This window comes from Solanum lycopersicum, chromosome 10 (genome assembly GCF_036512215.1).
Source record: "Solanum lycopersicum chromosome 10, SLM_r2.1".
In the NCBI taxonomy this organism is placed as follows: Eukaryota; Viridiplantae; Streptophyta; class Magnoliopsida; order Solanales; family Solanaceae; genus Solanum; species Solanum lycopersicum.
Window position 1 is genome coordinate 13,316,415 of NC_090809.1, and position 72,089 is coordinate 13,388,503.

At 35.8% G+C, this 72,089-nt stretch overlaps 2 protein-coding genes across 2 annotated transcripts in view; one reads left to right on the forward strand and one right to left on the reverse strand.

Annotated features, from left to right (window-relative positions):
• LOC138338718 (protein PXR1-like) overlaps window positions 1-418 on the forward strand; it is a 2,433-nt gene extending 2,015 nt beyond the window's left edge. The window contains exon 5 of the mRNA XM_069289800.1: window positions 166-418. Coding sequence (XP_069145901.1) covers window positions 166-418 — 253 coding nt within the window. The remainder of the gene's footprint in view (window positions 1-165) is intronic.
• A 14,740-nt stretch (window positions 419-15,158) lies between these two features.
• Window positions 15,159-15,626, reverse strand: LOC104645346 (uncharacterized). Its single transcript, XM_026033163.1, has one exon. The coding sequence runs from the start codon at window positions 15,624-15,626 to the stop codon at window positions 15,159-15,161; it is 468 nt and encodes a 155-aa protein (XP_025888948.1).
• Between the last annotated feature and the right edge of the window lie 56,463 nt (window positions 15,627-72,089).

The following is a 72,089-nucleotide window of genomic DNA, read 5'->3' on the forward strand; positions in this document are numbered from 1 at the left end:
AGAATATAAGCAACAACATGATTATTTTATTAGTCGTGTTAAAAAATCCACTAATATTTGTAAGGAAATGTCTCATAATATTGATGCGCAAAGCCAATAAGATTTCACTGCCTTTGAAGTGTAGGAGGTTAAAAAAATATATTCACGAACACTTTATGTAATTAGTGAGAAGAACGAAAAGGAGAAGAAGGCAAAGAAGGAGAAGGAGAAGGAGAAGAAGGCTAAGGAGAAGAAGGCAAAGGAGGAGAAGGACAAGAAGGCAAAGGAGGAGGAGGAGAAGGAGAAGAAGGAGAAAAAGGCAAAACAAGAGAAGGAGAAGGAGAATGAGAAGGAAAAAGAGAAGAAGGAAAAGGAGGAGGAGGATAAGGAGAAGAAGGAGAAGCTGCAAAACAGGAGAAGGAGAAGAGAAGGAGAATAAGAAGAAGGCAAAGGAGATGGAGAAGGATACAGAGAAAAATAAAGAGAAGAAAGTCAAAGTCGTTTGTTGTGATGTGAAGCGACAATATCCATTTGCAAGTTTTAACATTGATGGTGAGGGTCTAATTGAACTAATGTCATCCTTCGCGCAATGGATAAACGAGGGTCTTTACAAGCATCATGCAAAAAAGTAAGTAAAGTAAGGTCGTTCGACTATTATTAGTATTTATTCTTGTTGTCCACTAAATAATTGTTTAAAATGATTACACAATTGCTGAGGAAACAAGGAGGATCACTACTTAGCCAATTGCTCAAAACTTGATTTTGACCAATTTGATTTTGTAGTTCGATTTCCAAGGAATAAGGACTGGTTCTACGTAACGTCTCAACCCAATAAGTGCTGGAATGATGAGGTAAATGCATGCCCACTTTTAAATGTAACATTTAGTACATGAATATATACAATTAAATTGATACACTTTTTTGATGCATGTGTGCAGAATGTGGATGCCATATTTTACTATTTGCATAAGAAGTCTAAGCAAAAAGATGCAGTCTAAATATCAATATACCACCACTACTTGTTTTTTCAAAACATACATTGACAATGCTAGTGAATATCAAAATAAAATCGTTGGCATAATGAAAAGGTTTGGTATACCTTGTGGACTGTCTTGGCCCCTGGCAGATGATTTTTATGTCCCTGTAAATATTAACGGGGAATTCCATTGGGTCTTGGCAGTCATTGGATTGAAGGAACGGTGCATAAAAGGGTATGATTACATGTCCTCAACGAGGTCTAATAGAAAATTATCCTCCGAGCTTAAAAAGTTGTCTATAATGTTGTCAACGTACCTTGAGTTAAGTGGATTTTTTGAGCAAAAAGAGTGAACCAACTGGTCAGTTCTTAAATGTTACCAAGGAAAGAACAAATCTCACCCATTCGAAGTCAGACATGTTAATGGTATTTTCCAACAAGAAAGCAATAGTCTGTAAGTATCACATTATTATTTTCTTACAACTATCGAAATTTGATGTTATTATATTTTCTAATTCATGATATGCCCTACAGAGATTATTGACTTTATGTTGTTGTATATGCTGAGTTTTTGAGTGATGGATTAGAAGTACCATCATGTGGAATTAGTGCTGGCACCCTTCACTTGAGATATGTTTCACTCCTATGGAATTATGGGATCTCCAAGGCTCGAAATGGCTATATTAGTAACAATGAAAAACCAAAGATCCCTAGACATAAAAAAGCTAACATCGATTAAATGTTGTGTTAACAACCATTGATTAGATAGGTGGTTATGCATATCATATCATTGTGAATTACCTTTATGTTTATAAGTTCTATAAAAAATTGGTGAATTGTTAATTAAAATGTTTTGTATGATTATTGCAATTTTGTTTAAACAAATGTCCATTATGATGGAAAGGATCAAATGTGTTGTATGTTGCAACATATGTAATTTCTGTTGTAATAAACACGACAAAATTATATGTGTCAACAGATTATATATATGTAGAAACAGATAGTATATATCTTGCAAGATATGTAATTTCTGTTGTAATAAACACGACAAAATTATATGTGGCAATAGATCGTATATATGCAGAAGCCATTAGTATGTACGTGGCAACATATGTAATTTTTTTTTGTCATAAGCACGATAAAATTATATGTGGCAACAAATCATATATATGTAGCGACAGATAGTATATATGTAGCAACATATGTCACAGTTTGAATTGTCATAATTAAAAAAAAATAAACGCCTTTAATTTCCATTTTACCTCTCTCCTCTCCTTTCTCTCCTCTCTCCTCTCTTCTATAAATGTCATTTCGTATTTCAAGATTTATTTATTTATAATAATTCATTTTAGTTTTCTTCTCTACTTTGCCAGTATTCCCTTCTCCTTCTCTTCTTCTCTTCTCTTCCTTCCTTCACAGATCATCTTCTACAGCAACGCGGTGTTGTCCTCATAATTTCTACTTTATCTTTCATATATATCTTCTCAGGTAATATTTAATTAGGATTTGAAATGCATGTGCTTATCTGCTTTTTGCCCTGTTTTGACTTGTGGTTGTAGCTCATGTGTGGCTTTCAAATATTTTATTTTTGTGGTTCCAGATACAAATTTAATGGCTTTTGTGAAAAAAACACTTGATATGATACATCAGACCAAACAAAGATCCAGAAGAAGGCTAGATCTAAAATTGCTAGGAAGAGGAACGAAAATACTACATTTTTTTAGAAAATCTTGCAACTAAAGCAGTTTCTTCTTCTCAAGCAGAAGTAGAATATTGTCAAAGAAAGACATGTAGTGGAGGAAGAAGATGAAAAACAAGAAGATATTGAGTAACTAGGGAAAATAAATGAAGTTCACGAGGAAGAAGGGAAAAATAACAACGATTTAGAATGACATTGTATCCAAAAATGTGCGGCGTGCATAAACTCCACAGGCCAAGTGAAGAAAAGAATCATTTGTCAAGGAAATGCAAAATTTTAAGAGGAAATGTTTTGGGAAAATCCAAGGGTCGTAATGGAGGAAGTGACAGAGTATAAAAATTTGTATATTTATAAGAGTGTCTATGTATCTGAAAAACCGAAGTGTTGAATGTGACGTGTGCAAAGGATATTCGAACGGAATACGGCATGCATGTTTTTACCGGTCAAGATTTCAGGAACATGACAAGCATAAAAGTTTGGTGGGAAGACTAGGTAATCCTACTTTTAATATTATTAACTATTTCTTTTATCTTTTGAGTGACTATTATTCCTAACTATTTACTATTATTTTTTATTTCAGTATATGGACGAATCCTTAACCTCATGCGTCAGTGGCATTAGACATACCCGGACTACTATGATCCTTAACCTCATGCGTCAGAGGCATGTGACATACCTGGACTACTATGATCCCAGAGCGGCGTGCGGGTCATATTTCCTTACATTCATTGAGCATTTGATCAGCGAGACAGAATTGCAACCACCCAACACTGTTATGTGACAATCTAATTGAGCGGATGCAATATGTTAGGGCTAATGGGATAATATCTCAGAGCTTAAAGCCTTGACATTATGTTTGTAATTAAAGACAATGTTTAATTTATCAATTATGTTATTGTATTTTATCTTAAAGACAATGTGATTAAAGACAATGTTTATCTTATCAATTTGTCAATCACAACATGTGGCATATGTTGCTACAAATGATTCGTCTATCACAACATGTGGCATATGTCGCTACCGATGATTCGTCTGTACCAACATTTGTGGCATATGTTGCTACAGTTGATGTGTATATCGCACCATTCATCTGTCACAACATGTGGCATATGTTGCTACAGATAATTCGTCTGTCACAACATGTGACATATGTCGCTAAAGATGATTATATGTACCAACATTTGTGGCATATGTTGCTACAGCTGATGTATATATCGCAACATTCTTCTGTCACGACATGTGGCATATGTTTCTACAGATGATTCGTCTATCAACACATGTGGCATATGTCGCTAAAGATGATTCATCTCTAGCAACATTTGTGGCATATGTTGCTACAGCTGATGCGTATATTGCAACATGCGTCTGTCACAACCTATGGCATATGTTGCTACAGATGATTCATCTATCACAATATGTGGCATATGTCGCTGCAGATGATTATATGTAGCAACATTTGTGGCATATGTTGCTACAGCTGATGCGTATATCTCTACATTTGTCCGTCACAACATGTGGAATATATTGGTACAGATGATTAGTCTGTCACAACATATGACATATGTCGCTACAGATATTTATATGTAGCAACACTTGTGGCATGTGTTGCTACAGCTAATGAGTATATCACAACATTCGTTTGTCACGACATGTTCATATGTTGTTATATATGACTCGTTTGTCACAACATGTGGCATATGTTGCTACAGGTGATTTTTCTGTAGCAACAATTGTGGCATATGTTGCCACATCTAATATATTTTGTTATAAAATATAAAACATATTTGACATATGTTGACACAGAAACAAAGAAGAGCAACAAATCACGCATTCCGGAATTTCTACATATGATAATTATTGGTTGTACACAACTACATAATTATTTTGTATCCTCTACAAATTTCTTCTTGGTAGTGCTTAAACAAACAAGAAAAAAAACAAAGAACACCAACATTAGCGTCCAGATGCTATAACATTTGGTCTTTTTCTTCTCCTTCATCCCCTATTATGTACTTCTTTTGATATGAATTTCATCAATAGTGTTCAACTCCTTAATTTTGTTTGCTAACCGGAAAATAACGAACTTGGATCTTATATCAACATCTTCACGATTCCTCCATCTAAAGAAGTTGCATGAGTTCTCCTAAAATACAAATCACAAAGAAAGAAATTTTAATTAGTAAAATAAAGAGATCTGAAGTCTCCAAATATTGTAGAACTAAATATGCATACACGATATCAAGGACAAGGCCAAAATCTAGGACCTGGATTGTCTTTTGACCATGAAGTATGCATTAATAGTAAGACTCCATGTTCGTAATACATTTTAACATTCAACATAGTATCCTTTTAATCATCACAAAATTTGATTTAGTATAGCATTTGACATCATACCAAATCAACTAACAAAAAATCGATCTGATGAAAATTGATTTACTGTGAATCTGTGAGTACCAAAATTTGGTTTAACCAAAGGCCAATCAAATAGAGGAGAGAACAGTGTGAGTGGAGAGTGACTGACAGAAAATCAAATAAGATCATTATATTAATGTGAAGCGATAGGTCCTATAGGAGAGAGTACATCCGTGAGAGATTGATAGGGAGAGTGAAAAAAAAGTGCCAAAACAGAAGTGGCAAAGATGAAAAATTTGAAAACACTATTCTTGAAATGAAAATGAAAACGTATTCTAGAACGGGTTGGGCCGATTTTTCTCTTTGTTAAACAGAATGGGCTTTGCCTATCATTGGGACACTTTGTAAAAGACCGATATGTTATAGTTATATGTTGCAACAGTTTCATTATATATTGCAATTTCAACAACAGAAACTTCATATGGTGTCACCGATGAAAAATCAAGGAGGCACTAATAGATGATTTGATCGATTTAGGAATGGAAATATGGAAGTTTTCACCAAATTTTAGTGATTCAGAAAATAAATAATCAATAATAATAAGGTATAACATTTGGAACAATGATTTAGAAGAGTGTTAGTCGTATGTATTTACTAGGACAATGTATGACGAACTAGTGAGATGATTGTCTTTCTAAATATAATTCCTAGAATCCAATTGAGAGTGTTGTGTACGATCATAAATTTTTAATTAGACATGTTGTAAGACTATATATTGGTGTTACATATCGAATTAGGTGACAATTTAATTGAATTAAGCCCCCAAAAGACCGATTTCTTATGGTTATATGTTGCAACAGTTTCATTATATGTTGCAATTTCAACAATAGAAACTGCATATGTTGGGACAGCTGAATAATAAAGGAGGCACTAATAAATGTTTTGATTATGAATGGAAAAATGGAAATTTTAATCAAATTTTAGTGATTTAGAACATAAATAATCAATAATAATAAGGTATAACATTTGGAACAATGATTTAGAAGGGTGTTACATAACTATCATATGGATTTACTAGGAGTATGTATGACAAACTAGTGAGATGATTGTCTTTCTAAGTATAATTGCTTTAATCCATTGGAGAGTGTTGTGTATGACAATAATTTATTACTTAGACATGTTGTAGGAATATATATTGGTGTTACATATCGAATTTAGTTGAGAATTTAATTAAATTAAGTCCCAAAAGATTGATTTGTTATCGTTATATGTTGCAATTCAACATCAGAAATTGCCTATGTTTTCACATATGAAAAATCAAGGAGGCACTAATAGATGATTTTATTGATTTAGGAATGGGAAATGAAAATTTTAACCAAATTTCAGTTATTTAGAACATAAATAATCAGTAATAAAACGTATAATATTTGGAACAACGATTTATAAGGGTGTTGTATAACTATTATATGGATTTACTAGGACAATGTATGACGAACTAGTGAGATGATTGTCTTTCTAAATATAATTGCTAGAATCCAAAGGAGATTTTTGTGTAGGACCATAATTTGTTTCTTAGACAAGATTTAGGACTATATATTGGTGTTACATATCGAATTAGGTGACAACTTAATTGAATTAAGCCCCAAAAGACCGATTTGTTATAGTTATATGTTACAACAGTTTCATTATATGTTGCAATTTCAACAAAAGAAACTACATATTTTATATCATAATTCGAAAAATAAGTACAAAACAAGTGAAGTGAACATTTTCACCATATGTAATATAATATGTTGCAACATATATATTTTCAAAATAAATACTAAAAACAAGAAAATCAACATCGTCTTCATCACATATTAGATTATTTCCACACTATCGTATTCGGAAGAAATTTAACTAGATAATCTAGTTCTAAATAATAAAAAAAAACACAATTCACAATGAATATCTTCTTCATCATGAATTCCTCTGGACCAACCAATCTTGCGGGCATTTTGTTGGTGTTGATGCACAGAGCAACAAATGGGTCTTTCACCAAAAATAGTAGTTTCTTGCACCCACATTCGAATTAAAATGCACCGCAAATGGTGTCGACATATTCTCAGTATTACTGGCATGTTTTTTTTCATGTTGGAAATGTACATCAAGCCTACTCTCATGGATATACCGCCTTCAAATATTGAAATTACGGCAAACACATATTCTGCACCACAGTGGCCGCCTTTTACTGCTTTTTTAATCATTCTCAGTGCTGTTAGATCATTCCGATTGAAAAAATCAAACAATAAAAGAAACAACACACTAAGGTTACAAAATTAATTGATGAAAAGGTGAAAAATGAAAAACATTAAAATTATAAGGCTTCTATGTTCTCCAATGTTATGCAAATTTTCATGAAAGACATGGCATGTTGATTCATCGTCAATGTAGGTTCAGTGGGAAAGCTAGCCAATGAAACCTTATGATATATAGAACGTTCATTACCAACTTCATTGAGGAACTTTGAACATAATTTAACACTGACTAAATCTTGTAGAGAGTAGGAAGCAACCCTTTCAACGATAAGAATTACTAGTTCAGTTGGGAGATATCCATTTTTGAGAATGAAGAAGAAGAGAAGAGAAGACAACTTTTGACTTATCTTTCTCTTTTGTTGTGTTCTTATGAAGGCCAACAATATTAAAATGTTTTAAGACATGACGTTTCAACAGAGTGAAATGAAGAGTCGTAGTTATTAAACCAAAGATATCATCTAAAAGCACACTCCCACGTAATCATTTTTTTAAAATTATATTGGGCAGATTCGTAATTAGTTTTTATATGTGTAATTGACAAATATTTCCACATCTAAAATATTATGTTGTAATAGACACAAATACGTTATATTGTAATATATAAGGCATGATGGACATATGTTGCCACAGATGATTCGTCTATCACAAAACATGGCATACATCGCTATAGAGGACTATATGTAGCAACATTTGTGCCAAATGTTGCTATAGATGATTCCTCTGTCACCACATGTGGCATATGTTGCTAAAGATGATTCATATGTAGTAACATGTGTGGCATATGTTGCCACATCTAATATACTTAGTTATAAAATATAAAACTTATTTGACATATGTTGATACAAAAACAAAGAAGAGCAACAAATCACGCATTGGGGCATTTCTAAAAATAATATTATATAATAGGGATCATCCTCAAATAAGAAATAACATTAAGTAGAATTCAACAACACAACGCTTAACACTTTTTATGGGGCATTTCGATTTGTGCATGTAGTTTTTTGTGGCCAAAGTCCCTATATACTGAAGACTTATTTTTTCTTGTTGTAAATGATTCACCAATTCCACGTCGTCTTTTATATGTCCTTCTTTCTGGTTTACTTGGATCAACAAAAGGAGGAGGTATTTCTGTCTATATGATATCTGAAGGGACAATCCAAGACGAGCGCGAGTGGCACCCACACTTGTCCTCCTAGGTGAGTGAACCAACAAATCTAAACCCAACATTTACCAGTATATCAATTATGAATAGTAAAAATAATGCGGAAGATCCAAAACTTATTAACACAATCAATTAAATAAACTTCTAAAGTTTAATACTTATTATTCCCAAAATCAGGAAGTCATCACACCAAGAACATCTAGCCTCAAATTTCTAAATTTAAGAGTATTTAAGAAGCTAAAATAAGTAAAAAAAAATGGTCCATGTCCGAACTTCAAGATATCAAGACGTGAGGGAGAGAATACAGTACGAGCTAAGAATAATAGCTCACCCTGAAATCTAATATGCTGGAGACTGGCTAGAGTAGAGGGTGAGTCGAAGTCGATGGTGCACTTGCTGCACTCCATAAAACAATAAGAAGAAAATACAAGTAGGGTTCAGTACAAGGAACACGTACTTAGTATGTATCATCGGCTAACTCAAAATAGAAAGCAATATATACAGAATAATAATATAAAATCAACCACAATACTTAACAGGTGACAATCAACAAGTATAAGAACCATTGGCAACAACACCAAGCGCACCTATGAGGACTCAAGCCTCCACACCATACTCATTTGGGAAATAGGTTCTTCGAATTTGAGTATATTAACATAATTCAAGATTATTTCTCTTTATTATTATCGTGTCAGAACGTGACACTCCGATCCCATATACCGTGTCGAAACGTGACACTCCGATCCCCTAATACTACCGTGTCGGAACGTGACACTCCGATCCAATATTACCGTGTCGGAACGTGACACTCCGATCCATTTATCTCATTATTTTTTTTTCATCAAGACTTCTTTATGTCAAGGCGTCATCTTAATAGAGAGGATTTAAGATTAAAGATTCAACAGTCTCATCATTCTAACCTACCACAATTACACAATCAAAACATACAAACACACAATCAAGCACATATAAGACTTTACAATACCACCCAATACATATCGATCACTATTTAGAGTTTATCTATCACATAGAAATAAACCATAACCTACCTCCACCGAAGAATCGTGATCAAGCAAGCTACCTTCCCAATGGCTTTGCTGTCCTCTTCGTTCTCTCTCTCTCGCTCGTTCCCCCCTTTCTGTTCTTTTTATTTTTCTTCTGCAGATTCTTTTTCCTTTACCCTAATTATCATATAAGCAATTATGATAAAGTAAACCCACTATTTATTCCCTATTATCTTCTTTAACCCCCAACTAAATAAATTATTAAACTTACCCAACTAATTTCATAATTATAATCACGAATAGTCTGAAACACCCCTTTAAAACTTTTAGCGGAAGTCTTACCATGTTGGGAATACGCAGCTTGTGACGGTCCGTCCTGCAGGTCCGTCACATAGTTCAGAGAATTGATCCCTGTACCCAGATTCCAAGAGTTGAAGTGTTTTGGAATGGAGACGCTCGACAGACCGTTGTGCCTATAACGGTTCGTCCTACCTGTCGTCGAGGGTAATGAAGAGAGCAGCAGAAGAAATTACACAAGTATGGGACGACGGAGTCCATCACGGTCCGTCGTGACCATGACGGTCCGTCACGTGATCCGTTGACCCAGTCAGTTTTCATCAAAAATAAATCTTCTGCTCGAACCGACTAAAAAGGTTGTTACAATAGATACAAATTTACCCATCTTTCATCCTCGAACGATCACAGGAATAAAATCAAGGGCGAGAAAGAGTACCTGAATCTGTAAAAAGATGTGGATATCTTTCTTGCATATCAGCCTCATTCTCCCAAGTGGACTCTTCAACTGGCCGATTCTTCCATTGAACCTTGATAGATGCAATCTCCTTTGATCTCAACTTGCGGACCTCTCTATCTAAAATAGCATTAGGCTCCTCTTCATAAGACAAATTCTCATCAAGAAGAATTGAATCCCAACGAATAATGTAGTTTCCATCCCATGGTAGTTTTTCAGCATAGACACATTAAATACCGGGTGCACCCCTGAGAGTCCTGGAGGCAATGCCAATTCATAAGCCACCTCCACCACGCGCTTCAGAACTTCAAATGGACCAATATTTCTTGGACTAAGCTTACCTCGCTTACCAAACCGCATCGCCCCTTTCATGGGTGAGACCTTCAGCAAGACTTGTTCACCCTCCATAAAATCCAAGTCCCTAACCTTTCGATCTGCATATTCTTTCTGCCTGTTCTGAGCTGCTAGAAGCTTCTCCTGAATGAATTTTACTTTATCTAATGATTCCCTCAAAAGATCGGTACCCCATGGTCTCACCTCAAATACATCAAACCAACCAATGGGAGACCTACATCTCCTCCCATACAGTGCCTCAAATGGGGCCATATCAATACTTGAGTGATAGCTATTATTGTATGAAAACTCTACTAAGGGTAAGAAGTTATCCCAATGACCACCAAATTCTATCACACATGCACGAAGCATATCCTCTAACACCTGAATCGTTCGCTCAGACTGACCATCGGTCTTAGGGTGAATTGCAGTACTAAGATCCAACCTAGTACCTAATTCAGTATGCAATGTTCTCCAAAACGTAGAAGTAAATTGCGTACCTCTATCTGATATGATGGAAAGTGGAACTCCATGCAATCGAACAATTTCTGAGATATAGAGTTTGGCTAACTTCTCTACATTGTAAGTCACCTTGACCAGAATGAAGTGAGCAGACTTATTTAATCTGTCAATAATTACCCAAATATAATCAAACTTACCCAATGTCTTTGGAAGACCAACCACAAAATCCATTGCAATTCTTTTCCATTTCCATTTAGGAATGGGCATTTTTTGAAGTTTTCCTCTGGGCCTCTGGTGTTCATACATTACCTGCTGACAAGTCGGGCATTGGGCAACAAAATCAATAATGTCATGCTTCATTCTACTCCATCAAAAATGTTGCTTTAGGTCACGATACATCTTGGTTGCACCAGGATGTATAGAATACCTTGAACTATGAGCCTCTGTAAGAATAGTGTGAATCAAATTATCAACATGGGGCACACATACCCTTCCCTTAATTCTCAAAACGCCTTCCTCATCAATTATTGCCTCTTTAGCCTCTCCTCGTAATACCATATCTCGAATTCTGATCAGTTTCTCATTAGTAAACTGTTTTCCCTTAAACTTGTCAAGAAAAGAAGATCTTGCCTCCACACAGGCAAAAAATCATCCCTTCTCTAGTACTTCCAGCCTCATAAAGTCATTAGCCAGAGTCTGAACCTCTCTAGACAATGGGCATCTAGAAACCTGTAAGTGGGCTAGACTTCCCATGCTCCATGCTTTTCTACTTAAATCATCTGCCACAACATTAGCTTTTCCTAGGTGATAAAAAATAGTAATATCATAGTCCTTCAGTAGTTCCAGCTTGCCCGCCACCCCGGCTGATTTGGTGACCACCATTACCTTGGCCACCACGTCCTCCAGAATGGCGGCCTCTCCCATGACCACCTCTACCTCTAAGTATTGGGGGTCTGTAACTCCGTTTTGGACAATATTTCCTAATATGTCCAGTCTCTTTACATCCATAACAATTTCTGGAGTCAAGCATAGGTCTGTGTGAGAATGACAAAGTCTGGGGATAACCTCCAAACTCAAAGAAATGCTGACTGGTCTGCGATTGACCCCCAGCTACAGCCTGCAGTGAAGACTGAATAGGTCGGGCTGGGTAGCCTCCTGAACTCTGCCCTGTAGAGTAAAAACCACTAAACTCACCTCTCTTACGGAACTTCTTAGATGTTGACATCATGGTGAAGTCGTCTGGCTTCACCCCCTCCACCTCTATCACAAAATCAACCACTTCCTGAAAGGATTTTGCTGCAGCAGCTACCTGTAAGGCTGGGATCTGCAAATCTAACCTCAATCCTTTCACAAAACGGCGAATCCGCTCTTGTGGACTGAAGCAAAGCTGGGTGGCATACCTAAATAGTGCACGAAATTTAGCCTCAAAAGTAGTAACAGACATCCTGCCTTGCTCTAGGATTAGGAACACATCTCTCCTCTTCTCCCTCAAAGTCAAGGGTATATACTTCTCCATAAATAAGCTAGAGAATGATGCCCAAGTCATAGGTGGTGCCTGTGCTGGTTGACACTCAACATACGACTGCCACCACATTTTGGCATTCCCCTGAAACTGATTGGTCACAAACTCAACACCAAATCGTTTTACTATGTCCATCTTATGTAGAAGCTCATGACAATCAACCAGAAAATCATAGGCATCCTCAGATTCAGCACCCTTGAAGACTGGAGGTTTCAACTTTAAGAATTTAGTGAAAAGTTCATGTTGATCACTCGTCATTATAGACCCTGTAGTCAATAGAGGAAACGTGCTTACTTCTAATGAGGCATCCATGCGGTGAGCCACAGCAGTTGCATGTTGTACTCCCGGAACCTGAGGTGCTGGTGCAGAAAACACTGGAGGTGTCTGGCCCTGATCAGATAACCCGCTAAGATAAGTAAGAACCTGGTTAATCATCTCTGGGGTAGGTTGGGGTGGTAATTCCTCATCTTGAACCAGCTTGTTTTCCCCTTCTTCACCCTCTCTCACTACCTCATCAGTCGGTGGAGGAGTCACCGCCCTATTACTAGCTGGACCGGGTGTTTGTCCTCTACCTCTAGAGGGCGTCCTCCTGCGACCTCTACCACGGCCTCTTTCCACTACTCCTCCTCGAGCTACAGCCCCAATGGTTGGCTCAGACGCACCCTGTCTTGCCGGTGTTGGTGTTGGCACAGTTGTTGCTCTGGTTCTAACCATCAGCGAAATAGAGTGAGGATGTCAGATACCAATTTGTATCACATAGATACCAATTCGATCCAAGTAATAGCACGAAAAGAAGAAAGAATGGAATTTTCCTAAAGTCCTATAGCCTCTCAAAGAAAAGTAAGGGCGTCCCCCTACCGTTCCTCAAGACTCTACTAGACTCGTTCTTGTGTGATGAGATCAACAAACCTAACACTCTGATACCAAGTTTGTCACGACCCAAAACGAGCCGCGAGTGGCACCCACACTTATCCTCCTAGGTGAGCGAACCAACAAATCTAAACCCCAACATTTACCAGTATATCAATTATGAATAGTAAAAATAATGCGGAAGATCCAAAACTTAGTAACTCAATCAATTAAATAAACTTCTAAAGTTTAATATTTATTATTCCAAAAATCAGGAATTCATCACACCAAGAACATCTATCCTCAAATTTCTAAATCTAAGAGTATTTAAGAAGATAAAATAAGTTAAAAAAAATTGGTCCATGTCCGAACTTCAAGATATCAAGACGTGAGGGAGAGAATCCAGTCCGAGCTAGGAATAATAACTCACCCTGAAATCTGATATGCTGGAGACTGGCTAGAGTTGAGGGCGAGTCGAAGTCGATGGTGCACTTGCTGCACTCCATAAAACAGCAAGATGAAAATACAAGTAGGGGTCAGTACAAGGAACACGTACTGAGTAGGTTTTATCGGCCAACTCAAAATAGAAAGCAATATATACTGAATAATATTATAAAATCAACCACAATACTTAACAGGTGACAATCAACAAGTACAAGAACCATTGGCAACAACACCAAGCACACCTATGAGGACTCAAGCCTCCACACTATACTCATTTGGGAAATAGGTTCTTCGAATTTGAGTATATTAACATAATTCAAGATTACTTCTCTTTATTAATATCGTGTCGGAACGTGACACTCCTATCCCATATACCTTGTCGAAATGTGACACTCCGATCCCCTAATACTACCGTGTCAGAACGTGACACTCCGATCCAATATTACCGTGTTGGAACGTGACACTCCGATCCATTTATCTCATTATTTTTATTTCGTCAAGCCTTCTTTATGTCAAGGCGTCATCTTAATAGAGAGGAATTAATATTGAAGATTCAACAGTCTCATCATTCTAACCCACCACAATTACACAATCAAAACATACAAACACACAGTCAAGCACATATAAGACTTTACAATACCACCCAATACATATCGATCACTATTTAGAGTTTATCTATCACATAGAAATAAACCATAACATACCTCCATCGAAGAATCGTGATCAAGCAAGCTACCTTCCCAATGCCTTTGTTGTCCTCTTCGTTCTCTCTCTCTTGCTGTTCCCCCATTTCTGTTCTTTTTTTTTCTTCTATAGATTCTTTTTCCTTTACCCTAATTATCATATAAGCAATTATGATAAACTAACCCACTATTTATTCCCTATAATCTTCTTTAATCCCCAACTACATAAATTATTAAACTTACCTCACTAATTTAATAATTATAATCATGAATAGTCCGAAACACCCCTTTAAAACTTTTAGCGGACGTCTGACAAAGTCGGGGTTACGTAGCTTGTGACGGTCCGTCGTATCTATGACGATCCGTCCTGCAGGTTCACAAAGTTCAGAGAATCGATCCCCGTACCCATATTCCAAGAGTTGAAGTGTTTTGGAACGGAGACGCTCGACAGACCGTTGTGCCTATGACGGTTCGTCCTACCTGTCGTCGAGGGTAATGAGGAGAGCAGCAGAAGAAATTATACAAGTATGGGACGACGGAGTCCATCACGGTCCGTTGTGACCATGATGGTCCGTCGCGTGATCGGTCGACCCAGTCAGTTTTTATCAAAAATAATTCTACTGCTCGAACCGACTAAACATGTTGTTACACTTCATTTGGCACCGGGTGAATTTCTTGACAATATGCCATTATGTATTTTTCCACTGAATAATATGGAGAGGAGTACAGGTAAATCTGATTTCCAAAATCGGCACCATGTTGGCATCGAATCGCTGTCATGGCATGTGGACAAGGTATTTTGTCCAAATCAAAAATTCTACAAGTACAAGTTCTTCTTTGTAGATCCATATTAGCAACATCTCCATGCCCAGTGACACTGAACTTGTAGTTAGCGATTTGATGGGCCAACAACTTGTTGCCCACGTTGACATACTCTGATATGTCTTTTTCAATTGAAGGAACAAATTTATTTGCGTAGTGCACCAGTTCCATACGCCTTTGGTGAAATAACAATGCAAATCTTCTGCTTATTTCCTCAAATAGAGCGACAATGAGAAATTCTCTTACAACATCAAACATAGCATTCACCGATTCCGCGAGGTTTGATGTCATAATGTTATATCTAAACAACAAAAGATAATAATCAAACAAAACATATAAAGTCAAAATAAACTCAATTGAGATGGTACCTATTTCCCGGGCAAAATGCCCTACTCTATGTGTGGAATCCAATACGTTCAAAAGATTCAGCAACATTTGGTACCAAATCTCTTATTTGATTGAAATGGTCATTGAACTCACATATATCGTACGCCTTTGCTTCTTTATAAATCACATGTGGCTACATTTTTTAGTTATATCATATGTAGCAACATATGACTATTTTGTGACGATATTTAAGTCATATCTACATATGACATATGACTGTTCTGTTGTGAAAAATAAATCACTTGTGACAACATTTTTTAGTTATATGATATGTAGCAACATATGACTATTATGTGGTGATATAAAAGTCATATCTTGCTACATATGACTGTTCAATTGTGAAAAATAAATCACATGCGGCAATAATTTTTTAGTTATATCATATGCTGCAACATATGACTATTTTGTGGCGAGATGTAAGTCATATATTTCTACATTTGACTTTCTTTAGTAAAAAATAAATCACATGTGACAACGGTATTTAGTTATATCATATGTAGCAACATATAACTATTCTTTGGTGAGATGTAAGTCATATGTTGCTACATATGACTGTTCTGTTGTGAAAAATAACAATTATGTTGTTATATGACTATAATATGTTATAATAGTCAACTGTTACAACATATATAATAATATGTTGGAAACACGAATGCAAATTATTGAAAAAATTGCTGGTACCAAATTAGATGATAATGAATTGATCTTAAATAACTATTAATTTTATATACAACAAACAATGGTGTATAACCCAATCGCTTATGAAGTAATTCCGGTTGAAATAAAATGAAATTTGGTCCACCAGTTACAGATTAGGTAAAACACTGATTCAAGAAGAAGAATGCACAAGCACTAACAGCGAAGACCCACAATGTATGAAAATAAGAAGAAGAAGAGGAGGAAAATGAAGAGAGCAGGAAGAAAGGCAAGCAAGCAAGCAAAGACGAGAGTAGAAGAATAAGAATAAGAAGAAGAAGAAGAAGAAGAAGAGGACGAATACGACGGATGGAGGCGGGGGAAAAGCTTTGATTTCCTCTTTTGGCTAGATATTTCCCACCAAAATTGGTTAAATTATGTTTGGTATAGTCAATTTATCATTTTATCCCTCATTTAATTCCAAATAAAAGTAGGTTAAATTACGATATTGTGAAATTACCCTTTTACCCTTCATTTAATTTAGTGGACCAAACTGTCAACTTATAAACTTGAGGGCAACTCCACAATACTTAATCATTAATCACATAATTATCACCTACACCCAATACTTAAGACTAATGTCACCACCCATTTATTTTGAAACCTTAATGTCACTTTTTTTTTAAAAATCCCTAGTTACAGACCAAAGAGAAAGGATAAGAGAGCAGTTCAAAGTAGAGTTTCTCAACAGGGAGAAGTAGTAGTAATAAGAAGTTAAACCAGCTAGCTAATCCAAAAGTTTCTTCCAGGAAGTAATCCAACAAATGTTTCTTCCTTATTGTTTTCGTGAATTCTTTTTGCTTGATTCATTTATTATGTTGTACAACATGATGTCCATTTATCTATTATTAACTTTTTCATACATAAGATTGTAGGGCAGGCATCTAAAGTTAACTTTAATCACTTTTGTAAATGTCTAATATTACGCATGAGCCTTTTATACTTTTTGTTGTACGATTGACTGGAACAATGTATTGTCCCCTATGTCGATTAAAGTCAATTAACTAGAGAACTATTTAACTCATAAGATATTTTATATGTAATTTTCATTACTAAGTGGAACTGCAAAATTGTGTTTTCTTTTGATGATAAAAAATTATTAAATATGTATATTTACGCTCACTTGTAATATAAAAGTTTTTGTTCAGGAGAATCAATCATATTAGCATGACAATCAAAACTCATCCCCTCCTATCATGACTGGTTTCATGGACATATGAAAGCATTATGTTTGACTTTTCATAGAGGTTGAATATAATTCTACAATAACTATATCACCAACAAATTAAAAAAAAGTCATAATGTGTGATTCAGCTTGATTATGAGGTCAATAAGTAATGACTCGGGGGTTCAATTTTTAAAAACAAGTGAAGTATTGTAGTATACTAAATCTAAAAGATTGTTCTACGATCAATATTCAGTTATGCTCCTTGTTGTGCAACACTTTTCTATTGTTCTTCTCATGGTCAAAATTATTGTATGAACTTCAACTTTTTTGCATTTTGTTCCTTCTTGTTTTTTTCCCTTTTTCTTGGAGGGGAGATTAGGTCTTCATGGAGCTTTTCAATGTATTGATTAAAACACAATGTTCTATTAGCACATTTGATAAAATATTTCATTTGCTTTTATCAAAAAGTGTGATCAATTGATACTTGATAGGTTATCTTTAGATTTAAGACGTTAGATAAGTCAAAAAATAGTCATGAATTTCATATGATTGTGTTCCAATCCATTCAAAACATGTGTGTAGATATTTGTCATACATCCCTCTAAGTCAACTTCAGAGTCAAACATAATCCCCACTTATGGAATAAAACCCTTTCTTCCCCTTTTCCCCACTCTTAAAATAGGTTCATACATGGACTCATCAACTAGTCATAAGGATTCTTTCATTAACTAGCATACTTAATAATCACCTTACAAGGTAAGCACACTACCTTCCCTTCTCAGGATTAAGCCTATACAAAGACTCCAATCTACACAAGGACAACTATGAAATACTACATATATAACAAGGCAACATTCATCTTTCACTATTAACTACATTTTCTCCAAAACAATTCAAGCCTATAATATCACATATTTGTATCACCATACATAACAATAAAAAACCTATCATTCCCCAAGAGGACTCCATTAAACTATAACAACTCTTAACAAGCTATAATTGTTATGCCGTTATTTTACTGTTTTTAGAAAAATCTCTTTTGAAATGTTTTTAGTATAAAACATTTTAAGAAAAATACTTAGAAAAGAGTCTCCATTTAATTTTTAAAGAAATTAAGAAAACTTAATTTAAAAAGAGTTTAACGGATTAAATCTTTATGGGTAAGAGGTTCTTATTTACGCTTCAAGAAGGTTTTTAAGGCATTTGACTATTTTTTAGAAAAGTAATTAACTCGAGGAAATAGTTAAACAAAGAACATTTTAAATTTTTTTTAATAAAAGAGGATATTAATTCAAATATTTGTAATAAATTTCAAGCGATTTAGATTTTACTAAATTAGATAGATTAAAATTTATTTGATATGTTTTTAAATACCAATTTAAACCAATTCAGTTATATAAGTATGAAACCCATTTTAAAGATATTCAATAAAAATAATGAATTTTGTCAAAATAAACTAACATAAAGATTATAGTTCATCTTTTGGGGAATTTAATTTAGTTAAACCAAAACAAAACAAAGGTTAGACCTAACACAAAATCGAACCAAACAATTTGCAAGTAAAATGTAATCAAGTAATGAAAGAAAATAATGAGTTTGGGCCTTTCTAGGCCCCTAACCCTCACAGCCCAACTGATTGGGCTGCTGCTGCAATTGTATTGGGCTTTGACCCCATTTTTGCCTATGAAATCTGTGTATACACAGAGTGTATACTGATGTATACGGGTCATATCTTGACTGATTTTCCTGAATATTGGACTTCCTATCAAATAAAATACAGCCTATTTAAACCTCTGAAATATGTCATTTGATTTTTTCCCGTATCTTGCTTCACTCGATAAGGATCTCAAGTAAACGAAATGCAGGGAATGAGTCCAAAATGGACTTGGATTGTTGTCAAATGTATCAAAAATAAAGGGAAAAGGAATAAGTGAAGGATTTTAACAATTCGTATATATAAGTATGTATTCAATTAGAGATAATTGTGATACAACTTATTCAAGACTACAAGTATTAACAGAGAACATAGGCATCAAAAGCATCACTAATGTTCTGCAGCTGATCTTTATACAGTCCTTTCATTAATTTAGTCTTGAAAAATTAATACACATCTCATGCTCAATCATTTAGAGAATTGAAACGGAAAGAAATTTTTCACACACTTAGATAAAACATATTTAAAAATAACATGATCCCAACAACTTAAAAATAACAATCTAACTTTCAAGACAAATCTATGAGTAAAATTTTAAAGAGACACACATTAAGACTAAAATATGCAGACACTGAATTTTAATCACGAGCCAAGAGAGGAGGTACTTTAAAGTTTGAAAAGAAAGTGATGAACAAATTATGATAAAAAAGAACCTAGATGGAAATCCAATTCCCACTCCTAGTGCTATTTATCTAAACAACATAACTTAAAAAATGTTAACCATTTTAAAAGGGAATTACGACAAACTTTATGGAGAAAAATCCAAACAATGACCAAGATATCACTTATGCATTCTCGAATAATCTGTTAAAAAATTACATTAGACAAAACTCGAATACAAATGGTAAATATTGTGACTAAACTCTAAACCAAATAGAAATATAGCCTCAAACTGAACAAAGCATGTTGGATAGTAAGACAATCATAGGATTTTAAAAAATGGAGAAAACCAACTGCTTACAACAACAAACAATAAAACGACAAACAAATGGTTTAAGATCTTCCCCTATTTTCGAAATCAAAACGCCCTTAACAGTAACCGAGTAAATGCACTCTTTGATGTTAAAGAAAATGAGAACGAAACAATAGGAATTCAGCAACCTTCAAACAAGCATACAAGAGGAAAAATAACAAAGCAAACTTGAACAGAGAAACAGCAACATTATATACAAATTTCCAAAGTTTTAACTCGGCCAAATCATAGAATCACACGAGGACATGTATCATCTTAAGAACATTATAAACTCAGTAACATACTGTCAAATAATGACAAATTTCTTAAATCGGTGGTTAATGAGATGGGTAGACTCCTTATAAGACTTGGACAATCCTCATCCCTTTGAGCTAGCTTTTGGGGTGTGAGTTAGGCCTAAACCTAATTTCAACATGGTATTAGAGCAGGGTCCGTCTCACCCGATATTAGGGCCTACCAAAATCATAAATTAAACGCACCAGATGCTAAGCATTGGGCGCGAGGTGCGGTGTTAATAATCACAAAAGTATAACATCGGTGGTTAATGAGATGGGAATACTTTCATAAGGCATGGAAAATGCTCCTCCCTTTGAGATAGCTTTTGGGGTGTCAGTTTGGCCTAAGACCTAATTTCAACACACACATCTACCAGTCAACCACAAAACAAAGATGTTACACACCGAAATATTAAAATATGAAAATAAATGAAAAGAATGTCGCCAAGGAAGAAGTGTTCCCTTTTTCAGGGCAACGATTGAGACTCCAAGAGCTTAACACTGAATCTTCCACCACCACCTTGACTTCACTAGATTCCTATGAACTCGAAAAAGTGAAAATTATATTCTTTTTTGAACTCTTGACCCTAAACTTTTGAAGTTGTTTTAGGCATGTATTATTAAATGGAAATCCTCCTTAAAATAGTAAGGATGAAAGCTTTATATAGAAAGAAAAACTAAGGTCGAATGAGGGTAACGAGTGATGAAATGTGAATTCAAAATGCTCTTTTCGAAGCAACAGTGAGAAAGCGGTGGGATATCCCCGAAAAGAGGAAATAGGGACAGCGAAGGTGATGGGTCCACAGAAAAAGAGGATGGTGCAACTGGAGTAGTACAAATTCTCAATGACTTGAGAATGTTATCCGTTGATTTTGACGCCAGGACGAGTGAATCACCGAGATTTCTCCATTTGGTTCTGTTTCTCGTACAAATCATACTGTTAAGGAACAAAAAAAGAGACCAGGCATATGGAGGACATTGTTGCCGTTTGGAGTGGATGAGTCGGGCATACAACTATTTGTTGCGTTCTTTCTGTTAATTTCTCGCTGAAGAAGATGTTAAGTTTCAAACGCAAGGAAGAAGAAAAAAACTTGCACAGTGGGTAGGTGTATTATTGGGTATGGAATGTTGTACGCATTGTATGTTGGGTTATGGGCTGCTGAAACTGTGAGTTAAAGGGAAAGGGCTGCTAAGCATTGGGTTGATATGAAATTGTTGGGCTAATGGAATTGGGTCAGCTGAAGGATATGGGATAAAGGCCCAATACTAAGGTATCTTAATGGGGTTGAAAAGATGCAAAACAAATTGCTAAAATTGTAATAAGAAAATGATCAAAAGCCCCCCCCCCCAAAAACCTATACCCGAAATCCCAACTAGACACTCCAACTTCACGGCTGTCGCGTTACCCACCTAAACTATATTTTTATCTATTTTTTACCCACCTAAGTGCTGACCTATCATGGAAGTGTTGTCACTGCCTCTAGGCGCATTGAAGCATAACTTGACAAAAAATTTCTTCCTTCTCCAACGGTCATCTTCCCCACTTTTAAATACCCAATACTTCTTCTTCCCCCACCATTAATCCTTGTTTCTTCAGTAAAAAATTCAAGAAATCCTCTCGAAATCAAGTACAATTTAGTTGTTAATGTTCATTTGTACTTCAAATCTTGAATTTAGGGTTTGTAATCTGATCTAATTTCTTATTTAGATTTCTAATTAGAAGTTTGAATTTTCTCCAAATTCATCAAAAATGGCAAATGAAAACTTGAATACGCTTTGTATGGATGAATCAAACCCAATGCTCAACGTTGTAATAAGATGCAAACACGGAATTTTACTAAATTTGCAAACTTCTTGGTCGAAATTAAATCCGGGAAGAAGATTTTGGTCTTTCCCATGTTATGGTGTATGTATTTTTCTCTCTTTTATTTTTGGTACATTTTATTTTGACAATGCTAATGTACCTATTTGGATCATTTTGGAAAAATTACAAAATTTTTCGATGGCGGGACAAAGAAGAAGTGAATCCAAGATCAACTTTTATCCATCCATGATTGGTGAATAAAATCAATGAGTTGGAGCAAGAATTACGTATTAGACAGGTTCATATTGACAATTTAAGGAACTCTAATTTGTTTTTGGAGAGGAGACTCAATGGAAGGTTCAATAGGAAGATAATTTTCTGTATTTTTATTTGTGTTGTTGTTGTGTTCATCAGCAACCATTAGTTAAAGTGCAGCACATTTGGAGTTCTTTTGTGTTGTTGCTATGTTCATCAGCAACCAGTAGTTAAAGTGCAACATATTTGGAGTTCTCTTTGATTTGTTATTGTTGTGTTTAAGTAAAATTTTTAATGTATGTGTGTCATTTTGTACGTAGAGATCTCTTGTACCTATGATGTCAATTGAAGCTTCAATTGATATGCAACAATCCATCCGAAACACATAACCAACACAGCATATGTAAGCACACCTGAATAATACCAATACACTTTGATAGACAACACAAAAACCATTTTAAAACACAATATAAATATTTATTCATAGGGGCCTCACATAAGGCAGAGTTTAACAAAATAACGCCTCACACAAGGCAGAATTTACCAAAATAAAATTCATGTTCATAAGGCCTCACATTCGGCAACATCTACCAACAAACATCCAAAATAGCATGTCATTAACTTAAAAGTGCTTAAATACATCAACTCATTACAATTTTCATGGCATGTTTGATTTTGAAGAAGTGTTATTTTGACTTGAACTACTTCCTATTGTCTTGTTTCTTTGCTTCTCTATAAGCTCATGAAGCTTGATCATTGAGATTGCTGCTTTGTCATTCCATTTCAGCTTAGTTGTATCACTTGGTGTATAACTAATGTCACCAGTTACATCAGATGATCTTGTCACTCTTTCTTGTCAAGTAGAGTTGATTTTACTACATGGCATACCAGGCTATAGTAAAATTAGGACTATATCAATATTTAAAATGTTTAATTAAACTAGGATTAAGTTGTTAACATAAATCAAAGACTCACATTTATGACTTTGAAGCCATTTGCCTCTTGGAACATCCCATTCCCATGACTCTTGGTCTTTTCTCTGGAGATGTGTTTCCCCTGCCCCTACCTCTTCCTCTTTTAGTATAACCATATATTGAAGATGATGTATGATATGTAGTAGGAGCATAAGAGGATGCAGGAAAATCAGTAGGTGCAGTAGGTGGGGAAGGTGCACTAGGTGCTACTGGTGATATTTTTTTGGGTCTTCCTTTTCCCCTTTTTACTGAAGGCTCAACTTTTGATGGTGTTTTCTATACATAAAAGATTAAATTAAGTTATAAACTATTAAAAAAAATTAAAATTTCAAATATTACCAATGGTTTTCCTTTTCCCTTGCCTGAACCTGTTGGTTCTGCTCTTGCTGATTTAGTAGGCGTTGGTGCACTTTTTCTTGTTGATGATCCAACACCTTCTCTTTGAGGACACCCTTTTTTTGTTATGGCCTCTCACACCACATAAATTGCATGTCATTTCAAGTCTAGTCCTAAGAAGCTTTCCTGATTTCTTAGTTTCTCCAACTTCTTTCCTTCTAGCCTTAGGTGGCCTACCAAGCATGTTTTTGATTCTGGGGGCTCAACAGTGGGGTTAGAAGAAACTGGCGACATCTCCAAGTTTGTTAGTGGTTCAATAACACTGGCAGAAGTTCTCAAGTAAGTTTCCTTGGTGTAGCAGTTGTCTATATAGTCATAAAGAGACAACTTCTTAAAGTATAATGTAGCTACAACATGTGCACATGGTATGCCCCTTAATTGCCACACCCTACAACTAGACGTTCTCCTAGCAATATCCACATTGTGTTGACAAAGCCCTTCTTTAACTTCAAATCCAGTAGCTCCATTGAATTGAATGGAACAACCATAGACCTACTAATGTTCTCTTCTAAAACCTTCAAAGACATTAGAGAGAAATTACACTTCCAAGTACTAAGAAACTCCCTTAAACTGCCTATTCTTGTCATCATCTTCACTCTTATTTTCTCAAGCATAGTAATGACGGTCTTGTGTCTAGCAGCCAAGATCCATGAATGAAAACACTCAGAAATGTTGTTGTCTACAAAGTCACACTTTACTTCTGTATTTAAGTAAACTTTGCACCAAAATTAATGTTATAGTACATTAAGCTATCAATCATTTTTTTCTGGATCTATCTACTTCATATTCTCTACGTTATACCTTAATTGAGACTCAAATGTACTCTTATCTATCTTCCAAAGTTGTTGTCTTCTTTGAAGACCCATTCAATCCTTAGCCCAATTAACTAATATATGCCTAGCACACATTCTATGTTCACACTTAGTTAGTACATTTATAATTGCTACTGACATTCCCTGCAATAGAGCATGATTAGGTCACAATGCAATTGCATATAAAAATTCAAAATTACAAAATATACGTTTACATACATGTTGCATGTCTGTAATCAATGTGAGACCTTCACCATTTCCAATTCCCAGATCATCCGTTATGCACTTCACAAACATGGTCCATGTGTGTTTGTTCTCCTTTTCAACTACTGCCCAAGCAAGTCGCAACATTTGATTGTTACCATCCTGAGTAAATTTTTCATATCCGTCAAATCACTGATAACCACTTTTGTTCTGCCATTCACATTTAATTTTGACTCAAAAGTCTATCACATTCGGCAACGGGACTATTATCTTTCCCAAATGTTTTGAAGAACTTCCATTTGCACATTGCTTCACCAATATGACTTGAATATTTTTTAGAAGTGAACAGAATCACTTTAGGCAAGGATCATACATGTTGGGTGATCCACCTATTTTCTAGGCAATTCTCAACTCATAGTTTAAACTATTTTAAATATTTTTGGCTTTTTATCATATATTCATCTTTGCCTCGTTCTTTAGCCTTCATAGATGCAAAATATCAAAATATAATCAGATAAGGACATATATTGGCATTGAGGACACTATTTGTCGAACTTAAAAAAATACTAAAGTGAGTAAGAATCTCTGACACATTACAATTTTGTTGAGAATTAACTAGTTCAAACATTGATTGGTCACATTACAAGCAATATTCTTAGTTTCAATCAATAAGTTTTTTAAAAAACTAGAGTCAATTATCATTTTTTTGCAGAATCAAACAAGGTTGTGTTCTTCCTTTCAACAACATTATTCTTGTAAGGTGTCATGGGGGATTAAAAGTTGTCATGTATAAACTCATAAGCTTTCAACTTTTCAAAACTCTATTAGTAAAGCTTTCAGACTTGTTTGAATCTTGGAAAATATCATCAACACGTTATTGGTTTCATCCATACACCTTAGAAACACATTATAGGTCATCCTTGAGAATTCGTCCATGATAACTAAAATGTATCTATTTCCTCCTATCATCTAAATCTTCACAAGACCGCATAAATCCATATGGAGTATTTCAAGAGGTTTGGTGGTGATTACTTGCTTTTCTATTTAAACGATCATCTATTTTTCTTCCCTTTAACACAAACATTACACACTTTGTTATCTATAAATTTTATCATTTTAAAACAAAGAACTAGATCCTTTAAAAAAAGTTTGTTAATAAGGAAGCACTCACATGACCAATCTCCTATATCATGGATCAACATTCTCACTTTGAGCAATGAGACAAGTGAGGCTGCAACTACAAGGAATATAGAATTAAGCAATATACATGTTTTTTTACCTCTTACTGTCAGGATCATATCCTATAATATCAAATTTGTTACCACACACTTATTTGATAAGTACTTAACTTCATTACCTTTATAATAAATATGTGAAGCACTTGGAAGATTATACATTAACCCATTAACATTGTACAACTCCTCAATAGAGTGTTGCACACATTTCCAAATTATTCTTAACATAAATAAACCCTTTCATTACATTGCAAATAGAGACACTAATATGCAAAAATTAAAACTACATAAAAAGGAATAAACAATCCACGTTAATATAAAGAAACTAATAGAGGGTCGGGTTATCCCGGATGGAACAAAGTCTATACTTAGCGTAACTGTTTGTTAGTTGTACTTTTATTGGATGTCTTTCCTTAAAAGAGCGATTTTGTAAATCAAACTCTTGATTGATTGAATTAAGTAACAATTAACCAAAGCAGGATTAAATATTTTGTAGAATTATAATATCATATAACTAGCGTATACGTGATCCACATAAGTCCCTAGGAATAAACCCTATAGTAGTAACCTTGTCTAGTGTTTAACATACAAAGCCAGTAAGACAGGTATCTTCTAAGTGGCTGGTCGCCCAAATAAGAAATTCAACTAAGAATCTTTTGTCGTCTACTGGTGTATGCTTTACTAATCCTTACTCTTGACCCCAAATTAGTTATCATAGAGGTGGTTAAAGCTTTTAGATGAATGTTGTAGTTGTCAAATATGTAGTGTTTAATATCTTTTCCTATTCATTACTTCCTTGATTAGGATAGCAGGAATAAGGCGAGTTCTAACATTATGACAACTGGAATGTAATCAAACAAAATATATCAACAATAGGCACATAAGCACTATTAAAAAATTACTAATTATTAGGCCTACATTGTTAATTTCATATGGTTCCCACAATTCTAGTTGTGAATTTATCTACTCATGCTTAGGTAATCCAAATTCATATTAATATTGTTTAAACAAACCATGAACATATAATTAGAGTTGTTGAATTACAGAATCTTGAATTGATTTGCAAAATTTGTATTATAGATCATTAATCAAGAATTAAATGTAAAAATGTTTACGAAAATAATTATCAAACCCAAATTTGAATGTATAAACCGTATGACATTATAAAAGAGAAATAAATGACTATTTTTTTATATTTATCCTAAATAAAGTAGGAAAAAGAAACATAGGAAAAATAGAGTTTGACAATGCTTGTACAGTTTGAGTCTACGACTCGTAGGAAATCCAATATCTCGTAAAAACCACTCGTAAAAACAACTTCGTTAAAAATTCTCTATTTTTTTACTAGCATGTACTAAATTCCATAGAAATTTTCTTGATGTGTCCTGGCATCTCATTTTCCAAGTATTGGAACTCAAAAGATCAAATCTATTTTATGACCAAGACCTATGGCTTGTAGTTTGGTCTCATTGTCTCACACTTAGCTCCAACAGACACTGCTTTATTTTAAAAGTCATTCCTAGGACTCTTAATGTTTCTATGCCGTAGGTTGACTCGTTGTCCTCCAAAAAGTTGTTTTTAATTACATTTTCAAACTTGTAAAAAACCAATTTTCCTATGAAAGAAAAGTAAAATACAATCAAATCTGCTACCAAATGCTTAAGACACATGAATCTCAAAGTTTAAAAACAGATAAGTTTCGTATATCCTCGGTATATCAACACCCTCAACTTTAAAGTGTTGCTTGTTCTAAAGCGACACTTACTAACACAAAAAAAAACACGATACAAAAGTAAACCTAAAATTCAAGCAATCACAAAGTGTTTTTCTCAATAATCCTTCCTTCTTTTTTATATTTCCACAAAGTGAAATCATTATGTTCAAAACAATCTAACTCATATAGATCAAATCATGACGTACCCATACCAATGGATACATTTAGATACATAGATAACAATCACTAAGATTCCAATATTTTGATAATGTAACTTGTGCCCTTACAACAAAGAAATCCCATTTTCACAGAAGTATCAATATATATTTCCAGTTTGGGGACTTGTTATATGGTCAATAACACAATTGAATTTAATATAGTTCATGTGCAATACCATAGACTTGCCCTTATCATCAACATTAAGACTCTCAAACCATTTTATTAGGATCACTATAGGAATTTCATAGCTTGTAACATAGGCTCAGGGCCAAGAATGGTATATTTATATTTAAGGTAACTTTTCTACTCCCCTTGTCATTATATGTTCTACTTTCCTATTATATAACCTATAGTTGTTTCACCTCTACTATCTTTTCTCCTCATTTTTCGTTAAATTATGTGACTGGGTTGCTCTGACTTGTTTTTATTTTTTGTTTCAAAATTTTCATTAGCTTTTCATGTTTTAATCTTTTTCTTTTCTTTGTTATTGCACACCATGTTGAATTTCCCCCCACTATTCTCAATGCCAACTCTTTTCATACCCCTTTCTTTCTTATTTTCAATTTTAGTTGCAACTCTCAATTTAGAATTTTTTTCACGATCCGAGAGCACCCCCTTATCGTAACCAACGTGTCGTCCTCAAAGAGGTCTTGGACAAGTCATTAGAACTCATCATTGCTTATTATATAGAATAAAAGAAGAAAATTTAAAAATTTTCTGTTGAAGTTCAACTTAACTTCATATATCAGAATAGAAATATCTTGTCTCACATTGTCATCTACACACAAAAGTCTTAGAATTGGGATTTAGCCCTTACATTTATAACAAATCTTATAATACTAATTACAACTTAGTTATTGAATGAGGAAAGTTGATCTAGAATTAGAATCAAGCATCTCCATCCTCTGACTTGAGGACTCATTATCTTTGGAATACAAATGCAAGTTTCATTAAAAAAGGACTAGAATCACCTTAATAACCCAAGCCTACACTTGTGTAGAAAATAGAAGAAAAACACATGTATTAAGTATGGAAACTTATGTAATTAAAATATTTGAAAACATGTACAAAATTACATTTGCTTATAAACATGCCATATTTACTTTAAAAGCTTTTATCCACATTCCAAAGAAATATACAAGTCCATACCATAAGTAACATCATGATAAAACCATAGTAAACATTTCATATTTAGAGTTCATTTCATCAATACATCAAAACACCTTCCTGATAAACCCAATACAAATCCACTAGTGCAATGTGAATTTGAAGCCCCAAAACTACACACACACGCGAAATATAGTAAAACCTAGAAATTTGGAAAAACATTGAAATCAATTTTGAAGGAACCTCTTGTGGAGAGGAATCCTACGAGTTAAGATTTCCTATACCTTTATAATACTTATGGATTAATGGAGGAAAGTATTGTTCTTGATCCCTACTTGAAGCCTTGATCTTCTTGTTCAATTGAGTCCTTGGGTAATGCGAGAATCTAGAGAGAAGTGGAAAATTTTTGGTTTTGGAGTTATAATGTGGAAGACTTATTTTATGAGATAAAATACCTTAATATACCTTAACTTACTAATTATAAACTTCTTTATGTGTTAAACAATTATTTAGCTAATTACCCAACCACCCCAGTTAATTTATGTGAAAGCAATGCACTCATGTGCTATCCACGAGTCCCCATCCACGACGTGGACTGATCCACGGACCATTCTGGTCCCTTGTGGTTTTTGATTGAGGGGTGTAGGACATGGAATTTTTGAGGTTACTAAGTCTCAACTCAAGAGACCTTTCCAAGGAACGTGAGTCGGTCCAAGGGCCATACTGAACATTCGTTGTTAGTGCATTATTGGGGAGTTTCTGGGTGAGTGTAAGTCCTGAATGATGACTCCAATTAATGGGGCGTGATTAATTTAACCGCTCGTTGCTTGAGTCTCGTGGATCATGACTTTTGCTAGCTTTTATGACCAAGGGTTGGGTCCTTCACAAGGACCATTAAGGTGGTCTTTTGGGAGTAGTACCTAGATGTTTGAAACCTAAAACATTATTTGATATACTTAAACCACTTTTTACAGTATTTAGTCCTCAGAAAACTCATTAAATCCTATAAAATATTTAATAACACACAAAATAACTCTTACTATTATCCGGACGTCATACACTTCATGCTTATGCACTAACACTTCTAACTAAGTAGGTTATATTAGTCTCGGTATTGAAACATAATTTTAACCCTTTTAAGTAATTAAAATTCATTTAGAGATCTATCTTAGATTATTCGATTTACGAGGTGTAACAATATACCCCCTCGTGAACATTCATCCTCGAATGACACTTTAAACATCTTTTTCGAATTAATGACTCAAGACTAGAAATCCAACAACACAACATGTAAAAATTCAAATAACAAAGGAGGAATGATCAACTCCGAATATGCACATATTCATCACTTCACTAGAAGGATTTGTGTTCTCCATCTCATATAGCTCAACTTGTTCAAATAACCAGCCTATGCATAATTTTATCAATTCATACTTTTGCACTTTCATTAAAATATCACATTAAGTCGACTATACTAACAACCTAAAAAGCACAATCAAACATTAATAATATATCATCCATGAAACTTCAAGACACATGTGAAAAATGAATTATCATAGGAACATGTTTGCATAAGGAAAAATGATGAATGTTTAAAAGTACTTATGACCCTTCATAAACAAAAAATAGGAGGGAATCCTAACGTCAACATTAAATAGAAGAGGAAGGAAAAGGGTGAGGTTATCGGGACACATATTGTTCTCGACCTCCCAAGTAACACTTTTAAGTATGTGGTTCTTCCAAAGAATCTTTACAGAAGCTATGTACTTATTCCTGAATTTCATAACTTGCCGATCTACAATCTCAACTGAGACCTTGTCAGAACAAAGTTGAGTATCAACTTCTAAGCCTTCTAGAAAAAGGATAGATAATGGATCACCTATTCACTTTTTTAGCATTGATACATGGAACACCGGATGCACGTGAGCCAATTCAATATGTTATTTCAACAGATAGGCAACACATCTGACGCGTTTCAAATATAATATGGCCCTACATAAAGGGACTAGGTTTTCCCTTTTTTCTAAACCTCATCACCATTTTTATGAGCTATATCTTAAAATAGACCATGTAACATAACATAAATTCAAGGTTTCTATTTCTATTATCGGCATATGATTTTTGCCAATTTTTGGCCTTCTTAACTCTATCTCTCAGGATTTGGACTTTCTACATGACCTCATAAACTACTTTGAGACCTATAAGAGTAGACTCACCTACCTCAAGCAACCAATTGGAGATCAACATCTTCTGCTATGTGCCTCATATAGAGCCATATAAATTTTTGAGTGATAGCTATTATTGAAGGAAACTCAATCAATGGTAGTTCATCATCCTAATTACCCTTAAGATCAATGACACATGCCTTTAACATCTTTTCTAAGGTTTGGATAGTTCATTTTGTCAAACCATCCATTTGTGGATGAAATTCAATACTAAGTTTGACTTTGATATTTGAGTCCACTTTTGAATGTCTTCCAAAAATGAGATGTAAAGTGAGTACCCCTATCCGAAATTATAGATAAGGGCACACCTTTTATTGTCACAATCACCTTAAGATACAAATTAGCATAGTCTTTTGCCGAATATGTAGCCTTGACGGGAATAAAATGGGCTCATTTGGTCTTCCTATTAAAGATGACCCAAATTGAATCATGTTGCCTTCATGTACAAGGCAAACCAAAAACAAAATCCATATTGGCATCCTCCCACTTCTGAGGGAGTATAGCTATATCATTAGATAAACCTCCCAGTCTTTGATGTTGAACCTTCACTTGTTGACAATTACGACATTTAGCCACTAACTCCGCTATATACCTTTTCAAACCATTCCACAATATATATTTCCCGCTAGTTGAGGTACATCTTGGTATCTCCCGGATGAATGGAATATTGAGAACCATGGGAATCTTCCATAAGTTTTCTACTTAAGTCATTCACATACGCAACACATAACCTACCTTGATACCTAGGTACCCTATATCCCCTTTGGGAGAAAGCTTCAATGTATTTTCGAAAGTACGAAGTCTGTCAATTCCATCAAGAGGGGATAAACGTGATGCTTTGATTTCACATCAAAAACTAAGAAGGACTCAGATCTATGTTTGATTATAATAGCACCCTTAGGAGAATATGCTAATTGATCTCCCACCCAAGCCAATCCATTCACATCATGGAATAACTCCTTTTTCTAATCTTCTACATAAGCAACACTACCAATCGACCTACGGTTCACAACATCCCCAACTACATTGGCTATGAAGGGATGCTACAGGACGCTCATATCATAGTCTTTTAGAAATCTAGCCACCTTATTTGTTTGAGGTTTAAATTATTTTTGGTGAACACATATTGGTGGTTTTTGTTATACTTAAAACATCAACATGCACTCCATATAAGTAGTGTTTCCATATTTTCAAAGCAAACACCATTATCGCTAATTCAAGGTCATGTGTTGGATTGTTCTTTTAGTGTATGTTGAGTTTCCTTGAGACATAACATATAACCTTACGTTGTTAAATGAGGGAACAACCAAAATCTACTCGAGAAGTGTCACAATGTACCATTAACCTTTCGGTACCCTCAAGTAAGTTCAATACCTAACTGAGGTAAGCTTATCCTTCAAATCTTGGAAGCCGTTTTCACAAGCTTCCGACCATTCGATCTTAATTTTATTGTGGGTTAGGGTCATTAATGGAGAAGCAATAGATGAGAATGCATCAACAAATCTGCTACAATACCCTGCTAAACCAAAAAAGTTTTGAACATTGGTGGGAATAAAAAGTCTAGGACAATCTTTACCACTTCCATTTTCATTAGATAATTATCTATACCTATACTCGACAAAATGTGACCAAGAAAAGTAACCAATCTTAGACAAAACTCACAATTATTATATTAAGCACAGAGTTGATATTCCTTGTAGACTTGCAATACTATCCTTAAATAAATCATGTGCTCATCCTCACTCTTGGAATATATGAAGATATCATCAATAAATAAAATTATAAGCGCATCAAGATAATTCTGAAACACCCTATTCATAAGGTACATAAAAGCCGTTTGGGCGTTAGTTAGACCAAACGATATGACTAGGCACTCATAATAACTATACCTTGCATGGACAGATGTTTTAGGAATGTCAACTCCTCTAACTCTAGGTTTGTGATACCCCAACGTCAATTCAATCTTCAAAAAGTAACTCACTCAGTGGAATTGGTCAAAAAAATCATCAATTCTAGGGAGATGATACTTATTCCGTATAGTGATCTTGTTCAATTGACGGTAGTCAATACACATCCTAAGAGACCCATCTTTATTTTTGAAAAGAAATAATGGAGATCCCTATGGAGATGTGCTTTGTTGAATAAAACCTCTATCTAGAAAATCACTGAGTTGAGTTTCAATTCTTTCGATTAGGCCAGAGCAGTCAGGTATGGAGGGATTGATATGGGTTGAGTATCCGAAAAAAATCTAAGCCTAAATATATTTCCTGTTTGTAGGAATTCTGGGATATTCATCTGGAAAGACTTTGGTAAAATCCTTCACTAAGGGGATCGATTCTAAAGTAGGATATTCGAACCCAATGTCCTTGACTCTCACCATATGATACATACGTCACTTTGAAACCATCTTACAAGCTTTTAGACATGAAATAATTTGACCTCAAGGATATGAGTTTCCCCTCTACCGTTCTAACACATGTTCATTCGCAAATTGGAATTTAACTACCCTTGTCCTACAATCAACCAAAGTGAAAAAAGAATGTATGCAATCATCCCCAATATGACATCAAAGTAAAGAATTTCAAATTCTATCAAATCAAAAAATGTGACTCTATTGGAAAAAAATATGGGACAAATCTTATAGACTCTTATAGAAAAAACGGAGTCACCTACTACGGTAGAAACCAAAAAAGGTTCTTCCCAAACATTGGGGAATAAATTATATTCATAGCTACAAAAGGAGTTACAAAAAAATGACACTTGGATTTAGAAATTTATAAACATTAATTCATAATACTTGCAATAAATCTGTAACAATATTGGGAGAACCCTCTTGACCCCCTTTTAATTTGAGCGCGTAAATGTTGTTCTTATTAAGAGCATCAAAATTAGAACCACTTGACTATGATTGGTTACTCTCTCTTCCTTGAGTCTTGGACATGGGACAATCCCTCAACATGTGACCACTCTTTCCACAACAAAAATAATTGTCCGTACCACCTAGGTATTTAGTCATGTGCTTCTTGCCACATTTGGCACAATTAGGTTTCTCACTTTGTGAACCACAACCTTATCCCCCTTGAGTCTTAGGGTTAGGTATCCTATCCTTTTTATCCGTTGGAAAATTTGAAGGATATTAGTTGGAGAATGATTTCTTAAACTTTGGTTTGTCTTGGATTTCAAACTTACCCTTAGAAGTACCTCCATCATGGGGCCTTTTCTTCTTTGCTTCCCTTCCCTTCTTTTTTATCCTACTTATAGAAGCTTGTTGATCATGCACCATCAAATGAGAAAGGTGAATGTCATTGTGAAAAATATCCGCAAGACACTTTTTCACATATCATGAGACACACCCGTCACAAAATGTCTCATTTTATCTCTAGGATTAGTCACCAAACACGAGGCGTATTTATACACCTTAATTAATTTTAAATAGTATTATTAAATGATCATACATCCTTGACAAAGGTTGTGAAATCTATGACTTTATTCTATATTTTCTCCTTTGGGAAGAACCTATCAAAAAAATGCCCTACGGAAGACTTTCCAAATTATGGGACCCATTGTCAAAGCCCTATTTATCCTTCCATTAAGTGTATTAATTTTGGGCTATATCTTTGAGTTGATAAGCATCTAGGTCCGCCTTCTCATTGAGCTTATCCCTGTAGAATACAAAATCTTATAGATCTCATTTAGGAAATATTGAGGATATTTATTTACCTTAGACCCAAAGAACATAGGAGGATTCATCCTAGTGAAATCCCTCAAATGGAAAGCAATGGTGCTAGCATTTTTATTCACGCGGGGTGCAACTTTCGATTATCTTGTTCCTTCACACCTTGTGCTTGAGTATACAAGATTTTAGTCAATATTAGGAACACAAAACTTATCTCTCTATCAAACATGAATGGAGGATTGACTTTAGCTTGACCACCTAGAGGAACTTGCTCTTGAGGAGGAGCTTGGTTGCCTTGACTAGGAACTCACTCATTTACAATCTCCTCTTCAACCTTTCTTGTGGCTTCCCTTTTGATAATCATAGCATATGTCCATAAAAAATGTTTAGAGTGAAAGGTCACATTGAGTTAAGAGTCTCAGGCACGACTTAAGAATACTTAAAGAAGTGTGTGCTTCATAATTATAAATAGACATGGTTTTTTGATACATTAATCCTAGCATTATTCAACCTTATTCTCCGATACAAAGTATGTCAGAACTCGTGAGCACCTCCTAGTCGTAACCGGCGTCTTTGTCCTTGAAGAGGTCTCAGATAAGACTTTATTATTCATCATTGTATATTAGATACAATAAAATTGTAAAATTTAAAACTTTTTGTTTTAAAGTGAACTTCACTTCAAATATAACATTGACATGTAGACTTAAGAGTATAAGAATTGCTACTTAGCCCTTACATCAATAACAAGTCTTATAATAAATTTACAGTAGTCTTTCAATAAGGAATGTGGACCTAGAATTAGAATTAATCATCTCCATCCTCTGACATGAGTACCCACCAACATGGAAATAGAACTCCATGTTTCTTCAAGAAAGGACTAGAATCACCTTAATGACCTGAACATACACTTATGTAAGTAAGAGAATAAATAAGGGTTAGTACAGACCATATGTACAAAGTATGAAAACTTCTGCAAGTAAAAAAATTGAAAATATATTCAAAAGGATATTTGGTTATAAGCATGACATATGCACTTTAAAATTCTGTATGCATATTCCATAATCAGTATAGAAGACCATACAATAAGTAACATCATGATAAAGCCATAGTCAACATTTCATATTTAGAGTTAATTTCATCAATTAATCACAAGACTACTCATAACCTCAATCCAAGTGTACTGTGAATGTGGGGCCCCACAATCCTACAAACAACAAGAAAATTATCAAGAAAATCATTAACATTGTCATTTCTGTCATACATTATCTTATCAAGTATAGCAAAAAGGATGCATACCAAGTGAGACCAACATCATTCATATCATCATAACATGTATACACAAAGAACTCACCCTAGAACTCTCCTTCAGACCCACTTGTGCAATGTATAGGTAAAGACCTATACCCTTACCTGTACTAAGTATCATCCCTCAAGTAGTCCTAGTTAGTGTTTATCTTCTTACTTCTATTCAATCATTTGAACATTTTGGAAACTTTTCCATAACCGACATACACGATGTGAGCTACATGGAATCCGGTGTCAAACCCTCACACAAAAAGTAAGGTTTCATATTCTCAAAGGTAAGACAAACAAATCTAATAGCATCTAGGTGGATCCACTAGCTAAGGTTCCTATAGGGGCACATAGTTAAGGAATTAGGAGATTGTTTCTAGAATCCCTCTTTATGCTAATTAGATTATAGTTTCAACATCATGATAAATCATTGTATAAACCTCCCTTCCGTTGTGAAAGAACACCTCTGGTTGTCAAGTTCACTTGATGCTAAGCTAAATTCCATTTTTGAAGTTTCTTCAAGTCTTTTTAAACATCAATTAATAGTATAACTCTAAGGAGTTTAATACCCTCATATAACATGTAAATATCTCAAAGGTTCTAGTATGATAAATTCCTTTCATCACAACCAAATATTATGTGAGAACACTACTTCATAACATAGTCATAAGATGTGCATATAAATTACCTTAAATTACACATAGTAACACATCCACCATCATCTCACAATAATCACATTAATATAATTATAATACATTCATAATTGTATCATTCAAACTTCAAGTAATCAACCTCACTAAAGATAAACCAACAATTCCATAGTTCATAACCTTGAAGGTCTTTTCTATGGCCTTCAAAATACCTTTCAAGATTCCGTACAAAATTCATCATATTCCTCAATCAATTAGGTTAAAAATAATATTGTGATAGTTAATTATACAAGAATGTACTCATGTACATAACCTCTAATCATCATTCAACACAATTAAAGGGTTAGGGTTAAGAGGAGAGGAACATTCATGGATCTTTAGAGAATTAGGTCAAAAACCCTAATCAATACTTAAATTCATTCACAAAATTCATATTCAATGATTAATAATAAATTCGAAAACAAATACGTCAAATTTGAAAGACCCACAAAATAAGTAAAACCTAGAATTTTTGAAGAACATTGAAATCAATTTTGCAGGAACCTTTTGGGAAAAGGAATCCCAATATTGAAGAGTTACCGTACCTTGATAATCCCTAAGTATTAAAGGAGGAATTTATTTTGCTTGAGCCCTATTTAAAGATTTCATCTTCTTCAACAATGGCGCCCTTTGGTAGTGAGAGAATCTAGAGAGAAGTAAGAGCTTTTGGGTTTTGATGTAATAAGGAGGAAGACTTGTTTTATGACTTAATATACCTTAATAAACATAAATTTACTAATTATATCTATTTCAATGTGTGAAACTATTACTCAGGTAATTACCCAAATACCCCCACTTAAGTTGTGCGGAGATAGTGAAGTCATGTGCCACCCACGGATCTCCTTCCACGTGGGCTGGACTGATTTACTGACCGTGCTGGTCACTCGTTGGTTTGGAATAAGGAATGCATCCAAGGATATTTGTGGGTAGACTAAGTCTTAAATCACGAGACCATTCCATAGAGCATGTGTCAGTCCACAGACCGTACTGCAAATTCATGGTTTGTGGCTAAGGGTGAATTTTTGTGTAGTTGCTGAGTGAGGCTAAGTACTGCCTGACGATTCCTGTTGTGGTGCGTGAGTCATTTGATGGATCATGGCTTGAATCTTGTGGATCATGTTGTTTTTGACAAATTTTAGGACCAAGGGTTGGAGAGTCAGACCTAGAAGTTTGTACCCTAAATACATTATTTAACATATTAAAATAATTATTGACAAGATTTAGTCCTTATATGACTCTTCAAGCCACATACATGACCTAGGAACACAGTAAATAACTCATACTAATTTTCGATATGATCGTCGTTACTCAATGCTTAAGCACTAACACTTCTAAACTATGTTAGTTATATAAGACTAGGTCTTGAAACATAATCTTAACCCTTTTAAGGCATTAAACTTCATTTAGGGTTCTAGATAAAATCATTAGATTTACGACGTTTATCACTTTTAGCCTAAGTTAATCTTCACAATGTCAAAAGAGGGACCAGGGACAACACAAAGGTTAGTATTCATGTCAGAGAAAGTGAATCGGGTAAATAGAAAGAATGGTCTAATAAAGGGTTAATAATTTGTGTTGAAAAGAGAATTCTCATTTGGTTGGTTGTTTTTAGACTTAGTGGAGTTATATTCTACTATGAATTATGATACTTTCCAATTAACAATCAAATCATTCTATTAAGACTAATAAGGAAGGTTCGTGATTGGTATGTGTTGTCAAAATGAATACATACCTCACACACACATGACACATTGTTTCCCAATCAAATTATTGTAAATAGTTCATGATTCCACCTAAATATTGTTATGCTATTAGATCCTATCATGTAAAACAAAATCCTATATAGTTTCCTTAATAGTCACACAAATATTTTTCAAGCACACATCAATTTGATCAACAGTGCCATCATGCTTTTATTTAAATTCTTCATTTACAATAAACATCATAAGTATTCTACTTCAACATAAATTAAAAATTCCTTTTCAAAAAAACACATGCAAGAAACCCTCAAGGTATCTTAAGTGGTTTGGCTATTCAACCTTCACACTAACACTCATATAAAATATTCATCCCACCCCAACACAAAATATGCGCAACAATTAACAATGGAAAATGAAGAGTAGAAAGTTAATACAATACTATGGAATATAAGCATCGAAGAACTAGATAGAGACATGTAGATACACCGGTGAAGACACTAGTGAATCAATGTTGCTCCTTTGGGGCAGTCTAGGGAGAACATTAGTAGTGCTCTCTTGAACAATCTAGGGAGCATTATCTGTAGTTTCTCCCAAGCTTGAAGCTTCGACTTCTTACAACATGACTCGCTCAACTCTAGATTCCTTAGCATGCATGAACTTTAGACAAAATGTTTCAAATGTACGATGCTCCTCTTTCCTCACACGCTCCTCACAACCCTCACAAACATTAGCCTAAGACTTCTTGCATTGTCCAACAAAACAAGTAGTGTCCTAAATATCAAATAATGCCGACATAATCTCATTAGCATCATCTAAGGTTTATGGGCTAGGTGATGGGGGTGGTGAGGGAAGTGATAACACTCAAATAACCCTCTAAAACTAAATAAAATAGTGAGTTACTGTTTTTCAGTAAAAAAACCTTACAAAATAATCGGGGTAAAATCTTATAGAGAATGGTATATGTTAGAGTAATCCTTATAAAGAAATTTGGATTAAAAATAAGCAAATTTATACTATTTAGAAGAATTGTATTGATGCTACCATCAAATAAATGTAAAGCCTTGGTGATCAACTATCTAGACTAAACAAAAATTTGAACGAAATAAAGAGAAAACAAACAATCTAGCGGTGTGAGGATTGGAAATCAACTTAAGGGAGGTTGATTTTTCGACTATTTAGTGATGTACATACATGAATAGGCTATGTAATCTTACATGACATTAGTATTCTTTTGATCTAAAAGTATATATGCATAGAATATCATTTTGGTCTCAACTAATTTTCAATCCTAACAACCCAATACCCTACTCTATCCTTTTTATTATGATTATGGAAAATGGATCCGACCCGTTACGTTTCTTTCAAGCAATCCATAGGCATAAAACCCAAGTTACTAATATTAAACTAATTAGACACTCAAATTAATCTCTTTAGAGTATCAACTGAAGATCAGAAGGAGTTAAAGTGTCAACAATAACCCATAGTTTGACATCATGGTAATTTGACCCAATTCATGCATATAAAACTACAAAATGGAGTATAGAACAACATATACTACATTAAATTAACATCCAACCCCGTAAGAGAATCCAAAGATCCTACTGTTTAGTCACCTATCATAAAAAGTGAGGAAAATATAACTTTCATGAAAATAATTGATGTTTAACTTAAAATAAAACAACTACGAATAAAATTACTTTGGATTTAACTTCAATTTATCAAAATTATGTCTCAAAATGTAAAATCCTAAGAACGATAATTGTGTTCTCTCAAAAGTAAACACTTCTAAAACACTAACTCCAATTCTCTACTTTAAACTGAGTAGTAAAACTCTCTTGAAATAGTATCTTTTGAGATATTTACACTTTCTCAAAATTTGGCCCAAAATCTAATAAATAACTAACTAGGCTATATTAATCAAGATCACCAATCACGCTCACTGAATCGCCTTTCATGCCTCACTAAACCTTGTGATGCTTTAGGATTTAATTGTTCGAACCTCAACTGGCATATTCGATGAGAACCTTACACGTTTGGTGAATCGTTGAATACCACCTTACTTTATCTTTCAAGCATTAAATATTTGCCTTGTAAATTATCTGTTTGAGCTATGTGCAGCAAGATTGCCTTTCTAAATTGTTTCATCGCCTACTCTAGAATTTGCCGACCTTGTTTGGTAGACTCAAGTTTTATTGAAAGTCTATTTGGGTGTCTTCTTGATCAGTTGGCGAACCACCCTTTAGGTTAGGAAATAAATAGTCTTTACTTTGCACTTTTTTTTTAAATACAATTTTGGCCATTTTTTCAAACATCAATCCTTACTCAGTCCAATTTTCTTCATAGATACAAATCATCAACATTTGAATATATAGGGAAAAAGTTAGGGATTGTAATCACTAAGTATTGAGCTAAATAGACCTTATAAGAGTGCAAATATACCACTAATCTAAACCCCTAACTTAAAATTTTAGTTGGTCCCTAGTAAATCATGAGTATAATAAGATCAATAAGGGTTCCTACAACAATACTAAGTGAGATCTAACATGCAAGAACCATGGATGACTACTTTCAATAGCATGTTACCCAGAAAACATGATCAAGAAGATTCAAAGGATGACTGACTAGTCTGAACTGAAGCTCAAGCTCTCTTTAGCTCCGTGTCTAATGCATGAAATATTTCGATAAATTCATTTAAGCGCTTTCAGATGAAGAATTATTCCATGCTCTCACAATGAAATTCAACAAAGTTAATAGAAATTAACGCAACTCACATTCTCTAAAAATAGAAACACATGCAAATTTGGTTACATAGGTTTGCTTATTTTTCAAATCATCATAAAACCTATTCCATGTATGATCTGAAAAGTCATTTAGTCTTGCAATGGGGCTGAGGGTTAAGGCATGGTCAATTTGGACGGCTGACTTATACCCTTTTCAAAGCATTGTTGCAATCATCATCATCTTTTATCAAGTTCTTTTTCATTTTTTTCATTTGAGAACTCAAATCTCGACTTTCCACTCATTATTTTGAATCCCTCTTTATTTCATTAATTTTTCTTTTTCATTTGAATTCAATTATTGTCAAGACTCGAGAGCACCACCTAGTTGTAACATGGCGTATTCGATCTGGAAGAGTTGTTATACAAACCCTTAGCATTCATTATGAAAAAGCATAGAGAATGTGGAATAATTTAAAATTTTTATCAAAACATAACTAGGAATTTATTTCATAAAAGCAAAATTCTTTCTAACATCATTGTATCAAACCATCTATGAATGACATTAATAAAAGTCTTCGGACACACAAACATCAAGTCTAAAAACATAATGAAAGACATAAAAGGAAGATAATGTTTTGTCCTAAAAGCTTTAAGAACTCATTATTTCTTCATCTCATGAAATTCTTTGAAACAGTAACCTCCAAGCAACATAAAGCTCCAACCCTACATTTTGTTAGAATGTTGAAAATACGTGTTAGTACAAAGGTAATAAGTATGGGAGCTAACATGACATCATAAGAGCATCTCAAATGGTTAGTCAACATAAGGAATATGAATAAGAGATAATAACATAATCATAAGCATCTTATCATAACAAGTAAAAATAAGTCATACGTAAGTTAATACTGTCCTTTATACTCAAATGAACTACTTCCAAAGCCACCTCCAAATTTACATGTATAAGGCAAATATAGCATCCCATTCTAATCTTTGGTCATCCTTTCTCATAGCCTACCTTCATATTTAAGACCTGTTTTACAAGACATAAGAGCACTACACCCCTAGATCACCTCAAGCCACACTTGTGCATAGCATGTGGGGCACTCCGTTCTATCCCACACACTAAGCATATCTAGAATTCACCCTATTCATCTATTACCATTTCTTAATGTTACTACTGACCTACATTCTTATTTGACAAGGAAGAATCATATTAAGTAAATTTTAACATGGGAGACAACTAGTACTTACTCAATCTAGACATACTTCATAAGAGGACATTTCATAAGTATCTTCAAGTCATACTTGTACCATATATAAATTGAATCCCATTCTACCATCCCTACTGAAACTCATTTTGGTCTTACTTACTCAATTCTACTATCTTTCATATTAGCTTATGAAGAATAACATTTTATTATGCAAGAGCTAACTACCTTGGAAAACATCAATTCCAATCCAAGCTATAATAAGTAGGTCTCAAGTATGCCAATCTAGAAACCGTGCACCCACATCAAGATGAAAGCTATTCATAAGGGAGTATGAATTCTAAACCTTAAGATACAATGATAATCCTATCTCAATCCATTCCATGAAATTCACCATGCATGCAAATCGAGATATCATTAGGAGAGTATAATTCATCTTTCATAAAGCTACAATGAAACGGTTTTTGCCTAACCAAGTCAAGCTATCATGAAGGCGTTCTAGTCATGCTACTTCAATCTATCGTTAGGATAGTGACATGTCTCAATCCTAAGCTAACATGGGAATCATTATCTCCAAGCTTTCATGTTATTCACAATCTAAAACTACCATGAGATTTACCATCTAAAACTTCCATGATATTAACTATCTCAATCTACCATGAGATTTACCATCTCAAACTTCAATCATATTCACTATCTCAAGCTATAATGTGATTTACAATCTAAAGCTTCCATCAGATTCACTGTTTCAAGGTACCATGATATTTACCATCTCAAGCATCCATGAGTAATATAACTCAAGATATTCCATGAAGGAGTCATAAAACCCATCTATAATCTATTCTATCTTTGTCTAATCTTACCAAGTAAACTACACAAGAAGTTTTCATACAATCCAACTTTAAGCTGTTCTAGTCTATCATGCTATGATTCAATTTAGGTTCTTAGGTCAACCTTGAATCCATTGATGTGATAGAACTTTATTCTCCTAGATTTTTAATGTCTAAATGTATAATAGAAAGAAAATAATCAATAAAGATCTCCTCATATTAAATTTATTCCTACAGCCCTAACAACAATATATACAAGCCCTATTTTCAATAATAACGTTGTTCTATTATGATCCATGTCTAAATTAGAATATATTCAATCATTTTGATTACTAGAAGGTAATTTTAGTCATACTTGATCATCTAGGTTCAATCCTAAATTTACAAGTCAAAATCCTTCTTATTAAATTATGACTACTTCAATTCATATTTAGATAAGGGTTCATCAAGGAATTCACATGAAAACATAACATAATAAACATGTAAACATAAGTCAAACATAATTGAATGTTATTCACTAGATTGGAGTGACAATAAATACTTACCAACAATTTCATCATAACCCTAAATAGATTGCAATATTTTGGATTCATAATTTGGGCATATCTATGGAGGCTCTATGGATGAAGGAGTTTCACATACCTTTGATCAATGCCTTAATCCAAGCTTTAATCAAAGTAGAATTCAACCTTCATTGCTTCCGTCCTTCTTCTCTTCTTTATCTTCTATTCTAGAAAGATGATTTTGGAGAGATTTTTGGGATCTTTAGGTAAGTTAGTTAGAATGATTAGTTTAGGGTTTATTTAGTCTTATATAGGTAGCTAAATAACCTATTAACCGACCCACATTAACCCCTTACAATTAACTAACCCCACCCCAAACTCCTAACCTAAAACTAAATGCTAAAATTATGGCCGACTTACGAAGGGGATACATACGGACCGTATATCACCTTACTTGTCAAAGATGGCCTTTGTGGTTTGTGAAAATGCTTCACTATTTTGGGCATAAATTTTTACCCCGATATAGAAATTAGGAAAATCGACGACGTTTGAAATAAGACTCTGAGATCTTTAATTGGATAGGTAATGGAGCACCTAACTCATTTTGATATATGATATATGAGCTTATTAAGTTGACCCTCACTTAATAAAAATCCTAAAACTTAGCAGCACCTATGACCACCCACCTATGGCTCATTGGTGTGTTCACGCCCCGTAATGCATGGCATCAATTAGGTATGACAGGGGTGTTGGGGGGGCTTTGGTGAGGAGGATAAAACTCAAATCCCGAATCCAATCCACTACCTTTGGTTCAGTTAACGGGCCCATCAATGGCTTTTGTAGGCCATGACATTTGTTGACATCTTTTTTCCAAAGATTGGGTCCCTCTCAAGGACCATTTAGATGGTCCTTAGAGAGTCTTACTAAAATGTTTGAACCCTAAACATTTCTATCTAGGTTTAGAAACCATTGACACTCAAATTAACCTTCACAGTACACTCGAAAACTCAACCACAAGACCCTACAATACCGTTGTTTAACTAGACTACTTTCCGGGCGTCATGGTTGTTTCTTGACGCTTTACTTCTAAAATTCTCAAACTAGATTAATTGCAATAGATTAGTGATACGCTCAAACTTACTTCTCAAATAAGAAGTAAAGTGGTTGTGTCAAGTAAATAACCCAACTAGTGAGGTTGGGATCGTTCCCACGAGGAAAATAGTCTAAACTTAACTTCACTCTATTATTACAAATGTTAAGTCAATGACTTCCTTGGAATGTAAAAACAATAAAGGGGGGTTAATATTTCTACATGAATGAAAATAACTAATGCAATTGAAAGAGACACTTAACAACTTTGAAGGTTGGATTTTAAGCAATTAATCAAAGTAACTAGTGTTTACTTGTTCCCCACAGGTTCATAACTTATAATTCTACCTATAAAAATTCTTTCCTAGTATCTTGCATGTAATGTGATAAGTTATGTTTTTCTAAATACATGGTCCGACATCAAGAAAATCTCACTCTGCACCTTGGTTCGGCTACGTGTGTTACCATCCTAACCCTCATCTTTACCTCATATTAAGCATCGTATTCGATATTTGACTATTTTATTACCTCATACCAATCAATACTAGCCTATTAGATAGTGTACACTAAAACTATGTTGATAATTTTTTTCCTATTATCTACCTCCTTGCTCCGACAAGTAATATTAAGGAGAGTTCTAACGTTTCCATCCATTAAAAAGACTTCTAAGCGAAAGAATTATTAATACATGCAAGACACTATTGTAGAATCGTTATTTTAGTTAGGTTTTATATCATTATTTGTCTATGGTTCCCAGTTATGGAGTTTAGTTACTCATAGTCATAATCACAATATTCAAATATATTATTCGTAGTTATGGAGTTTAGTTACTCATAGTCATAATCACAATATTCAAATATATTAAATAAGAATTCATGTACTTACTTCAATGAGAATGAGTTAAATTCGAAAGTTTGCTTGATCAATCACCAATAATCACTTGCAAGAATCTCAAAGTAATCAACAATCTCAAAAAGAGTCTAATGATTCTCAAAAGTCTAACAATACAGTGTCTACTAATATGATGTCTAACATTACGGAGTCTAACAATACGGAGTCTAACAATACGCAGTCTAATAGTACGGAGTCTGACCTAAAAAACGAGGTTTTTCAAACTTTTTATAGAAAATAAAAACCTAATTAAACAAGGACTCTGTTTGCTGGAAAACTGTCAAAACGTGGCTGGGTCGACAGAACTCGCGACAAATTGTCGTGGTCACGACGGACCGTCATGGACTTGGTCGTTCCATACTTATGAAATTTCTTCTGCTGCTCTCTTCATTACCCTCTACGGCAGGTATGACAGAACGTCATAGGCACAACGGTTTTTCGAGGGTCTTCGTTTCAAAACACTTGAACTCTTGGAATATGGGTACTAGGATTACTTCTCTAATCTTTATGACGAAGCTGCAGGACGAAGCTGCATAGACACGACGGACCGTCACAAGCTTCGTAACCCCACACTTGGTCAGACTTCCCTATCTTTCTTCAGCAGCTGCATTACGCAGCCACCTACGGACCGTCACAAGCGCGACGGACCGTCACAAGCTCCGTGGGTGGTCTCTTCTGCATTTCTTCCTAAAAATCTCTGCATTCATCTTTGGACAGATTTCCTACAAAATAAAGAGAAACTTATATAAACATTAGCACAAAAAGTATTTTGGACACACTAAACTTAAGGAAAAAGTATTAATATTACCGTGAAACCATGGTATATCAACACCCTCAATTTAAATTGGTTGTTTGTCCTCAAGCGACTCACTATGACTCAATACAATATCTTTGTACAATCATATCCATGTTTTATCCTTTGCAATCATTTGAGTATAAATCCCTATTAATCTCATCAAAACTATGAATACTATAACTATTAGGCTGAATTATATGGGTTCAGAACATGACACAGACTCCCCATGCACTAACACCTATCCTCTACAATTTCTCACTGAGGTGCTAACAATTCCGGTATTGCAATTAGTGTCCTCACTTTAAAACAAAATCCTCATTTTTCACACAATGATTTAAGTTTGAGTATAATAATTACTTTTCAACACTCGCTCTCAGAAAAAAGTCACACTCATTCATACCTATTGCCATAAGCTTGCCCTTATTTTCACTGCCTTAAGTTCACTATAAAACCCTTAGGATCACGATAGCACTTTCTTAGCTTGTAACATAGGCTCAGGGTCAGGTAGGGTATATTTAGGTATACTTTAGTGACTTTTTGCCCTCCTTGACGTATCGGCTTAACCTTCCACTTTCTATCATTTTATCTCGCCCAGTTTCTCATATTCTTTCACCTTGCTATTTTATTTTCTTTCTTCATTTGTGTAAGTGACTCTCTTCTTTTCATTCTTGTATTTCTTGTATATTTTTCTTTTTCTTTACTTATCTTTCAACTAATTCTTGAGTCACTTTACTTTTGTTCTTTCTCTCTCTTTGTTCTTTCAGCCCCACTTTCCAGAGTATTCCTCATAATAGCCACCCTCAACTCATGGCTTTGAAAGCCATGAGTAAAGGTACACAATACATAAAGTTGGGTTAGGGCCATAACAAAGATTGTTTACTGCTTTAGCCACCCTTAACTTATGCTTTTGGCATAATCTGAGGTGCACATGTCCAAGGAGGGACCAAGGCAAACACATTATTCCTAGAAAAGATCAGTTCGGGTGAAAAAGAAAGGTCTAATTTTAGATCATATCATTTGGATCAAAGAAGGATAAATTTCATTTGGTTTTCTTTTATTTAGGCTAAAAATGGGCTATATTGAATAAGGGCCTATGATCCTTTCCTAATTGTCTATTATAGCTTACATTTAGCATGATTAACCAAGCAAGTTCTAGCTCAGTACAAATAGTGTACTATTAAAAACATCCTCACACTCAGTTGACATCTCATCACTCTACCAGATTATTAGACACTTAGTTCGAACTTCAGACTTAGGGTAATGCAATGGTGTTCCTCTATGTCATGCTTAGAGCCACACATTTATCAGTTACTATGCCTAGTCATGCATCATTTTCCAATTTGTTAGGATATCATTTTATCCATCATGCTCCAGAATTAGACTATGCACAAAAGATATAGATGTGCCGGTTCAACAGAAAAAGTAATCAGTCTTTTGGGAAAAAGAACACATGCAAGAAAACCCTTAAAGAGGATAGTGAATTGGGCTATATAGACGTCACCCTAACTCTCAGTTTCCATTTACCCCAACCCGAATACAAAAAACATGCAATTGTCCCCAATGCATAAAAAAATTTAAATACTACAGTTGTAGATGAAGCAAACCTGTGGCGCAAAGCGCCGTTGATCAGCAAGCTGGTGGGTCTGGTTCCCCAGAACCCACGTCCTTTGAAATCTGGACACCCTCAGTGGTGTCCTCAACAACAACCGCACTATCAGTAGTGCCTCCTACTATCTCCACAGTTCGGGAGCTAGACGCCACAGCCGCTAACTCTGATGCTCTCATCTGATGTGCCTCCTCCTCAGCAAGTGAAGCTTTCCTCGAAGCTTCTATCTCTCGGCACTCATTTTTCCTTGCTCGCGCCTCGTCCTCTGCTTGACCCCTACGCCTCTTGGCATGCTCTCGAGGGGGAGGTGGTGGAATCTCCGACGTAGCGAATAGGGCCACTAACACTGTGTCTTCACCAGGCTCAACAGAAGGTGCCTCAGACTCCGGCACCCTAGCCTCAAAGATCGTGTAAATATCTGAGCGAAGTGTGTCGACCGCAATCTGAATAGTCGACACATCTACTAGAGGGGCTGACTGGGCTAGCACCCTCAACTCAATGGCGTCCAACCACTGGTGAACCTCAGCGATCATCCGCTCTGTACAAAGGACAATTTTCCGCTCTAGGCGCTCTGATAACTCAATAATAGACTTCTGCATCCACGACTTGATATGATGCAGAAGTGTAGCCATTTGTGCCTCTAATTTTTGGAACCTAGCAAGCAGGACAAGCGCCGGTAGAGGGTCTATGCGAGAGGAGCTCGGGCCAATGCTACTACCCAGGATAGACTCGACCAGGGTAGTGTCAGTGGACGCCGCCTGCGTAGCCGTGCAGTCCTGGGCTACCGTATAAGCAAGATCATCAGCAAGTGGGGGCAGCTCTGGACGGGGCCCTCTGCATGGAGCCAACTTATTGGCCTCATCTCCGATGAGGCCGATGTCAATAGTGCCTTGCGGGGTCTTGAGTTGATCTACGTGCCATATAGGCACACCTGCGGACCTGGAGAGTAAAAAGATCATGCACGGGAAAGGGTAAGTACTTGTGACGTTGAAAGCCATTTCGTGCATGACTGCCTATAGAACACACGCGAAATCCACCTCGAACCCGGCTATCATCGCTGCCATCAATACTGATCGATCCCATGTAGCGATATTATCGCCGGATGTGGGAGAAAGTCAGTGGCGGACAATCAGCCACAAGAACTTTGCCATGAAAGGGAGGTTGGCTTTCTTGATGCCCCCCTTTGGCTCGGTCACCTAGTCGGTACCCTCTCCATCAACTGAGAGGTGCAGGGCCATTAACCTCTTGGGGGTCTCTCTTAGAGATAGCTCGCGCAAGAACTGGCCATCTTTAACAATCTGCCATAGGAAGTCAAACTCGGCAGTGAAAGGGGTCCGAGTAGCATCAACACCCTCGCCGTATAGAAATCGGTGGATGGAAGGTAGGGAAATGTCAACCTGCACACCCCGTAATTAGACCTGCGGCAGTGGGGCCTGTTTGGCGGGGGCAGCCCGCCTATCTATCTGTTATCGGAGAGTCGCTACGTAGGATGCGTAGAACTCTCGGACCATTTCTTTACTGTAACGTCCTAACAAACGTGTTGTCCACTCCAGGCGATGCCTGGTTAAGAGATTGTGGATCTCAGGCATCATCGGGAGACTCTCTACAAGGACCCACCGCTCGAAGGTGAGTGTTCGAGTCATAAATCCATTGTAAGGAAGAAACTTGGCATCAGAGTAGACTTGAAATAGCCCGTCTACATACCACCGGTTAGGCTGGTCAGTGGCTGGGGTAGGGGCCTGAGCTGGTGAACCTGATGTGGATTCTGGACTGTCAACCTCATCAGACGAGGCCGACGCTGCAGCGGCTGAGGCTGAGGGAACCTCATCAGAGCCGGAGGCTTCCTCTAACCATGATACTCCTAAGGAGACAGACGCTCCATTTTCATTTGTGGCTGACCCAGAGGGTGTGCCGGTCAGTGTGCACTCCTCATAAGACTGGGAGGTAGTGACTACGCAGGATGCCACCTTTTTGGGTGTGGCTCTAGGAGCACGTGCAGCACGGGAAGGGATGGAAGTGCTTGGGGGCACATACTCAGGGTTACGCTCATCATCAGAGCCAATAACCATGTGAGCAAACGGGGCAACAGACTTCGATCGCACGCGTGCATCGATTTGATCTTGCTTGGGTGCCATAGTAGAAAGTACCTGTAAAGGATCAATATTAGTACGACCAGTGGTGACAGCTCGTCGTGAATAGTAATAGTGAAACACGACGGGCAAGGTGACAGCTTGTCGTGAATATAACGGACCGGCATAGGGTCTGTCGTGTCTAAATTAGACTATGTATATATGGAGAACCTTGAAGGAGAGTCTCTGACTAGTATGACGGTATGTGCAAGATGGACCGTCACAGGTACGACGGTCCGTCGTAGGTGTCCGTCAGAGGAGACTTGGAAAAAAATGTGGAGACCCTATGGAGAGGGGTCTCTAACCGTCATAACGGTCATGAAGGACAGATAGTCGTGACGACGGCGGTCCATCACATGTGTCCGTTGAAGGACAATTAGAAAAAATGGGAGACCCTTAGAAACAGGGTCTCTGACAACAAGAACGGTTGTGCAAGACGGGCCATCGTGAAGATGACGGTACGTCACATGTGTCCGTTGGGGGACACAGAAAAAAGGGCAGTGGGGTATTAGGGTTTTTGGAACGGACTCTGTGACGTTCCGTCGTGGGTACGATGGTCCGTCATTGGGGTCTGGTTCAGTAGATCAGTGACAACTGGGGGTACCCCATGCATCCACGATGAACCCTAATCGAAATTGTGGTGTTTTAGACATACATTTTTCTAACCCAACTACCTAGGAAACTAGAAATGCAAAAGCACCTATGTCAAGGGTTGTAAGCACGGCAATTTCGAACATTTTTAACCTCGATAAGGCAGAATCATATATAAAAGAAATGAATATATCACAAAGAACTAAGCTAATACTAATTATTAAACAAAAATGCAGGATAAATGAGTAGAACTTAGAGACACATACCTTAGAATTGGAGAAAAATAAGATGGACAAGTACTCGGTGACCAGGAAGACACCCACTGCAGCAACTCCGACTAGTGGGTTATAAGTTGTAGGGTTTTGGAAAATTATGGGGGAACAATGATCGGTTGATAGAGGGAGAGATGGTGAAAGTTGAAAAATGAGGGAAATGGGAGGAATAATGAAGGAATGGGGTGAAATGAGTGGTTGGGGAGTTTAAATGGGGAAATTTAATAATAAACTACAACCGGGTCGGGTCGGGTGCGCCTCCTTAATCACATAACGGTTTCCCGACGACGGTCCATTGCAACTGTGATGACCCGTCGTTTGTTCCGTTGTTTGTGCCCTAGTTTTACCAAAATAGAAAGACGTACCTGGTACGACGGAGGGATATGACGGTCCGTCGTAGGTGCAAAGGTCCATCGATGTATCCGTCAGTTACTGCTGCAAAGTAATTTTCTGCAGAATTTCATAGTGATGTGCCTGTAAATTTCAAAACCCATTAGTAGAAAAATGCTACCATTGCTAAAAAGCCTATAAGTATTGGGTTGCCTCCCAACAAGCTCCTTATTTAATGTCACGGCACGAATGGGGACACTTGATTACTCAGACTTTATCAAGATAGTATGCCTCGATTACTTCCTTCGCCAACTAAGCATGCCCGAAATAGATTTTTATGCATTGTACATTAACCTTGAACCGCACACACTACTTAGTTTCCAACTCAACTACTCCATGAGGGAATAGTTGGGTAACCAAGTAAGGACCAGTCTATTTGGACTTGATCTTGCCCGGGAACAAGCGCAACCTGGAATTGAATAAGAGCACCAAATCCCCGACCATAAACTATTGTTTTTCAATTTTTTTGTCATGGTACTTGTTTATCTTTTATTTTTATAGGGCTGAGCTTTCATAGGCTTTTAGGAGAAATTCATCGAGTTCATTCAACCCATTTAACCGTTGTTCTGCAGCTTCGCTCCAATCGATTTTCAACTTCTTCATAGCCCACTTGGGTTTATGCTCCAACTCAACCGGAAGATGACAAGATTTACCATATACAAGTTGGTATGAAGACATGCCTATGGGAGTCTCATATGCTGTCCGGTAGGCCCAAAGAGCATTATCAAGCCTCCTTGACCAATCCGTTTTACTAGCGTTCATTGTTTTTGACAATATCTGTTTGAACTCCCGATTCGACACTTCAACTTGCCCACTAGTTTGAGTGTGGTAGCGAGTGGCCACATTATGGAGAACCACATATTTCTCCAATAACCCCTTGAACAATCTGTTGCAGAAGTGGGAGCCCCCATCACTAATAATTGCCCTTGGGGTGCCAAAACGAGAGAATATATTCTTTTTCAAGAATGGAGTGACACTCTTCCCTTCATTGTTTGCGAGGGCGATGGCTTCAACCCATTTAGATACATAATCAACTGCTACTAGAATGTACTTCAAAGCCAAATTCTTTTAGAAGTAATACCCAACGAATAAGGCTAGGTTTCGCATCCTTCTTTGCCATCAAATATCTCAGTGCTGAGTTGTCAGTATGCACTATAACTCTAGTACCAAGCTAATAGGAGCGAAATTTCTCTAAAGCAAAGACTACTGCAAGGAGTTTTTGCTCGCTTACTGTGTTGTTCTTTTGAACTTCATTTAGGGCTTTACTAGCATAGTAAATGGGGTGAAGGATTTTGTTTTTTCTCTGTCCCAATACTACACAAAGAGCCACCCTACTAGCATCGCACATCACCTCAAATGGACTATTCCAATCTGGAGAAATAATGATAGGCGCAGACAACAATTTTTCTTTTAGCTCACTGAATGCTTTAAGACAGGATTCATCAAAACAAAATTTACAATATCTCCCAGCAGTTTTCACAATGGATGTGCAATATTTGAAATGTCATTGATGAATCTCTGGTAAAAACATGTATGCCCAAGAAGGCTTCTCACAAATTTCACAGAGATCCGTCGGGGAAGTCTCTTTATTACCTCGACTTTAGCTCGATCAACCTCTATGCCCTTTTCTGAAATGCGATAACCCAAAACAAAACCCTCTTTCACCATGAAATGACACTTTTCCCAATTTAGTACTAAATTGCTATCTTCACATCTCTTAAGGACCTCAGATAAATTGGTCAAACACTGCTCGAATGAATCACCAACCATAGAAAAATCATCTATAAAAACTTCTATAGTATCCTCCACTATGTTAAAAATATCGACATCATACATCTCTGAAATGTAGCGGGTGCATTGCACAACCCAAACAACATTCTTCTGAATGCAAAGGTCCCATATTGACAAGTAAAAGTGGTTTTCTCTTGATATTATGGTGCAATAGAAATCTGATTATACCCCGAATATCCATCAAGAAAATAGTACAACCCTTGTCCGGCAAGTCTATCCAACATCTGATCCATGAAGTGCATAGGAAGGTGGTCTTTTTAAGTCCATGAATTTAGTTTGCGATATTTCATAGACACCCTCCATCCAGTAACCGGTCTCATTGGAACAAGTTTATTTTTTTATGTTGGGGACTACAATCATTACCCCTTTCTTAAGTACACACTGGACTGGGCATACCCAACTACTATCGGTGACTGGATAGATTACTCCGGCATCCAACCACTTAATGATTTTCTTCTTCATGACCTCTTACATAGGAAGATTTAAGCGTCTCTGGTGCTCAATACTTGGCTTATGATCAGTCATTAGTTGGATTTTATGAGAGAAAATACAAGGAGGGATCCCAATAATATTTGCTTTAGTCCACCCAATAGCTCTTTTGAACCGTTTTAGAACCTTCACCAAACATCGAAGTTGTTGTTCATTCAGGTCTGATGCAATGATTACCGGCAAAGTGTCACCATTTCCTAAGAATTCATACCTGAGATAAGGTGGGAGAGCTTTTAGTTCTAATTTTGGAGCCTCCTCTATAGATGGTTTCGCGCGTGGGGACAAATGATTCTTCGTATCTAGCTCATATTTCTTCAGTTTAAACCGAACATCACCTTGGTCATGAGCCGCGACTAATGACTCATACTCTTTTATGCAACCGCTATCAAAATTCATTATCACTGCCGCTTATGCTTCTACACCTAGACGTTCTTCTATTTGTGTCTCAGATGTCTCACCCATGTTGTAGGATATAACAGATACCGATTGGAGCTCACCACTCTGCCTAATGGACCTAAAAAAGTTAAAGGTCACTTCCTCATTGTTTAACCAAAATTTCATCTGCCCCATTTTCCATATCTACTAAGGCTCTTCCCGTAGCAAGGAATGGCCTCCCAAGAATAAGGGGCACTTCAAAATCGACGTCACAATGAAGAATAACAAAATCTATCAGAAATATGAACGACTCCAGTTTTACTAGCACAACGTGTAGTATCCCTATAGGCCTTTTTACTGTTCGATCAACCATCAGTGGCTGCATCACAGTGGGCTTTGGATCACCCAAACCCAACTTCTTGTAAATCGAGAGGGGCATGAGATTTATGCTTGCCCCAGATCACATAATGCTTTCGCAAAATGTAATAGCCCGATTGTACAAGGAATAGTGAACGCACCTCGATCTTTTTTCTTTTGGACCTGAGATCTTGTAGAAATAGCACTACAATGCTGCATTCTATCGTAATCCTCAAAAGTGACCAATCTTTTTTTTTGTGACCAGATCGGTCATAAACTTGGCATAACCGGGCATTTGTTCTAAAGCTTCTACCAGAGGGACATTGATAGAAAGTTGCTTCAACATTGTTATAAAACTCCGATATTTACCATCCTCGGTCTTTTTCAATACTCTTTGAGGAAATGGGGGTGGTGGCCTAGGCATGGGAGTTACCTTTTTAGGCACTTCAGCATCTTTTGCAGTGTGATCCTCTAATTCACTATTAACATCTACCACTTTATCAATATCTTTTGTCACCTTTTTCTCATTAGATGGCACAGGTGGGTCAATGGTTTGCTTGCCACCAGGAGTAATAATTGCCATACTATGTCCATCATTTTTAAAATTTTGGACATTGTTGCTAGGAAGATTGCACGGTTACCGTTTGTTCACGGTCGCAGATTATTGGGTCAATTGTAACTCAAGTTGCTTAATTGATATTGCATGCGTATCGACTTTTTGCCAAATACCCGCTAAATCATTCCTCAACTATTTATTGTGCTCATCACTAGCATCGAACCTCCTCATCATTTTATGCAACATATCCTCAACTCGCGACATACTACCTGCACCATCCCTAGGAGTAACATCACAATTTTGAGGAGGAACATAGGTTCCATTCCTGTCGTTTCTATTACTATATTTACCCGTGTTGCATTTGTTATTGCGATTGTAGTTTCCATCTCGGACATAATGACCCTCACGATTATAGTTACCATAGTTCCGACCTTCGTTCCCTTGACCTTGGCGCAAATTCTCCTGATAAGAGCCTAGGGCACTTGGTCGGAAACCCCCGTCTGTTCATTTATTGCATAGGAATCCTCGTCATAATAGCACTCATCATTTTGTGGTAGTGGTTTCGACAAATAGTTGACTGCATTTATCATTTCTACATCCCCAATGACATGTTTTAGTACCAAACCATGCTCGGTTCTCATCTGAGCCATTTCTTCGCGAATCTCCTCTGTGGCTGGGTTATGAGTGGACTACATTGCAAAGGTGTTTCTCCCTGTATCAGACTTCCTAGTACTCCAAGCTTTATTATTCTGGGAGATTTTCACTAATTTCTCAGCAATCTCTGCATAGGGGCATTCCCCATAAGATCCACCTGCTATAATGTCCAAAGCCGCTTTATTATTATCATCCTATCCCCGATAGAAGTATTTCTTCAGTGATGCATCATCTATACGGTGATTTGGAACACTTCTCAAGAATGAGGGGAATCTATCCCACGAACTACTAACTGACTCTCTTGGTAGAGACACCAAATTGCTCACTTTGTCGTTGTGGTTTAGTTTCTTGGAGACCGGATAGTAGCGTGCTAACAAAACATACCTTAGTTGGTTCGAAGTGAAGATTGAGTTATAAGGGAGCTCAGTGAACCATATAGCAACCTCTCCTGTCAGTGAGAGAGGAAACACTCTAAGCCCTAATACATCTAAATCCAAATCAGGCCTCCCTACACAACTTTTACACACTGCCCTTACCTTAGCTATATGGTAATGTGGATCCTCAGAAGGTAGCCATGAAAACAAACCTCTGATAGTGAGCATTTGAACCAGGCTACTAGTTACCACAAAAGTATGGCATGTGGATAGAGGAGGCAAAACAAGTTGCCCATCGGAGTCTGCTATTTTATTATAGCCTCTGTAGTATGCTTGGGTCCGTGAAGCGGGATTTTGTCCCCTCTGTTGGTGTTCACCCAGAGTATGGGGTAACAACTGACCATGAACATCAATCGGAGTTGGGATGTTCTGGTTTGGATCATCATCATTTATTGCCAAGTTTCGATTCATATTGCGCAGTGTATGCTCTAATTCGTGATTGTATGGAAACAAGGGTTCTCTTCCTCCCCGTGTATTTGGCATACAAGGTGGATAGTTCTGAAAAAATTTAAAAACAATAAAACAAAGTAAAACAAATAAAATATCAACTAAACTATACTGATAAGTAATCTAAAAGCTATATTCCCTGGCAGCGGCGCCAAAATTTGATACACTCAAACATAATTATAAAATAAGAAGTAAAGCGGTCGTATCATTTAAATAACCCAACTAGTGAGGTTGGGATCGTTGCCACGAGGAAAATAGTCTAGACTTAACTTCAATATGTTATTACTATTGTTCAGTCAATGACATCCTTGGAAAGTTTAAACAATAAAAGGGGGGTTTCTATATCTAAATGAAAGAAAATAACTAACGCAATTGAAAGAGACAATTAACAGCTTTGAATGTTCGATTTTAATAAATTAATCAAAGTAACTAGGGTTTACATGTTCCCCACAGGTTCATAAATTGATAATTCTAACTATAACAATTCTTTCCTAGTATCTTGCATATAAAGTGATAGGTTATGTATTTCTAAATCCTTGGTTCGGCATCTAGAAAATCTCACTCCGTACCTTGGTCCGGCTACGTGTGTTACTATCCTAACCCTTATCTTTACCCCATATTAAGCATCACATTAGATATTTGACTTAGTTATTACCTCGGACTAATCAATACTAGACTATTAGATAGTGTACACTAAATCTATGTTAATAATTCTTTTCCTATTATCTACCTCCTTTGTCCGGCAAGTAGCATTCAGGCGAGTTCTAACGTTGGCCATCCGTTAAAAAGAGTTCTATGCGAAAGAATTATTAATAGAGGCAAGACACTATACTAGAATCGTTATTTTAGTTAGGTTTTATCTCATTATTTGCCTATGGTTCCCACAACCCTAGTTATGGAGTTTAGTTACTCATAGTCATAATCACAATATTCAAATATATTAAATAAGAATTCATGTACTTACTTCGATGAGAAAGAGTAAAATCCAAAAGTTTGCTTGATTAATCACCAATAATCACTTGCAAGAATCTCAAAGTAATCAACAATCTCAAAAAAAAGTCTAATGATTCTCAAAAGTCTAACAATACAGTGTCTACTAATATGATTTCTAAAAATACGGAGTCTAACAATAAAGAGTCTAACAATACGGAGTCTAACCTCAAAATTTTTCGAACTATTTATAGAAAATAAAAACCTAATTAAACAAGGACTCTATTTGTTGGAAATCTATCAAAACGCAGCAGGGTTGACGGAACTCGCGATGGATCGTTGTGGTCACGACGAACCTGCATGGACTCCGTCGTCCCATAATTATGCAATTTCTTTGGCTACTCTCTTTATTACCTTCGACGGCAAGTATTACGGACTGTCATAGGCACAACGATCCGTCGAGGGTCTTTATTCTAAAACACTTGAACTCATGGAATATGGGTACTGGGATTACTTCTCTAAACTTCATGACGAACCTACAGGACAAACTGTCATAGACACGACGGACTGTCACAAGATTCGTAACCCCACACTTGGTCAGACTTCCACATCTTCCATCAGCAGCTGCACTAAGCTGCCACCTACGAACTGTCACAAGCACGACGGACCGTCACAAGCTCCGTAGGTGGTCTCTTCTGCATTTCTTCTGTCAAAATCTCCGAATTCATATTTGGACAGATTTTCTGCAAAATAAAGAGAAACTTATATAAATATTAGCACAAAAAGTCTTTTGGATACACTAAACTTAAGGAAAAAGTATTAATAATACCGTGAAACCACGGTATATCAATTAGGTATATAAACATCATTTTCACCTTTATTAAGTTATTAAACCTCATGTAGGGATATATCTTAGGTCATACGATTTCCGAGCTGTTTCAATTACCATCACAATGATGACACAACACATATTTTTAATAAGGAGGAATTCATTTTTTTTTCTAGAATTTTCAAATTTGAGTATCATTTATTTTCCTTTTTCCCTTTACTTCATGTCTTTGAATTCTGTCTACCACAACCACAACATAGTCTTTTGGACTATGTTTGCTATTTAAACATTGAAATGCTTCAAAAAGGTTTTTTTTGGTGAGAAAGTAGGGATAATTTAGTTCAAGAGGCTTTTGTCGGTTGTCAACAAATATTTTCGGATAAGTTTTTGCAAACATGGATTCACACCATCACAAGGTAGTCATTAAATGGCTTTATGGACAATTTGGTTCCTTCATTGAATTTTTCCCGAGATCATGTCCACATTCACCAAGATTTCTAAAACATCAAGGAATATTACAGGCCTCTACATGCACGCTTTCAAGCAAACATCTACCACACATTACACTTCCAAAAAAAATCATTTATCATATCCCCAAAAGATAAAAAATTTACATTGGATGTTCCGTTCGGGGATTAATGTCACGACCTGGGGTTATCCCCTAGAATTAACATGACATACTTGACCCCCAAGGGGTTCATACAAGAAAATAATATAATCTTAACATCAATACATATAATAATGCAGAAAATTTTAAACTTTTACAATTAAAGTCAATTTTTTTTTCATAAACGAACATAAGAGTGTAGACTTGTGTAGTTCACCATTCAATACAATAGGGACAAAAAATAGGGTCAAAATACCTTTGCATAAATAAGTTCTAAAAATAGAAAGTACAATCAAAACTAGAAAAGATAACATTTTGTCCTCGAATTTGAGTGTAACTACGAGGGAGTAACCACTAGACGTTACTTGCATTTTTGTCTTTGAAGAGGACTTGGACAAGCTCTTAGCATTCGTCATATCATATATCATAGAATAAAAATGCAACAAATCTAAAACATTTACTTTTGAGTTCAAACATCATATATGAAAATAGAATCTAAAGTTGTCACTACACACCATCTAAACATAGGAATATAGAAAATTGGGACTTAGCCCTTACATCAATAAATAGTCTAGAATTAGGAAATACCATATTAACTCTAACATAAGCAAAGAATTTAAAGATAGATCATAAGAGTCTTGTCTTGGATATGAGGACTCACTAACTTGGAGAAGCAAGTTACAAGTATCCATGAAAGCTACTTAGATTATTAATTGGCAAGAACCTACGTTGTAGTGAAAAAGGAAAGATGTATGGGTTAGTACATCGCACGTAATAAGTATGGATCCTATGCATAAAAATCATCAATGCATTCATAAAAGAATATTTTAGTCAAAACATGCTTTTTACCAAGTAATACAATATACATAATGTGAGCATCATAAGCCAACTCAACATGATATTACCCCACATGTAGACAACTCAATTAATACTTGTGGAATTCAAATAATAGAACCCCATAACCCTATTAAGAACTAAAAAATGCAAGATTAGAACCCCATAAGCTTATTCAAAGATAAGTATCACATTAAGCAACCTACTTCATACCAACATTCATAATCTCATATTTCATCATAACTTGCTATATTCATAAAGATCACACGTAGCTTAACATACATGAGTCATAATCAACATAATCATAAAAGAATGCCACAAAGACAATCTCGTAGCATCCAACAAGTGCAATGTATAAGAGGAGTCCCATACCGTCCCTCACACTATGTAGAAACCCCTAAACAAAAGCCCTAATGAGAGTTCAGAGATTTACCTTGTTCATTTATGTTTACATTGGAAAAAGAGACTATAATAGCCTACATTTGACCACGTGAGCTACATGAAATCCCGTGTTCTGCTCCCACACAAAAAGGAGAGGGTCAACACTTTAAAATGGTGTAACCTTTTGTAAATATCTATCTCGGTGAATCCAGTAAGCTAGAGTCCTATGTAAGCAAATAGTTAAGAGTCAAGGATATTGTTACTAGGAACTGTAACTTTCTAAATGTAGAGGTTTCTCTTTCATGAAACAACACATAGATTGGGAATCCGTACTTTTTAAATGTGGGGAAACCCATATGGGGAGCCGAACGTAATAAATATGAGACCCCCATATCATTTACATGACCTTGAAGTGATAAGCGTAAATTCCCATTAGTAATCATCTTTACTAATCAATTAAGGTTACATTAGCCTCTACTATAACCTTATGTAATCATCTAATGATAATATCTTATAGGTGATCATAAGTGAGAACAATACTTTAACTTTGAAACACAAGGAAGTGAGTAAATATTTCATTTAAACAATTCATTATAATCATGAGAACTACCTTTCAATAATATAACCAACCTTAACATAACATAAATATCTAATTCAAAGGTATACGGTTAGGGATGATGGAGTCTTGTCATCAATACTGACGTATTGTGATTTAATCATATTGCTAATGCATTTAACTTAAAAATTGTGCATATCTACAATATTTTTAATGATTTTTAAAATATTTCATGTCTTCTTTTGCAGGAAAGATGTTCAGGCAGGAAATTGGGAATATAACTGGAAAAAGTGCAAAAACAGACATGCAGAGGCAATTCATTGACCTTTGTCCATTTAACGCTCTGTAGGTGAAGGTTTTAGATGAGGAACCCTGGCATTGGACGAAACTAGGTTAGATTTACCAAGTGTGGAACCACGATTTAGCATCAAGGTCTGTCAACTAATCAACGAACCATACTAGTAAACCGTAGTCTGTGACTGTGAGGGTTATAGTTTCTGATAATTGAAAAATCTTAGTATGGGGTAATAGAGATGTATCGATGGATAGTATATAGAACAACATACCAAGTTGTTGGTCCATCGTTTGATTTAGAGAGGGTGCCATCCGAAGATCAAACTATTTTCTATGTTCCTGATGACAGAAGCAAACCACAGACGCTTGATCAATCGACGACCGGTTAGTTGTCTTGTTGATTGAAGATGTGTCCCTGAACAAAACATTCCTATTTTTAAATCCTTTTTCATTAAGACTTCATTTTCTATAAATAGGGGATAAAAATCTCTTTTTGGGAGTTGACTTCTATTACATTTGTTCTAGTTCTTTCTTTTGTAATTGCCTTTGCAACTTTAGAAATTTATCAATTTCAAGAGATAATTTGAAGGTTTTGGTGTGCAATTTAGGCGCAATTTCTGGGTTTGTTCTACTGGATAACTAAGTTCATGATTTGTTCATCTAAATATATGAATTGTGATCTTGCTAAAATGGGTAACTAAATCAACAACTAGGTTTGTTGAAGAATGAGGGATTAACAATGTATAACTACCAATTGAGCAATTTTTTGATAGTGTTTTTTAATGCATTGATAGTTGTTTTTTTAGAAGTCTCTTTAATGAGTGCATGCGTTAGAACTCACCTTGTTTCTACTTGCTTGAAAAAGGAGGTAGTTGATAAGATAAGAATTATAAATATAGTTTTAGTGTGATACTATAAAATAGGCTAGTGTCGACTTATGTGAAGTAATAACTAAGCCATACATTAATTATGATGTCTAATATGAGGTAATGGTAAGGGTTAGTAAATTATACACATGTAGCCGGACCAAGTGTAACGACCCGTTTAGTCGTTTTGAGCAGCAGACTTTATTTCTGGAAAAACAGGCAGAAGCGACGGACCCCACAACGGACCGTCATGGGTACGACGGACCGTCGCAGGGTCTCGTTTCAAAACACTTAGGAAATCTGAAATTGAGTACTAAAAATCGACTCTCTGAACTTTGTGACGGAATGGCAGGACGGACCGTCACAGGTGTGGCGGACCGTCACAGACCCTTGGTGGAAATATTGGGTCTCTGAACTCTGCGACGACCTGCAGGACGGACCGTCTCAGGCACGACGGCCCGTCACAGGTTGCGCAAATCCCAGGCAGAATCGGATTTCTGGTTAAGTTTTAAGGGACGTTTTGGGACTATTCTTTCTATAATTATAGATTTCGTGGGTTTATATTAATAACTCAAATTCTTGAGGGTTAAAAGAGGTAACCCTAAGTTAATTAGTGGGGTATTATTGCCATCTTTTATTCTTAATTATATACTAATTAGGATAAAAGAAAGAGGGTTTGAATAAGAAAATAGAGAGAACAAAGAGAGAGAGAAATTGATCGATCAAGAGACAGAGGGAATATCAAAGCTTGGGAAATTGCTTGTTGATTCCAATTCTTCGGTGGAGGTAGGTTATGGTTTTCATGCTTTCATAGTAAACTCTTAATAGAGAATGATATGTATTGGTAGTATTGTAAACCCTACTATAAGCTTAATTGTATGTTTGCGTGAATATGATTATGTGATTGTGATAAGATAAGCATGATGAAAATATTGAATCCCAAATCTTGAAAGGAAACTTTAATGTACATTATTAATGATGATGCCTTGGTATAGAAGAAGGCTTGATGAATTAAAGTAATGGGATTGATGATACCTTGGTATAGAGAAGGCCTGATGATTTACAGAATGATGTAGGGGATCGGGTGTCACGAACTGACACGTAGAATTAGGGGATCGGGTGTCACGAACCGACACGTAGATTTAGGGGATCGGGTGTCACGAACCGACACGTAGAATTAGTGGATCGGGTGTCACGAACCGACACGTAGAATTAGGGGATCGGGTGTCACGAACCGACACGTAGATTTAGGGGATCGGAGTGTCACGTACCGACATAAGAGGAATAATGAATATGAGGGATTTGAGTGTCACGTACCGACACAAGAGAATTAAAGATAATGAATCTTGAAAGAGGTTAATATACTCAATCTAACGAACATGATTCCCAAATGAGTATGGTATTGGGGCTTGAGTCCTCATGTGTGAACTTGACGGTAATTGTTAATGATATAGTGCTTGTTGTTGTTACATGTTGAGTATCATAGTTGATTTTATGATATTACTTGATATATAGTGTTTTCTATTTTAAGTTGGCCGATGATATCTACTCAGTACCCGTGTTTTGTACTGACCCCTACTTTTATGTTTTTCTTCTTGTTATTTGTGGAGTACAGCAAACGTGCCATCGTCTTCAACTCAACAGTAATTCAAGCCAGTCTTACTACATCGGAAATTCAGGGTGAGCTAATGCTTCTAGCTTGGACTGGATCTTCTTCTTCAAGTCTTGATGCCTTGAACTTCCGGCATGGACTAGCTTCTTATGTATTTTTTAGCTTTTAGAAAACTCTTAGAATTAGTAGTTTAAAGTAGATGTTCTTGTGATGATGACTTCCAGATTCTGGGGATAATAATAACATGTTGAGTTATAGAAGTTGATTATTTATGAGTTTAAGTTTTCCGCATTACTTTCTGTTTATATTATATTGAAATATTAAGGTTTAGATTGGTTGGTTCGCTCACATAGGAGGGTAAGTGTGGGTGCCAGTCGCAACCCGGTTTGGGTCGTGACACCAAGGTGCGGGGTGAAAATTTTAAGATGTCGGACCAGCGATTTATAGATATCAAACTTATCACTTTGCATGTAATACGCTAGGAAAGTATTGTTATTACTAGGATTAGCGCGTTACGATGTGTTGGGGAACACACACACCCCAGTTATTTTCTCATCTTGATAAAAACTAAAGTTTCCTTTTATTCACTTGATAATCATAGAATTGAAGTTATTTGTCTCACAAACACCCCCTTTATTTAGTTGCATTGGAAACACCTTGACTAAAAATATATAATAGTGGGTTAAAGTTCATTCTAAGCCAATTTCCTTGTTTTATAGATCCCATCCTATTAGTTCGGTTCTTTACCAGATAACTATATCTTATGCTTTTTTAAGGAGGTGCAATTTGGGCATATCAAACCCTACAACAACACATTAGCTACAACATCATTTCTATCCAAGAAATTCATCTAACACATTTAAGTTCAAGAAAGAAATAGAATTCATACCTCCTTGCCCTTTCATGGGACTTCATACTTTAATCACCCAAGAATGCATAATCAACACAGTAAACAAGGTAATTCAAGAAGAAATAACATAATTAACATCAATTTACTTAAATCACATATTCATCATCTTCACAATTCCATATCAATTCAACGATTTCATGAAATTGGGGAAAGACATAGGTCCAGGGGAATCTTGAGTTAATAACAAGAATAAACATCAATATGTACATAAAAAAATTAATTGACCATAATACATCATAATTGATTGTTAATTTAGTTTTTCAATAAAGACTAATGTGTAGTGAAAAACTCTAGCTTTGGGGAAGCTTGAAAACACTTTTGGATGGATCTCTAGGGGAAAGGAATCCCAAGAACAAAACAAAACATACCTTAACCACGATTTTTTCCACCAATTTGAGTAGAAAATTTGGGGATTCGGTCTTTTTCTTCAAGCTTTAAAGCTTCTCTTGTAGAGAGTGAGTAGAAATTTTTTTTAGAGAGAAGTGGGAGTGATTTGTATTTCAATTTGGAGGTTTGATTTGGGTGGGTTAAATGTGGTGAAAAGATGATTTAAAATAAATATATAACACTCCCCTAAAATACCCAAAAGACCCCTCACATAATTTAACATTTTAATGCAGTAAAACATGACTTCAAATTTAAGATTTTTCATCAGGAAACAAGTCCACATCGCGGACATGTTTCCAAAAGATCTTGGAAATTAATTTTTACGGTAGAGTCCACGACATGCCTGCGACAAGGACTGGTTACTCCCATGTGTAATGTCCTTCTTCTTTAGGAAACTTATTGTCCAATAGATGTATTCTCATCAAGGACTCCTAGGGTGGTCCTTGGGGGGTAAGACATGGACATTTTGACCCTACATACATTATTTTACCTGTTTAGTGAATTTTTACATGTTTTAGACTTCACAACACTCCCAAATCTTCACAAGACCTAAGGACGTTTACTGGTTCAATTTCAATAGTTTCCGGGCATCCTGGTCGTCCTTGACGTTTAAGCTCTATTATTTTTTAATCTAGTTCATTACATCAATCTAGTTCTGAAGACATAATTTTAGAAATTATTCATTAGGTGAGTCTCTACTCTAGGTCATTAAATTTGTGGTGTGTTAAAATATCCACCGTCAGGAACATCGTGCCCGGATGACACCATAAGCCTCTTATAGGGACAAGAAAGAGAAGCACTACTAGTGTCCCAAAATCAAGATTATCATACTGAGTCACAACTCATAGGAGGAATTCTCAATTTCTTAAAATATAATATCATATCATAAAAAAAGTTAAGTAATCCACAATTCCTCACATATAAAATCTCACCCTCTCATAGCACATCAGGAGGAACTACCTTCTCCATTTACATATGGCCTCAATGTAATAATTAGAAAGTTTACATGCAATTTTAGTCTCAAAACTACATGAAGTATTATTAAGACAACTCTCATGAAAATAATATAACACACAAACATAAGTGTAAATTAACCATGAGACATCTCATAAAAATTCAATTCAAACATAAACTTCGATAATGATATGCACCTACAAGAAAGTCATGTCATGGTCATCAACACATATGACTCTTAATTTGTAATAATTTATGAGAAACTACCAACGTGAATATCGGTTACATGTGAGAGGATATATATAAGGATAGCGGGACTTCATACTAGCCTCGGCCACCCATGTTACATCCACAACTAGATAGTTTCCCCATAGGACTTTTACGGAGGAAACCTCTTGATTCCTCAATATCTTTACTTGATGATATAAGATCTCAACCGAAACCTCTTCATATGAAAGGTTCTTATTCACCCCTAAATATTATAATGGGAGAATAGACACCGGTTCACCGATACATTTCTTGAGCATACAAACATGATACATTGAGGGAACAAGGCCAAATAATTTGATAATTCCAACTTATAAACAACTTTTCTAACTCACTTCACAATTTGAAAGGGCCCACATAGCACAGACTATGTTTCCCCTTCTTACCAAACCTGATCACCCCTTTTATGTGTGAAATATTGAAGTAGACCTAATGACCTAATTTGAATTCAAGATTTGTTTTTCTATTGTCGGCATATGTCTTTTCCCAAATATAGGCTATCATTTGAACTTTTCCCGTGGCCTCACAGACTATCTCGGAACTAAAAAGTGCAAATTCACCAACCTCGAGCCACCCAACCAAAGACCTTAACCTCTTACCATAAAGTGCTTCAAATGTTTGCATATAAATACTCGAATGGTAGCTATTGTTGTAGGAGAATTCTATCAAATGCAGCTTCTCATTATAATTACCTTTGAAGTCAATGACACACGCTCTAAACATATCTTCTTTGATTTGGATGGTGTGTTCCTCTTGAACATTCGTTTAGGGGTGAAACGGAGTACAAAGTTTCACTTGAGTGCCAAGCCCACTTCTGAAAGACCTCGAAAAATGATAAGTGCATTGGGCACGTCAATAGAAAATGATCGACGAAGAGTCCCCATGCAACCCTACAATCTCACTAATGTCCAATCTAGCATACTCTTTTATCGAATATGAGACTTTGATGGGAAGAAAGTGTGCCAATTTTGTCAACCTATCAACAATAACACATATGGAGTCATGTTGCCTACGGGTGCAAGAAAAACATATCACGAAGTCCATTTTGACATCTTCTCCCTTTTAAGTAGCGATATCAATATCTTGAGTTAGACCTCCTATTCATTGATACATAGCCTCGGCTTATTGGCAATTTGAGCATCTAGAAACAAAGTTTTCTATGTTCTTTTTTATCTTATTCCACCAATTAATCTCACGTAAGTCACGGTACATTTTTGTGGACCCCGAATAGATAGAATATTCATACCCATAGGACTCCTTAAAGATAGTTTCCCTTAGGCCATCCACATCTGATACACATAACCTTCCTTGATGCCTTAGATCACCATGTTATCCTTGAGATAGAGTTTAATATATTTGGTGAGAAAAAATCCTTTTAAATTCCATCAAGATATGGTTAAGATGTTGTTTAGACTTAACACCAATAACGGATGACAGGAAATCATGATAGATCATGAAACCCCCTTTCGATTAATCTTCTCGTCGGATATCAATCGGGATAGACTATGTTCATCACGGGCTAAATACCTTTTGTATTCTTAAGTATGTGATGCAATATACATAGATACACAATGAAGGCATACATAACCACATTGTATTTCCCCAGGAGGGGGAGGGTGGCTTATGGGACACTCACATAGTAATTTTTTAAAACCTCTAACCAATTGGCACACATTAATTTTTTTTTTATTGAACACATATTGGCGACTCTAGTGATAGGTGAACACATCACCATGTAACCCATAAGGATAGTGTCTCCAAATCATTAAAGCAAATACTACAACTGCTAGTTCAAGGTTATGAGTTCGGTAGTTATTCGCATGAACCTTTAGTTGTCTAGAGGCATATGCTGTAAACCTTACAATGTAGCATGAGGAAAAATTTTGTCGTATTCGAGAAGCATCACAATAAACTAGAAAACCTTAGGTACCCTACTATAAGGTTGACAGCTAAGCGGATGTGAGTTTATCTTCCAATAATTGGAAGCTCTTTTCACATGATTTTGACTTTTCAAACTTGGGACTTCTTTTGAGTCAAGTCCATAAATGGAGATGTGATAGATGAAAATCCCTTGATAAACCTCCTATAGTATCCAAATAAAACCAAAAAGTATCTGATTTCGATAGGACTCAATGGTCTACGACAACATTTGACAACATCTGTCTTTATCAAATTAACCTCCAGACCTTCACTAGTTACTGTGTGACTAAGAACGAAATCGAACTCAACTAATATTCACATTTACTATAATTGGTAAATATAAGGTTGTCCTTAAGGAATTGCAAAACTATCCTTAAATGGTTCATATGATCATTTTCACCCTAAAAGTACACAAAGATGTCGTCAATGAAAACAATCAAAAACATATCAATATAACTTCTAAAAACTCTATACTTGACGTCCATGGAAACCATGGGGAATTTGTGAGGCAAATATGCATTAATTAAAATTCAAAATGATCAAATATAGTAGGGAAAACCGTCTTTGGAATATCAACGCACCTTACCTTAAGTTTCTGATAACCCGACCTCAAGTCAAAGTTTGAAAAGTAGCTTGCTCCTTGGAGTTGATCATAAAAATCATCAATCTTAGGGAGATATGCTTGGTTGAATAAAACCCTTATTCAGCAAATCCTTGAGTTGAGCCTCTAATTCTTTATACATTGTTGGGCCATTCAGTACGGAGAGATTGGGATGGGTTTTGTATCCGACAATAAGTCAATACCGAAATCTATTTCCCTTTCGGGAGGAATTCCAAGTAAGTCATCGGTAATGACATACGCAAAATCCTTTACCTATGGGGACCAACTCTACTAGAGGATCTCGCACTCAAGTCCATGACTCTCAAAACATGATAGTGTCATCCCTTAGGAATCAATTTACAAAATTGAACACATGAAATTATTTCAATTTTTGGCGCTAAGTTTCCCATCTTCTATTCCTCAATGGGTTCTTTCGGAAATCAAAACATTACTACCCAAGTTCTACAATCAATTGAAGCAGAATAAGAATTTAACCAATCCATACAAAAATAACATCAAAATCCAACATGTCAAGTTCTACTATATCAACCAGTGTGAGTATATTAGGCAATGAAATGTGACAACCTCTATAATCTCTTTTAGCGTCTACGAAATCACAAACTATGGTAGAAACCAAATAGGGTTCACTTTATACATCGAGAAGCATATTGAATTTCGTAGCCAATAAATGTGTTACAACATACAATGTGCCACCTTGATCCATTAATGAAAAAAATTAATTGAAAAAACTTGGAACATACTGGTAACAATATTCGGAGAGCTTTCTTGATCACCTCGGGATTAGAGAGCATAGAAGTGATTCTTCTTAAGAGCATTAGTATTGGAAGCACTTGCTTGTGCTTGAGCATTTTTCCTTCCTTGAGCTTGCATCATATGGAAGGTGCTCTTCATGTGGCCACTTTACACACAACTATTGAAATTTCCCATACCAACTAGACATTTATCTTCATGTTTTTTGCGACACTTAGCACAAACATGTTTCTTAACATAAGGATTACCACCTTTTCCCTCTTGAAATTTGATGGTAGCCTTTTTAAATTTTTTTACCCTTGGAATATTATGCGGTCCTTTGTTGGAAAAACTCCTCTTAAACCGTAGCATATCTTTAACCTCAAATCTTGTCTTGTAAGAGTTCCCATCTTCGGCCTTTGTCCTATTCAATTCCCTACCAATTTACTTAAGCTTTGTCTCCTCAATTTGTTCATCATGAACCATGAGAGGAGATATGTCCATGCTAGGAATCCACATAGATTACCTACATTCATTAACCACAAGGTTGTTTATCCACATAACAAATTTGTTCATCTTAGCCTTAGAATATGCCACCATAGTAGAAGCATTTTTGGATATTTGACTGAACTTGAGGGTATACTCCTTCAAACTCATACTCTCTTGACGAAGATTGACGAATTCTTGCATTTTCCTCTCCCTTAATTCAAAGGGATAGAACCTATCAAGGACGCCATCCTGAAGGAAGCCAACTAATCGGACCTTCCCTAACGTGGCTCTCCTCCTTCTATTGTTCATAGAAAACTTGAGCCACATCTTTGAGTGGATAGGCGTCTAGTTCCTGCTTTTTATGAGAAGACACACCCATAGCCTCTAGCACCTTAAAAAGTTCATCAATGAACCATTGTGGTTCCTCTTCCTTTTTGGATCGAAAGAAAGTAAGCGGATTCATCCTCGTGAAATCCCTAATCCTAGAAGCGGTCATGCTAGAATTGCGGTTAAATTGTACTCTAGTATCCCTAGAAACTTGAGTGACTAACACTTGAGAGTAAAGATATTATTAGCCACCCTTATATCAACATTAGACATAACCCCTTCTTCAATAAGAGCTTGACAACTCTGAGGAACTTTAGGGGGAACCGCCTCATTCACATTCTCCTCTTCGTCCTTTCTAAAATTGTTCCTTCTCGTATTCATTGCCTATAACCACAAGAAAAGGTTTAGAAGAAAGGACTAGTTATAGTTAGGAATCATAGGCACGACAAATCAATGTCATAAGGTTAAAGTCCCTAACCATCTCATAGCCTCTCATACATAAGTGTGGCACACTTCACACCCATAAATACTACTTTAATTTTTATGTTATGACATCAATCCTACATTATTGTAAACCTTATTCTCTAATACAATGTTTGTAATCATGAGAACTACCTTTCAGTCATATAAAAAACCTAACATAACATAAATTCATACTTCATAGCTAATTCAAGAGTATAGGGTTAAGGATGAGGGAACCTTGTAATCAAAACCACAACAACACATTAACTACAACATCATTACTATCAAAGTAATTCATTTAACTTAATTGAGTAAAAAAAAGAACCAAAATCATATCTTCCTGCTAATTCATGGGACTTCATAATTCAATAAACAAAAATGCATAATCAATACAAAAACATGTTAATTCAAGAAGAAATTACATAATTAACTTCAGTATAGTCAAATATCACATTTCCATATCAATTCATTTTCATGAAATTTGGGAAGAATATGGGTCCATGGGTATCTTGAGTGAATAACAAAAATTAACCATCAATATGTAATTAAAAACATTAATTGACCATAATTTTATCACAATTGATTCTTAATTTCATTTTTCAAAGAAAATTCTTGTGTAGAGAAAATACCTAGCTTGGGGAAGCTTAGAAAAACTACGGAGGGACCTCTATGGGAAATAAATACCAAGTGTGAAAGAAAACATAACTTAACCATGACTTTAGCAACCAATATGAGTAGGAGATTTTGTATTTGATCTTCTTCTTCAACCTACAAGGATTCTTCAATGGCGGGTGAGTAGAGCGCGAATTTAGAGAGAAGTGGGAGTGATTTTGATTTCAATTTGGGTGGGTAAAATATTGTGAAAAACTTATTTTAAATAAATACATAACCCTATCCTAAAATACAGAAAATACTCCTTAGTTTATTTGACTTTTTACTAAAGTCAAACTTGACTTCAAATTTTAGAATTTTCATCGGGACACAAGTCTGCATCGCGGAGCTATTCCCACATGATGTACAAAATTAATTGTTGATATAATAGAGTCTGCGACGTGTCTGTGAGATGGAAATTTTTTTTTGGTCCTGGTTAACAAGGTCTACAATGCGGACTTGTTTATCCAATGTGTAATGGCC

Bases quoted from the DNA above. Each gene is read 5' to 3' on its own strand.
- LOC104645346 (XM_026033163.1), bottom strand. From the start codon at position 15,626: ATGACATCAAACCTCGCGGAATCGGTGAATGCTATGTTTGATGTTGTA.